The sequence below is a fragment of the Apostichopus japonicus genome, chromosome 17 (genome assembly GCF_037975245.1).
Source record: "Apostichopus japonicus isolate 1M-3 chromosome 17, ASM3797524v1, whole genome shotgun sequence".
Lineage (NCBI taxonomy): Eukaryota > Metazoa > Echinodermata > Holothuroidea > Aspidochirotida > Stichopodidae > Apostichopus > Apostichopus japonicus.
Genome location: NC_092577.1, coordinates 19,986,538 through 20,054,724, shown reverse-complemented (window position 1 = coordinate 20,054,724; position 68,187 = coordinate 19,986,538). Strand labels below are relative to the sequence as shown.

Sequence of the window (68,187 nt, the reverse complement as noted above, 5' to 3'; positions counted from 1 at the left end):
TTGATTATGTTGGAGGTCAACAGGGGTCAAAACCTGAAAACCTTGTAACCACCATAATTAGACCAGAAGTGTAACTACAGGGACGAGGGTGGGGATGCAATTGCTGGATTTGCTGTAGGCCTATCCCACTAACATTATTCTAGCCTGCTGGAATGAATCCCGCACAACCCCTTTGAAGCCAAAATATTGCACCATTTTGTTTATAGTTACCTTTAAATTACATATTTGGTTAAAGATGAAGCGCATCTCATCCCTCCCATTCGGGATCAGGAATTAATTAAGCATAAATTTAATACTGTCTTTATTATAAAATGATGTTGTACTAGTTTTATGCATTTACAAATGACAGTTGGGCACCAGTACTAGTACAAAATATAAGCTGATGAAATCAGGTAACACACCCCCCCCCCAGTGTTTTTGTTTTTTTTTGAGAATGAAAAATCCCCCGAACAAATCCAAAATGCGGGATTGGCAAGAAAAGTGCGAGAATCCAGCAATCCTGTGCTCTAGCGTGAACCCTGGACTAGAGCCTGTATTAATACACAATTTTCCTAACATGTAACTATATATTTAATATCTTGTCTTGTTTTACAATGATACATTTTAATAACCAGCTCAGTAAGAGGTTCGGGGCTGGGATCCGTGCTCTATTCATACCGGTGCACGCTGCTCGTGCACACATGTATCAATTTGGGTCAAAAATACAACTGCAATTTTTAGCTCAAACCAGCTATAAGCTGTTTGAGCTATTGTGATCACGCACCGTCACTCGATCTATCTATGTATCTGTCAACAATTATTAAAATTGCTCTCATTTGCACACACTTTGTTGGATTTCTACAAACCTTGGTCACACTAACCACTGGGTGGAGGGCCACCAGATGCCACCAGGGCCTTGAGATTTGAGATCAAAGGTCACCAAGAGGGCCATATTTGGGCCCACTTTGTGAAAACACGCTAAATGTATCTCCTCCTACAGATTACATTGTAAAATGTTAAAACTTTGTCACAATAGTACTTGGGTAGGGGTACCTTTGGGCCTGGGGGTGTTCAGGAATTTTTGGTCCAAGGTCCCACATGGGCCATCTGGCTCATTCCATGAAAACATGCTAAATGTATCTCCTTCCACAACTGAGGTCAGCAGAGGTCAAACACTGAAAATTCTTGTCAACACTTTAGGTTGACCATGCCTGGTCCGGTCAAGTTCAGAGTGTATGTCAACTTTGTTTCATCAGGGTTTTCTGTTATCGGGACAGTCATCATGAGTGCACTTAAGCGAAGAAGACAAGACAAGTCGAGGTGGCAAGCCGCACGAAGGAAAGTAAACAAACATGTAATGAATCAAGCCAGCAGTGATGAAGAATTCATAGAAAACTTTCAACAATTCAAACATGCTTCTGAGGATGTGCTCGAAGTCCCTGAATGTCCTTTGGAGAACCATTCGGTGTTCCAAGTTTTCTGAGTAAGGAATCACATAGTATAACTACCAGTCACAGTATAGTTCCATGTGAAGGTGATGTTGCTGAAGGACATCTTGCCGTTGCTGATAGCTTTAGGCCTTCAAACATTGTGGACATGGATGAAGATGACAATAGTGATGAATTTGTTAAGGAAATTAAAATTGCTGATCATTTTAAGCCTTCAAACATTGTGGACATTGACGAAGATGACCATGATGATGAATTTGTTAACGAAATGAAAGAATTGAATTTACAAGATGACATCGCCAAATGGGCATGTGATGGTAGAGTACCACATACAATGATAAATGGCCTGCTGAAAGTTCTGAGGAAACATAACTTCAATTTGCCAGCAAAAGCTGAGACCCTGTTAGAAACACCTAAAAATGTAGATGAAAAAGAAAAGTCTGGTGGGAAGTACACATATTTTGGTATACGCAAAGGCATTACAAATTTGTTGTCACAATCTATAGATCTTAATGCAATCGAGTCTGGTATTCACTTATCTGCAAATGTGGATGGTGTGCCAATATTTGATGGGAGTGACAAATGATTTTGGCCGATTTTGTGTACAATTTCAAACCTTTTACCAGCACAACCATTTGTTGCCGCTCTCTACATGGGAGACACAAAGCCATCTGACCTAGACTTTTTGACAGACTTCGTTGAAGAAATAAAGACTCTACTCTTGGGAGGGATATTACACAATGGGAAAACCATCCAAGTCACTCTTAAAAGTGTGGTTTGTGATGCTCCTGCAAGAGCTATGGTCAAAGGAATTATTCAGTTTAATGGTACTTATGGGTGCGATTATTGTGAAATTCGAGGTGTATGGGAAAATGGATCCATGCAGTTTCGTGATATTGATACCCTACGTACTGACGCTTCCTTCAGGTCAAAATCAAATGCTAAACACCATAAAGTTGACAGCCCATTTCTAGACTTGCCAGTAGACATGGTCAAATGTTTCCCCTTAGATTATATGCACCTTGTAAATTTAGGAATCACAAAGGAGTTGATTGGTTTATGGACAGGGTAATCATTACTTTCGACTTTCTCCAGCTCTGAAAGGATGCCTAAGCCAACGATTAAAGTGATATGAAACAACATTTCCCACGGAAACAATTTTCTCGCCAACCAAGAAGTCTACTTCATTATAAAAAACTCTGGAAGGCTACAGAGTACAGGACATTCTTGTTGTATACAGGTCAATTTGTGTTGCGTGACATTATCAGCCATGAGCAATACAAACATTTCATGTGTTTGTCCATAGGTATTTCAATATTATTGAATGAGAATTTAGTTAGGAAATATGTGGACTATGCTCAGGAACTTTTAGAGTACTTTTTCCACAAAGGCATGGAACTCTATGGAAGACAAATTTCATCATATAATTTCCATGCTGTTGTCCATTTGCCAATAGTTGCAAAAGAGCATGGGTGTCTGGAAAACTGTTCTGCATATCATTTTGAGAACTACATGCAGAAACTAAAATCAATGGTGAGATCTGGTAAAAATCCTTTGGTACAAGTAGCTCACAGACTTGCAGAATATGAGAAACATCAGTCGAAAAATACAAATGTGGTGCCTATGGAACTGGAGATTAGCTCTGCGAAGCCAGATAACTGTTATCTATTGAAAAGTGGACATTACTGTTTGGTACATGCTGTCAACATGGCATATATATTATGTGAAGAGTTCCACAAACCAGCAAACTTCTACACCAATCCATGTGAATCTCAGCTACTGAGAATATCTCAAGTATGCATGAAAAACAGCAAAATGATACAACTACAGAAAGCTGCATTCAAGGAAAAAGCTCTGTTCATTCCTCTAAACAACAAAACTGGAGTTGTACTGCCATATCTGCATAACCTATAATAACCAGTAACACAATATTGCGAATTGCTAGAAATAATTGCACTGTCCTCTATAATACTATTAGTTTTTTTTTGTCATCATTCAGTACACTCATTATGGAGAAATATGCTATTGTGGAATTCCAAAACAGTCTTGCTGGAGTGGTGCCAACTTCTTGGATATTTAAGAAAGATGGAAAAATTTGGTGCAAATGGACTGCATCCCGGACTAAAACAATTGCATGCGAGCTGCCCAATCCATCATGGACTACATCCTCAATTAAACGGGTTGTTGCATACAGAGGTAGGTGAATTATACATGTATTAAATAATGCATAGTGATAGTTTGCTGTAAAAAGCAAACGTGAGAGAAGCAGATGTCAGTAAATTGGTATATCTCTGTATCTATACATGCACAAGAAATTCCCCCAAACTAGTCACATTCCTCAGGGCACTCTACATGCACACATGTGAAGTGTTTGCACTGGATAGAAAATTCGTCCCGGTTACCCGGACTTCCCTATATACCCGCCGGGTACCCAATTTTTTTACTGCGCTCACTTCTTCGCTTCCATGATTTATTGGTCGCAGCTCAAGCGCAGCCCTAGTGTGACTGCTGTTGTAATCGGAAATTTTCTCATTTTTCAACAGTAAAAATCTAACATGATATAGAAACACAGGCCAGACCTGATATATATGCTCATTTGACATCATAAAATGAAATAGCCATGAATGTATTTTTGTTGGGGGGGGGGGAGTGGTTTACAAAGATGATTTTTTGGGGGGAACATTGTCTAAAGTTTTCGTACATTAACATTTGACATCACCATTTACTGTCACCGCCAAGATAAAAAATAGATCTCTAGTCTTCCTGTAACAGAAACCACGGTCAAATATCATTTAAAATTCTAATTCAGACAAAGTTTAAATCTCAAAGGCAAGGAATCACTAAGCCCGCAGCTTTCTAAGAGGGCCTCAATATTAACCAAACTAATTCTCAAACTAATCTTATATCTCTTCTAGCATCTTACAGTGAAGCTGATAATGTCTGTCTTGGGTTTGAGCACAGCAGCACAGTGGAGGTGACGGAGGCTGACCTAAACTTCCCTGAGGCAGATCCTGCCACATCAAGCAGCACCAGTAATTCTAAAAGAAACATATTTAGGCCCCTCCACTACACCGGAGAACCAAACTCCAACACTGCTAATTTGGTAATGTTAAAGTTGTGACTGCTGGGTGAAATGATATTAAGTTCTGTTAAATCAGGAAATATTAGTAGGAAAAGCCTACAGTACTTTAGTGATAATTAGCTGTGTGACACATTGAACTAATATATTGCTGCAAATATTCATTGATGAAGTATATCAAACTATGGGGGAGGGGGTGGGGGGCAAAAGGTGAGCGGCTGATGGGTGTCAAAACTGCACATTGTCTGGTCTCTTTCCTAATTGGCACCTCATTTAGCATGCATGCACCCTGCAGGGTTGGCGTAAGGACCGGGATTGCGGGAATCCTGTAGTGTTTTTGTGTATTCCCTCACATTTTAAATATGAGGGGGGGGGGGGGATATTTCATTTATGGTATCAGCTACTCTACTGTACCTTTGGTGTATTTTTTTCCAACAAAATCTGCTTTATTGGGGTCAGGTAACTTGGGGTAATATGATATCACTAAACTCCTACATATTGTATTGTACACTCATTGGGTAGTACTTTACATGAGGGCCCATGTAGCTAATGAGCATATGACAATTACATTTGCATGAAATTTAAGGATCTGGTATTTGTTATACAGTAACGTGTCAATGATGTACATAGTATTTATTTCACAAAATTATGATTTTATCATTTAAAGATGAAACTGGAAAAAACTCAAAGAACCAAAGACAGAAAAGAGGCAAGAAACGTTCTCTTCATACTTTGGACGAAGCGGAGTTGGACGAAGCCAGTACTGCAGAAGAACCCAGTTCTGAATCTGGTAAATAACATATTTGTTTATGCGTACCAGTCTCCCCAGTATATGAAAGCAGTAAACCTACTGTGACACATGATTCATTTGGTAGACGTGTGCCACTGTTACATATAACGCCTAAGAGAAGGAAGGCTATATAGGTCTTAGCATTAGGGAAAACTAAACTTGCAGAGGGTAAAAAGAGGCCAAAAAATAATACTAAAAGTAAACTTCTTCCTGAAGGAGAAACCCTTGAACTTCTTGATTCAGAAGATTGGTAGAGAAGCACAGAGAATTAGATTTGTACCAAAAATAAAACCTGGCCACAGTAAACATGCATGTTAATTAACACTTGATGCAGGTAGGATTACTACTCCTTGCACAGTCTTTGATGGATAACATTGAATGAAACATAGCTGGCTACCATCGTTACCATAAATAGTATAACTCCCAATGAGTATACATTTTCTGATGGGTAATCAGGAGTTCAGTAAGTATAGATAATGTAATACTTAATAATATATAATAATAATAATTACTATACCAGTTAGTAATATCTATAGTAATGAATACTAGTACCCAACCCCAATTTGGAATGTTTGGATGGATACCTCATTTCATTTCCATTCAGAAAGGGTGATGAATTAACATGCATTTAAAGATGAAACTGGAGAAAACTCAAAGAAAGGAACCAAGAAACGTTTTCTACATGATGCCGAGTTGGACGAAGCCAGTCACACTACAGAAGAACCCAGTTCTGAATCTGGTAAATAAAATCCTAAAAATTTAGGAAAGAAACGTTTCCTGTTGAAAATTTGCTGTGGCCATATTCATTCTAATAGAAGCACACTGTGCTGAGGCAATAAGGTAGGTAAATACAAAATTGTGTACTTATATTAGGAATATGTTGTATGATTTTCAGAACAGGTACATGTACAGTGTATTACACTCAGAAAAACTCAGAGTTTATATCATATTATATGCTGATACATCAGTTTTCATACCTCCGTTATAAATACTGATGTCTTCATGATTTTCCATGATGTTGGTTCTTCATTTTCAGTACAGATGTTCACGCCATCCTTTTCCTATTAAATCCCCTCGTTCCCCTTACCTTTTACAATTCCCATATTCTCTTCCCCCTCCCATTCCCATATCTTGAACTTCACATTCCTCCCTTTCCCTTCCCATATCTGGACAATTATCTTGTCCGCTCCTTCCACTCCCCATCCCATATTATCCCTTCCAATATCCTTACCTTCTCATACCTATCACTCTATCACCCTTTCTATCTATCTGTGAACAATTGTTGAAAGTGACCCTGTGCTTGCATTCCCAATAAATTTTAGGGATGTACCGGATCCTGAATTATCCCGGATAGTACCAACTATCCAGCCGGACCAGGTTGTAGTTATAATGGCACATCAAAAGGAAGGGTACAGGCCTATAGGGGCCATTCACGTACGTGTAGCCATGATTATTTTGATGGGACGACGTAAGTGTGCTCCTATCTTCACCCAGAAACTTGCTACTAATATTTTCACTCAAAAAATGACTATGTAGTCTGATGCGCTGATATACACACGTGTTTGTCAGACTATATCTTTAATGATAATCCCTATTGGATAATTCTAATGGTGTGCTCTTTCACTATGATTTTGGTTTATATAGTAAGCAAAGGAATATCACTGAGCCTTTTGGACTCTTCATTATCATGATAATGTTCATATTAGTTCTCATTTACTTGCAGTGGCATCGGAAGGTACTTTTGAGTGGGGGGCTGAAGACTGATGGCCGGCCTGGGGGAGGAGTCTAAGGGGATGGGTTGTCCCCCTCCCCACACCCCCTCCCCTTTGGAATTTTTGGGCATTTCCAGGTGGCGTCAGATGCAATTTGGTGCAATGTAGCACACTTCAACACCCACTCCATTTTGTAACAAGAGCCCAAGGGCACTGTGGTTCCTTGCTTGGGGTATATGACAATACACATAATATTATCAAGCAAGATTGGGCTCAAATAGTCAAGTAATTGTGGTCGTACATGTTCCCATAAAGTAACCAAAACTATAGCCAACACTTTTGTGATCACAAAATGTGATCGGATTTTGGATCAAAAGGCACTTTTGAGATCTAAATATGGCGTCGAAAATGTAAGAAATATAAGAGACCTACAAGCGTGTCAACAGATATGATAACATTGGTGACCTCAGATGACATGACCTTTAAGTTTCAAAATGTTCCACCACCCCGTTCACAACTTGTCCCAAAATATCAACCATGTCACACCTTGGCATTGAGATTTAATTGCATTAAATTAAAAAAAATTAACTTTGAACTTGTATACATAACTTCACACACAAAGGTCACCCGAAGGTCAAGCAATTGACATTTTTGATCGGTGAGACCTAAAAAGAGCATGACTGTAAAAATTCAAACATTTTTCTTTGCCCATTTCCCCCCCCCCCCCAAAAATACTACTTTTTTAACATTAGCTGACCTTTGGTGACGTTGGACCACATGACCGTTAAGTTTGAAAATGTTCCCCTATACCATTTGCAACTTGTCCAAAAAAATAAACCTTGTCACACCTTGGCACTGCGAGTTAACTTTGACCTCATATGACTTCGCACACGAAGGTCACATGGGGGTCAACCCATTGACATTTATGATCAGAAGGTACCTTTAACATCTGAAAATAGCATCGAAACTGTAAAAATCCACAAAACACGAAAAGATCACCAGAGGTCAAATTGAGGTCAAGGGTCACCCAGATGCGGGTCGACAATTGGATTACATTGAAGCAACTCCCAACCCTAACGGACAATTTGTTCTCAAATTATCGCAAAAATACTAGTTTTTTATCATTAATTGACCTTTGGTGACCTCGGATCACATGACCCTTAAGTTTGAAAATATTCCCCTATACCATTTGCAACTTGTCTCAAAATATCAACTGTGTAACACCTCGGCACTGGGAGTTATTACACTAAATGTGTGAAAATTAACTTTGACCTCATATAACTTCGCACACGAAGGTCAGACGGGGGTCAAACCATTAACATTTATAATCAGAAGGTACCTTTAACATCTGAAAATAGCATCGAAACTGTAAAAATCCACAAAACACGAAAAGGTCACCAGAGGTCAAATTGAGGTCAAGGGTCATCCAGATGCGGGTCGACAATTGGATTACATTGAAGCAACTCCCAACCCTAACGGGCAACCTGTTCTCAAGTTATCGCAAAAATACTAGTTTTTTATCATTAATTGACCTTTGGTAACCTCGGATCACCTGACCCTTATGTTTGAAAATATTCCCCTATACCATTTGCAACTACTCCAAAAATATCAACCTTGTCACAACTTGGAACTGGGAGTTATTGCATTAAATGTCTGAAAATTAACTTTGACCTCATATAACTTCGCACACGAAGGTCACATGGGGGTCAACCTATAGACATTTATGATCAGAAGGTACCTTTAACATCTGAAAATAGCATCGAAACTGTAAAAATCCACAAAACACGAAAAGGTCACCAGAGGTCAAATTGAGGTCAAGGGTCATCCAGATGCGGGTCGACAATTGGATTACATTGAAGCAACTCCCAACCCTAACGGACAATCTGTTCTCAAGTTATCGCAAAAATACTAGTTTTTTATCATTAATTGACCTTTGGTGACCTTGTATCACATGACCGTTAAGTTTGAAAATATTCCCCTATACCATTTGCAACTACTCCAAAAATATCAACCTTGTCACAACTTGGAACTGGGAGTAATTGCATTAAATGTGTGAAAATTAACTTTGACCTCATATAACTTCGCACACGAAGGTCAGACGGGGGTCAACCATTAACATTTATGATCAGAAGGTACCTTTGATATCCAAATCTAGCATCAAAACCAAACATTTCCTTTTTTGCTCGTTTCCTCCCAAAATAAGCACATTTTTTCTAATGTGACCTTTGACCTTTTGAGCTTGGTTTCAGATGTTGTTTAATCTCCTGATTCCAAAAAACAAAACGACAAGTCTGTACAACCATCCTAACTCCGACCGAAAAACTTTGACCCCATATAACTTCGCACATAAAGGTCACACGGGGTCAACCCATTGACATTTATGATCAGAAGGTACCTTTGACATCTGAAAATAGCATCAAAACTGTAAAAATCCCCAAAAACACGTCAAGGTCACCAGAGGTCAAATTGAGGTCAAGGGTCACCGAGATGCGGGTCGACAATTGGATAACATTGAAGCAACTCCCAACCCTAACGGACAATTTGTTCTCAAGTTATCGCAAAAATACTAGTTTTTTATCATTAATTGACCTTTGGTGACCTCGGATCACATGACCGTTAAGTTTGAAAATGCTCCCCTAACCAGTTCACAACTTGTCCTAAAATATCAATCTTGTCACACATTGGCACTGGGAGTTATTGCAGTTTTAATATTTTCGGTTTTTGGACCATAACTGACCTTTGGTGACCTTTGTGGGCACCAGAAAAAATAGGGCACACCTTCTCCATATGGCGGATCTATAGTCAAAGTTTGGCCTCAATCCAACATTCCCTTATTGAGATAGAGCGTACCCAAGCAAGTGTCACAGACACACACACACACACACATACATACATACACACACACACACGCCAACCTGACTGCATAGGTTCCTTTTGCTAAAGCAAGGAACCAAAAACTCTTGCATTTTCACCTGGCCTTAGATGCAATTTGTTGCTTCAAATGAGATTTTTTTCTCATTTGGAAATAAAAAAGGGGTTTTCTGACTTGCGAAGCGGAATGATACTTCCACCCCTCCATATTTTGACTGGGGGGCCTGGTGCCCCCCCCCCCCCGGTTCCTACGCCCTTGTTTACTTGTGCTGACAGCTGCTTATAACATTTTGAAAAAGATCCGGTTCCAGCCGGATTTCTAAAAATATCTGACCGGATAATAAAAAATATCAGGGGGTACCGGATATCCGGTACACCCCTTATAAATTTTGATGACACTTGGGCACTGCAATCATCATAGGAATATGGGTAGTGAGTGTTGTCGGGGATTTGGGGTCAACTCTACAGTGTTCCTTTATGATGACTTAAAATTTGTGTATTGGTTTAAGCGTTACTTTTATATCTATAGATGGACCTGCAAAACAGCAAAGCGAGCTTCCACCACCACCAGAAACTTGATACACTCGGGTCCTATCACCTGTCTCGGGTATGTGGGAAAACTATATAACCTTGTATAGTTTGTAAACATAAATTAATTCTTTCGTGGCCATCGCGGTACATTTTTAAATGGTTAAAATATCCAGCATCATACAAGTTAAATTATTGGCTTCTTCCACTGGCACAAAAGGGAATTTTAATTAGTCGGAAAACCAAACAATACTACGACGTCTAGTCGTCTGCGCTTTAAAACTTATCCATTTTTTCGCTAGAGTGCAGCAGAGCTAGGGATAGCACAATTAATATTTTGGAGGTTTTTTAAGCCCTTAACATGATCAGCCAGACACTATGTCTTGTTAGTGTGTTTTGCACTGTGGTAGGTAATTTTCTGCTATTTAATGTAAACAAGTAGTGAAAGTTGTACGTCACTAAATAGTAGTAATTAAATATTCATGAGGCTGGCTTGAACATTTTTATCTCGAAAATTGAGTGGTAAATTTGAATATTATGTTACTCTTGTCAATAATCTAGTCTACTGAACTAGATATATGGTACTTTTAGATTATTTAGAAGGATCCACAAAGTTATGATAATGACCTGGAGTATTCTTTTAATTAGTGGATACGGAGCAAAAGATTATACCACAGAGTAATAGACTTCACGGGTCACTGAACCAATTTCCTAAAAAATAAAATAGTGATGTCATGTTACAGAGGATCAGTTGGGGATTACTCAGGAAGAAAATGTCTGGAGCAAGTCTAAACTTTCAAGAATTCAAGGATGTTATAGCATTAGACAAATTAATTTATTATAAGAACAAAAATACATTTTAGCTACCTTGCTACATCAACAAGGAAATGATTTTTCATCCAAAAAACATTGTGGGTGGAAGACTCATATGGAGTAGACGAAACCTATTGTTTAATATCTATGCTTATACAGTGTATCACAAATATCATTGAGGTCACAGGGTCAGATGTTAAATTATTCAAATTGCAACATAAGTTGTATATAAGGTCACCAGAGAAGTCTTGTATGAAGTTGACATATGTCACACTTGACTTGACGTTGTTGGAGTGATAACTGACCAGTGCATGTCACTGTGTGTGTTAAATGTTATGTTATTTTTTTTTTGGGGGGGGGGGTACTTTAACTGTTCACAGAATGTGTGCATTCTGGTTTAGTGAACAGGTCAGCTCTGTCTGCTTTGAAGTAATTAAATACTGCATGATTGCTGAATGTTGAATCCCTTGTTAGGTATTTGACTTCAAATTAGTACTGAATGCTGCTGCAGTGAAATGGTTGTTATTGCTTTCAGGAAGATTTGGACACACCAGGGGTTTCACCAGTGGCACATATTACTAGTAGGCATGAAGAAACCTTAACACCGAGGCGTATCTCCAACCGGCCAACACCCGTGAAAAATGATGACCTCTATGGTGAGTGTTTTTTAAATTAAGGGCAATTCTATGAAAAAGTTAACAATGCCCTGAAATTAGTCTCAACTTCTGGCAAATTAGTAATTGTCTTTCATTTAGACCGTGGGTCGTAGTCCAAAAATGTGTCTAGAAATTGATTTCCGTTCCCAGAATACCTACACTAAAACAAATTTCACAGTTCTATTAAGAAAAATGTCAATTTTCATAAAACTAATGTTCGCAAACTTGTGCACTTTAAGAAACTATTAAACAAAATGGATGACAGTTTGCTAAACACAACTGTACTAATTCCAAAAGTTTTTCTAATTGAAACAGGCATCTCTTTTATTGAATAAGTTTTTGCATGTTGATAAGCATACACCTGTTGAACATCTGTGCAAAATTTCGCGGATAAAAGACATGGAATTGCGGTGGAATTGAAGAGAAGCAAAATCAAACTAGATGGCACTTTTCCAATTTTAGATGATGAGAGCAAGAATGCAAGATAGATTGTATACAACTGCCAGCACTCATTGACCTCGCAAAGGGGCATGGGGGGAGGGAATATACAGCTGGCAGCTTAGTGGCATGGACGACAGGGGTGGGGAAGTAGAGGGGGGCATGTGCCCCCTGAAAATGTACCTCCAGATGAGTTCTCTCTTGGCTGAAAATAGGAAAAATGGTGATGACATCAAATGACCTTCAACCCCCCCCCCCCTCTCAAAAAAAAGCTCACTTCCTAGATTAATGATAAATAAAGAAAAGAGCTGTTTTCATGCCATTCCATTTATCATTTATTCTCATTATGTAACATCTGCAATACTGTACATACAATACTGTAGTATGAACACAAAAGTGACACCATGGCACTAGCCCTGCTCTTTGCCACCAACACCTATCCAGAAAATATATCATTAATGTTGTAGAGGTTTCATCATCATGATTTTAATGTAAATTTTTCCATATGTGCACACATGACATCATGGGCACCAGGTGTGGTGCCAGGATTTCCCGACATGGGGGCTAAGGTCCCGACGAAACTCCCTCCAAATTTAACAAAAACCGATAGCCGTTTGGCCGTGCCCTTTTCTAATCTTATTTCGAGCCCTGTATCTATAGATACACATACATAATATACACATAAATATATACAGTCATGCTTTGTTTGTGCGTGTTTGTGAAAATCTGTGACACCGCTTGTGAATACGATAAGTTGACACAAGGTCTGTCTAATTTTGTTTATACAGAAATTTGTATGTTTGAACTCTAGTGTAACAGGAGTAACCATGATGTAAGTAATTGACCATTTTGGTATTTCGCCGAAAATGGTAAATTCTGTAACAATACTATGCACCCCATTAAATATATGTGTGCCATTCAATGTGAAGGCAAATGAACATTAGTATTACTTCATTCAGTATCAGTACTGCACGTTTTGGATAAACCTGATTTTCAGTTTTAGGATGCTTGAGAAATGTAACACAAGTAACTGCATGACTGCTGCATTAGGTCATGTTATCAATAGATTTTTGCTGCTGGAATAAGCTCCACAGCTGTCATTGACATATATTTGTATTGATATGTTTACCTAAAAGTTCTACATTGATCAGTGCATATATGATAGAGAACGCTACTCCACTCATGGCATAGCTAGCTATGGCATAGCTTTGTAATAAGTCTGATTTAGAGACTTGCACACATACAATCTACTGCAGTGACAGAATTGGCTACAGCAATGCCTCTTGGTAAATTGCTTAGAGTGACTAAGTTCACACACCATAACACCCCTGGTGCCCTATTTTATATATCAGAGAAAATGGAGCATACTATTTAAAAACAAAAATAGTGACTGCATGTTTTCATTTCAATTTCACATTTACTCAGCAGATTACTGCAAGTGGGAGAGGAGAATAGAAGGCTTAACATAGAAAACAAGCATGACATTGCTCCTGGTGAAGCGGAGGAAGTGATTGAGTGCTTCAACAAAAAGCTGTCCACGGTTCTAGAATTGAACCAATTTGAACAGAAACTAAAGGATCAGCCCTTCAGGCAGAAAGTGGTATGATATTGTCAGAATTTATGAGGGGCCAAAGATTTTCCAAAATGACCGTTATTTGATCCAAGGTCACCAAAGGTCAATTATGGGTCAAAATGTGTGTTTTTTAGCAATAACTTGTGTAACTCCTCCTGATAAGGTTGACATGGTTGTGCATTGGGTAAAGGATCGTTTCCAAACATAACGGTCATATTATCCAATGTCAACGAATGTCAATCAGGGATCAAAAACTAGTATTTTGGCAATAAGTTGTTACAAAACTGCCACTAACATGGTCCAACATGGTTGATACTTTGGGACTAGTTGTGAATGGGGTGAAGGATCAATTTCAATCATAACCATCATGTGAGACAAGGTCAACAAAGGTCAATTAGGGGTCAAAAACTAGTATTTTTGCAATAACTGAAGAACAAAATGTCTGTCACTGTCAAAAGTTATGCTTTTGTAATACAATAGTCGAATTGCACCTGGGTGACCTTTGACCTCCAGTGACCTGTATCTAATCTTCTCATTTTCCACTGTTCAAGTTTTTCAATGTAAATTTTTTCACTCTTAGAGTTTACCAAAAAGTGTACATGACCAGATCATAACATGTTTGCAATCAAAGCAAAAACGCACTGTCGCGTAACCAGACGAAACTACAGGTTCGAGAACCGCCTTGTTTATTTTTGGTTACATTCAGTCTTTCAAAATACAGTGTGCTTGTATAATAATAATACAAATGTGTGACCGTGTAGCATTTCCTCTCTTGAATAAATGTCCCATTATTTTCAGACCTCGTACTTAACAACATATTCGGGAGCAGACCCTGGAAAAATGGTCCTGGCCATGATGACGGCTGTCACCGAAAACTCTCTGGCTGAGCAGTACTCCTATGCTGGGAAGTCCAAGAATGGAGTTGCAAAACTACCGTTCAAGGGCTTGTACTTGAACAAGTGCATTTACTGTAAGTGTTTTCTTCATAAAGCACACACCATATTATGTTCTTGTGCATGCTACAAGATGTAGTGAAAAACAGTGATGGCGCCAGCATTTGCTTGTCCAAGTTCCTTGATGGGGAGCGAAGGCAAGTGAAGTATACGACAGGTTGGAGAATGGAGGCACATGGAGGGGGGAGTTTGGGGCGAAGAAAAAAACTTTTATAGACAAATTTGTACTCGATTTGGTATGTAGGTTCCTTGTGGTGACTAAATGGTCCCTATTGTTTTTGGTGTATGTCAAAGGTCAGGAGGGGTCAAACACTGAAAATCTGGTCAAAACGGATTCACAGCTTGTAAACAGCATAACTTGACAAGGTTAGCAAGTTGATACTTGGTATGTCAGTTCCCCATAGTAAGTGCAAAACCCCCATTATTTTTGGTGGTGGTCAAAGGTCATTCAGGTCAAACTCTAAAAGCCTTGTAAACACCACCACTTAATAAGGCTAACTTGTATGAAGTTTATATTCGGTATGTGGGTTCCTCATGGATATTACATGATTTGTCTTGTTTTGGGTGTAGGTCGAAGGTCACATGAGGTCAGATAATCAAATTCTGATAAATGCCCTAATTTAGCTTGCCTATCTGGTAAATGCTAATTTAACAGTTTAGAAATATTCTACATAACTGAAATCAACAGTTTTTTTTTTTTTTTTTATACTAAACACCTAGATAACAAGATAAGGCTTAGTTCTGGCTAACCACGCCCCACAATGGACTGATCCATTTTCTAAAAAGGGCTGTCAAAATTATAGGAATGACTCCACACAAAGGTATGCTTGTGCTTTCATTCTATAATCCCTATAATCCCTATATTGTTAAAGAAAACTCAATCCATTAAGGTCAATCCAGGAAGCAAATGGTTTATAGAGAGAGTCATTTATAAACAAGCATGACAAATGGACTGGTCCAGTAAATTGGTGGATATTCAATTTCCATCAGTGTATTTATTGAAGTTTTGTTGGCTAAACAAGTGTTGAAACATATTGGAATTGTAATGAAGGGCCCTCATTTTTGGATGGCGTAAAATTTCTGTGATCCTTAAATTTTGGGCCTTGTGTGCCCAAAATGTTGTCGGCTCTGAAAACAAATTTTTTAGAAATTTTGTGGGCCTATAATCGTGTTGGCTTTGAAAATATTTTTGGGCCCTAACATTGTTTGGGCCCTACAAAAATTATGTGTGCCCTGCAACAATTTTGTGGGCCCTACAATTTTTGGCTTCTAAAAGGTATGTGCTTCTGCACCATTGGTGCTCTAGTTTGGTAGTATTGCTGTTACCTAAGTAGTACTAGAGCAGGGTTGTCCAACCTACGGCCCGTGGGCCACAGTCCGGCCCGCCGCCGCATGGTTGCGTCCGGCCCGCCGGAGATGCTCTACGGTGCGAAATGTTAGTGAGCAGATTTATTGATAACAATTTTAAGCTATGTAATCAGTCATTCCAGCCTTCTGGGTCCAAAAAACTGCATACAGGTCAGTTTGTGTGACACTCTCTCAGCGGAGAGGGGGGGGGCTGGACTTTTTTCATGTTTTATCAGGAAGGAAAATAAATCAGTGCGCTCCGCGCGCAGTGCTCATATCTGTTGCCTTGGGCTTCGGGCAAAAATCGAAAAATCGAGCGTAGGGTTCATGCGGCCCCCTCCTTCATCATAATCATTCCATGCGGCCCTCCTCTGCAAAAGGTTGGACAACCCTGTACTAGAGCAACTACATTGGAATTTGAGATCTTGGTGACCTTCCTGTTTGATGCTCAGCATTGAATATGGAAAGTTCAGTTGAGTGTGACCATTTGGAGCACATGTAGGCATTTGTGTCATTGATGTGCTGGAGCAGTCCAACAAACACTGGGAGGAAATATATTCCCAAAATTTAAGCATTTTCATTTTGGTTCTGTAGTATATAACATGGTAACATGGCATGGAATCTCAAAACCTTTTTGTTTTCTGGTTATACCTTGCCGGAGGCAAAAGAGAATCAAACATGATGGTGTATGTATGTGTGTATGTATGTGTGTGACACTTCCTTGTAAACATGATATCTCAAAGAAAGTCAGCTTCAATGAAGCTCATACTGGTATGTAGGTTCAGCACAGTGAGTAGATTGTTAATAGGGGCCTAACCTATTGTTTTTGGTGTTGATGGCATGAATAATTACAAGTAAGCAGGGCCTAATGTTAGTTCCTTGGACATCAATATCCCTGCAACCGTAAGTCAGAATTTCTTCAAATTTGGCGCTATTGTAACAGTTGGGATTCGGACACATACAAAATTTGATGTCATTAATATTCATGAGTAGGCAGAGCTAGCATGTAAACATTCTCAAGGTCAACTTTGATGAAGCTATTACTTGGTATGTAGGTTTAGCAAAGTGTGTACATAAGTAATAGGTTTGAGCCGCAATTTTTAGTGTGATGAACAAAAATATTCATCAGGAGTAGATCTATAATACTAAATATCTAACTACATAAAATTACATCTACCTATGACAAGCTATCACAGTGCCATGTGGTACGCTTGTAAAAAAAAAAAAAATAGGTAAACCATTGGGATTGCTGACCCATCGAGAATAATAGCTCTTCATCTTACCCACTCTGACTGCCCCATAAAATGATCAAATTTCCTGGGATGGGGAGGATGCCCCACTACTGAACTGAAAAAAAAATATTGTTTCCAAATCTAATATACAAGTTTCCTGAATCAGACTGAAGGGAAAAGAAACTCATATGTTTCTCAATTATAGTTGCTTAATTAATTCAATATGTTAAAATGTAGTTCTTTTGAATTTGTAAGTCCAAATTCTGGTACCTACTGGCAGTTACAAGTTGCGCGTGGCCAGAGGAAGAGATGGGACACACACGACCCAGGTTTGGGCTTAAGGTCCTCTAGTGGCCATTTCATGAAAACATAATAAATGCTTGTCTCTTTTTTTATGGCACGGTCTTTAGTGTTTGTCAAAATGATTATGCATTATTGGGAGTCTTTGCCAAAGTGGTTCAAAAAGTTATAGGGTCGTTAAAATTATTATATATAGAATAAGTACTCTAGCCTAATTGTGTATTTTTTTCAGCTGTGACCTAAATAGAGCATTTGTTCGGTGTTGTAGTAATAATTTTTCCCTTTCATTTTTTCAATGCAGATGCTGTGAAAAGAAGATTTGAAAGCACCCCAGACTTGAGGGTGCTGGTCAAAAATGGGGTGGAATCTTGGCTAAGATCCTCCCCGATGAGAAGCAAAAGTGGGAACAACAGCAGCACAACAGCACATTGGAGTCAGACTCAGACTCAGATGCCTACTGAATGATGACGTCATCGAGGAGGCTGAGCGGACCGAGGCGGAAGCCGAGGTCCGCTGCCCTTCTCGATGACGTCATCAGAGGTCTGAAATCAAATTTAAGACCGGGTACCCTCGTTTTTATCCTCATTCATAAATGTTAGAAAACGGCATTTTTTCGCTAAATTTTGCTGATCTGTATTTAATTCTCCTTATGCCTCTCTTGATCTTTTTCCTGAATGAGGTAATAGTCACCTCATGTAAAACAGCATTTTCTTCCGACGAAAATTAAGAGTGAAAAAATACGAATGAAGCGGTATCGTTTGGTCTTAAATTAAATTTTTTTTTTTTTTTACCTACCAGGTCAAATTGCGCAATAAGCAGATGCTGAGTTGTGTGTGTCCTGGAAAGTCCGTAAACGCTACAACTGTTAGGATAGCAACGTTGCATGTTGCTAACATTCTTTTGAGTAGAACTCGTCTATCCCAGGTCGGTAGATGAACTGTTTAAATAAACATTTACTGGGCCTGAGAATGAGCAGTTTTTGAAGAGGTTCCGAGCCCCATTGTATGATTGTTCGACAGGTTTGGACTTGTAGTAACCGCAGTGTTATTGCGAGTCTGAAAGATCGCTAGGCCTAGTCCCTGGTCAGTCATGTCGTTGCTGCTAGAAGTAGTACTAGTAGTAGGCCTAGTGCTTACATTATTGCTAGGCTTAGCGACACGGTTTCTTCTGTTATAGTGTCAATATTGGACGCTTTACGCTTCGGTTCTTCGTTGAAGCACCGCTGACTTTAGCACTAGCTCAAAATTAATCCCTATGTCATTCATGTTACTCGAAGTATTTAGCTGGATGATTTAAGAAGTACGTACAGTGTGTATTGAGACTCGGTGTGTGTGAAAACATGTAATGTACTGCTGTAACTAATTGCAAGTAGGCTATATATACTGTACAGTATTCTTTTGCAATTTGAAACATTTCTTTGCCCATAAACATATTTGCATATACTCATGGCAACGTTACACCATGTCTTCATTTCTTTTAATTATGACTTCATGATTGCCACGGCAACAAACCAGTGTTTGTGTAACATTTCGATCCTGAAGCAATTCTCCTCTCTATACACTCGAGCAGTCTCGAATTGGATTCGAGACTGGTCCAGTATACAGAAAGTTTGTTTAGGCATTTATGAATGTTTCTGAATAAATGATTGAATTGAAACCTTGCATTTTTTTAACTTTTTTAGTATTCTGTTATATTGAAATTATGTTGCCAGGGTAAAAAATATTTTATTAATCAAAATCATCAAAATTTAGTTACTTATCTAGATATAAAACCCTTTTGTTACAATACTGGATTGCACTTTGTTTATCAGGATACCAAACATTTTGTGTAAAAATACTGATTGTACAGTTACATAGGATGTTTGTAACAATAACAATGCAGTTTGGTTATCAACATACTAAAGTAACAAAACCTTTTGTGTAACAAAACTGTTGAAGTTACATTATAAATTTACTCAAATGTTTTGTAACAACACATAACAGTTCTGGTTATCAAAATACAAACCTTTTTTGTGTAAAAAATATTGTCACAGTCATGTTAACTGGTTATGTAAAATGTTATTTAACAAAAACATTACAGTTTGGTTATTAAGATAGAAAACTATCTGTGTAACAATTCTCTTACAGTTACATTATAAGTTACATACAATATTTTGTAACAACAAAATTACAATTTGGTTATCAATTTGCCAACTCTGTTGTGTAACAATACTATTACAGTTACCTCACTACATTACATAATATTTTGTGGAACAATATCATTAGTTTCATTATCGAGATGCCAAACATTTTGTTGAACAATTCTGTTATGGTTACATTATTAAGTGACGTAAAATATTACAAAACGGTTACAAGCTGGTACGTGCACAAGGTTACATGTATGTTACTAAAGTATATAACCTATTGTTACAAAACATGTTACATAACATGTTAGGTAACTGGAGCAATACTATTATGCAAACATTTTGTGTAACAATTCTGTTACAGTTCCGTTATAAGGTGACATAAAATATTACGAAACGGTTACAAGCCCCTGCGTCCACAAGGTTACAAAATTATATAACCAAATGTTACAAAACATGTTACATAACATGTTAGGTAACTGGATTATTACTATTGTGCAAACAGTTTGTGTAACTATGTTAACGGTTACATTATTAGGTGACATAACATATTACGGAACTGTTACAAGCATGTGCCTCCACAAAGTTGCATGTCTGTTTTCGATTTATGTAATGTAACGTTACGTAAAATGTATATGTAACTTTCACAGAACCGTTGCATAAAAAGTTTGTAGGGATGGGTAGGTTATTATCATGGTGACATCCCTATGTTGTGATGTCCCTATGTTCGGAGGTCTTTAATGTTCGGAGGTCTTCATGTTATGAGGTCTCTATGTTCCGACGTCTCTATGTTCCAACGTCTCTTTGTTTTGACATCTCTATGTTCGGAAAAAAATAAAAATAAGAGCAATTTTTCTTTATTTACTTTGGTTGTACCAAGACAACTAGTTTTGTGACTAAAATTTTGAGGGAACAATTTTTTTGGGAGTAAATTTTTTTTTGCACCAAAGTTTTCTTTTAGACTTTTAGGCCCCAATTTTTGCAAACCAATTTTGTCCCAAAAATTTTTGCCCAAATCAATTCGGTCCTAAAAAATTTGGTTCGAAATCATGTCGGTCAAATTTGGTCCGAAATCATGTTGGTCCAAAAAAAAATTGCTGCGAAAAATTTGGTCTGAAAACATGCTGGTCCAAAAAATGTGTGTACACAAACAATTTTGTCCGAACAATTGTTGGTCCGAACAATTGTTGGTCCAAAAAATTGTACAAAGAAACAAATTTGGTGACAAAAATATTTTGGTCCGAAACAATTTTGGTCTGAAAATTTGTCCCAAAATTATTTGGTATTGTCAGAACAAAGAGACGTCGGAACATAGAGATGTAACCGGTACATCATACTCTAAGTCAAGTAGGTAATAAAAAGCAAACATGATAGTTAATACCCATTTATCTCAAAATGTTTATGGCTAATCACACAGGAGACATGTATCCAAAGGATACAGGCTTGTACTCAGGTTGTAGTGTAGCTGCAGGTCTGTACAATTATCAAACAAGTGACTACTACTATACCTGGTTTATGTCACACTGCACTATTTTGAGTTCTGTATCTTTTCTAAATATTGTATGAAGACAATTAGTATTTAATCTGGGATTTCAAGGAGCTTAGAAAGTTTATAGTACAAGTATTTAATATTGGGATAACAATATCGTAGCTTGATATTTTTATTTCATCTTCAAATCAACCACACAAATGTGTCAGTTGCAACTATGTACTCTCAAATATATCAGTTATTGGCAATGATATAAATGTTGCATCACTTAAAATTCCAAAGTTTAAGGCAGAACTTTCATGTTCATTTTACTTCAGACCAAAAATTACATCAGCCTTCAAGGGGAGGAGGTTGTTTGTCCCCTCAGATTTTTCTCCTTGCCCTTTCAACCCACCCCCAATCCCACTCAGATCTTGTACTCATTAAAATTTCTCTAATCAGGTTTCAAATTGCAATATTTTCGAAGGTTGGATATTTAACAGTTGTTCCCATTTGATACATGTTTACACCTCACAAGAATCTATTTTGTCTCCTGGTTGCCCCCCCCCCCCCCCGCCCCCGCCAAATTCCTGGTTTACTAAGGCTAGTGTTGCCACTGATGAGATACCTCATGCTTTATCCAAACATTGAACTTGGCTTTTGGACAATTTGCCAACTTTTGTACTTGAGAGGTCAAGCAGCTGTCTCCACTTCAGATTATTATCAGCAGTGATGACTGATAGAATGCATGCATGGATGGACATTAAGGTTGGGAGTTAGCTATTGTAATCCAATAGTTCACCTGCATCTGGGTGACTTGTGACTTGTATTACTTTCTTATTGGTTATTTGAAATTTGTATCAACTTTTGTGCTTGTCAGATCACCTGTAGTAAAGATATGAACATTAATTTTATAGTGAAACTATGAATTTGATACTTAATCACAGACAAAGTAAACATGACTAAATACCAGGCTCCAAGAAAACTTTATATCCTAACATTTTCCAATTAATAATATATATATAGGCAATATTATATAGCCATCCGACATACCACCTATACGTTTCACACACAGGGTACTTATGACATTACTCAACTTGACTCGAAAAAAAAATGTTTCTTGCTGAAATGAAATGAACTGATGAAGGAAACTAGGTGTTCATTTTCACATTATTAATATCATGATCCCTTTATTGCTACATGGTATAATGATGATGGTACATAGTAATATAGCTTTATCATTACACTAGGATACCGAAGCAATCATATAGTCTTGATTGGAGTAATGAAAGAAAACAAACAAACTGTTATCGTAAACCAATGAACATGTCAGTGAACATCTTAGGGTGGCACATGGGGTATTCCCCCTCTCATAATATTGATTGGTTCGATCAACATTTTTGTGTACATCTGATGATACAGTACCACCCAAGTGGTCTGGATTTTCAGAATATGCAACCATTTCAATTTTATTTAAGTGCCAATAAAGACTCAAATCAAGAAAACCAACTTAATATCCCTGTTTTACAAATTTTGAAGAGCCAAAGACTGTTTGCATCTGAATACCATTTTGAGAAATATAGCTTAATATGCCAATCGTAGACAGGCCTTCAATATTACCTTAGTACTGTGATGAATAATGACACATAATTGTTTCCCGATTGATCATCAATGCAGTATTTGAAATACAGTAATTTGGTGCACATTTGGTAAAACTGATATGCAATAGGAAAAAGGGGAAGGGAGAAATCATTACAGACGATACCTGTGTAGCAAAACCATGGGGTCTATGGTGTGATGAAGCTTCCCCCCCCCCTCAAATAATACTGAAATAGCTTTGAAAAACATAGTACTGGCAAAATGAATGGTTTCACCATTGAAACTGTATACAAAATAGTTATTCAGTCCATTAAAAAACCATTCCATTTTTGGGAAATTGCATCCCTGGAAATATAAGAATACTTTAGTCTTTAATACACTGTAACTAACTTATTTTTAGTCATTCATATAATAGGGAATGTTAATTATGCTTTTAACATTGCTTGCAGGCTTGACTGATTGACTTTTTACCATTTTGTCCTGTCAGCTTCTATTGTCTGGAGATTAGGGTTTAAACTAAAAATTGTATTTAATGATAAATGATATGTATGATAATTTTTCCAAAGAACTGAGTCAATGGACAGTAGATGGATACCAGACATTAAATGTGTCACTGTGTCACTATATACCTACAGTGGTTTGTGTAATCAATCAACTTTATTTAGTAGACCTTCTGGACTGTGTATTTGATTTGACCTTAGGGATTTTGATTAGGGAAAAGAAAAAAAGAGAAAAGATCTCTGGGAAACTCCATTTTCTTAAGGCTGTAAACCAGCTGGGAGGTCAGGCTTCGAATTCTGCCTGAGTCATACCAAAGACTTAAATAAAACATATTGCCAGTCCACTTGACATTCAGCAAGAAAAAATTGGAACAGGGAAAATAATCCAGCAAGCCACAAAGTGGAAAAAAAACATGGTTGGCTGTTATCTTAAGCTGCACTGACAAAATGAGCTGTAAATCAATCAAGATATCACAAAATGATAATTTTTACATGTGCCCCATCCCACTTCTTGAAATATTTTTGTGTCACGGTTATTTCTCATTCCCACCATTATGGTTGTATCAGTTTCTAAAAACAGAACCAAATCACAAATGTGACATCCACAATACTTGGAACTTTAATAACCATCAATGTGCTTTATTTTGGGTTCAACTGATACAATTGATTGAATTTTTTAAATAACCAATATACCTACAAACAAATGAACTTTTGCACTTCACAATAATTCAAACTGTTGCTCAACTTCTTTAAAATCAAGCATTTACAGTAGAAACAAAAATACAGCATGTTTATTGTGAAAATACTTCCCAAATATGTGGAAGTGAAAAGAGATATTGACAGTTCTTCTGTTCACATCAACCCAACCCTCTATGTTGTCTAACAATTGAACACAAGTAAGGCTACTAGGGAATACTTTGCCAAGTAATTTACGATTTCTTTGAAAACTTGGTCAATAATCTGTTTTGCACAATTTCAGTTGCATTTCAACAGTTTCAGAATTGATTTAACACCATTTAACGCCATAAAATATAAAATAACAGTGACACATTACATGGTTACATAGCTGTTCAACAACAAGTCGGATAATACTTTAGCTTATCACTTTTTGTAATCTATAGTCGATATAACAATAGGTCTAGAGAATTGCCATTAGCTGATATATATTCATGACAAATATTCAAAATTGCTTCCTTCTTTTCTTTTCAGGTTTCCTGTTGGACTTCCTGGTTATTTGCACTCTTGACCCACTTCATATACGGTAATCAGTCTTACAATATTGTCAACAAGCATTTTGCTCTGTTCTAAGTTTAGTTTAGTTTTCAATCAATCACTATCATTGCTCCCTATTCACTTTGTGTTATTTGTTACACTTTTTCTTTGACATAAGAACTCTAGTCATACTACAAATTTATTTAGTCTTATTGTCAACCATTCTCCAAATTTGCATCAATTTAGCTTGAACATTAATCAACCATTCAACTTTTACATCAATTTACCTGAATATTATTTATTCAGACAACTTGCATATCAATCAACCTATCTACTTGCACATAAATCAACTTTTATCTGGCATATCAATTAGTCTGCATATTAATAAACTATATATCACATATTTCTATTAGCCAATCAACTTACATATCAAGCAACCAATCAGCTTGCATATCAATCAGTCTATCAACTTTTATATCAACTAGCCTATCAATTTACATATCAATCAGATATCAACTTGCATATTAATCAACCAATCAACTTGCATATCACTTACCCTGCGTATCAATTAGCCAATCAACTTACATATCAAGCAACCAATGAACTTGCATATCAATAGGCCTATCAACTTGCTTTTCAACCTGCATATCAATCAACTATTCAACTTGCATATCAATCAACCAATCAACTTGCATATCAACTAATTAGCCATTGAACTGGCATACCAAGTAGCTGATCAACTTGGGTATCAATAAGACATTCAATTTGCATATCAATCAACCAATCAAGTTTTATTTCAATCAGCTTTTAAACTTGCATATCAATGAACCATTCAACTTTAATTAAATTTGAACAAATATTGGAAATAAGGTGAAGAAACTTTTATATTTCTTTAAAAGTGGAACACAAAATTGATGTTTCTTCAAAAAGTGGAACAAAATTAATGAATTTGATTAATGTGCAAATTATAACAAATATTAACAAACCAAAACAAAATTTGAACAAACTTGAACACAATTTCAAGAAATCTGAAAAAAAATTCAACAAACTTGAAAACATTTGGAGATTTCTGCAAAATATTTCTTCCAAATTTGAATTACTGTGAACCCAATTTGAACAAACTTGAACCATATTTGAACAACCGTGAACGAAATTTGAATAAACTTGAACCAAATTTGAACAATTTTTGAACAAAGTTGAACAAATCATGACTGAAATTTGAACAAAGTTTAACAAATTGTAATAACCATTGAACAAACTTGGACAAAATTTTAGATTTCTTTAAAACATGAAAAAAAATTGATGAAACTGAAACCAAAGTTGATTAACCTTGCGAATTTTAATTAGAATTGAACAAAATTTTAACATCCATGAACAAACTTGAACAGAATTTTAACAATCTTAACAAAGTTGAAACAATCTGCATATCAATTAGCTTTTCAAATCAAATATTAATCAACTTCTTAGCCTGCATATCGATACCCTGCACATCAATTAGCCAATAAACTTGCATATCAATGACATTATCAACTCCCATATCAATTGGCCTATTAACATGTATATCAGTGAAGCCTTATAAGTTGCATATCAATCAGACTTTCAATTTCAATATTTCCATATTGGACAAACTTTATAAAAGCAGGCTTATATATTAAAGGTACAGAAAACATCAGTCATGCCACGAACAAAGAAAAGGAGTTACCAGCAAAGAAAAAAAGCAAATCAACAACAAATGCAACAAAGGAGAACTAACCAAGAATGTCAATCAGGCACAAACTCTACCCAAATTATGGATGATGTGTCAATCCAACATTCATCTGATGCATTAACTGATATTTATTTGCACTCTGTGCAGACTCATGATGCATTTGTTTTCTTTCCAGTTAATAATGAATGGAGTATTTGAAAGATTGACCTGTTGAAACAATATACACAAAATATCCATATCAGTTGGTATTTGAATTGGCCACAAATCAACAGTCCGATCTTGTATGTTAATACTTCAAAACCATGTAATGTTTGGAAAATAACAGGTGATGGCAATTGCTTCTTTAGAAGTTTGTCATTCTTAATAACAAATTCAGAAGCTAATTATCATATTTTAAGACATGTAGTAGTCCAAGCTATTCAGAAATGCCACCTTCCACCTTAATTTTTTTTTTCCACTGTATTTATTTACAATACCGTAACACATAATACAAAAGAATCAGCAAAAAGACTTACATAAGAAGCTTACATAAAGAAATCATAGAAGTCGTTAAGGTTACACAAATTGTTCTTATGCTTAGAAATGAAATAGTGCAGGTCAAGTTGAAAGCGAAACTTAAAATAAAATTCGTGCACATGTGGGATTTTGTTATCCAACCTACAAGTATAAATGTACTTTTTAGCATGCAAAATTAAAAAGTTCACAGGATTATCTATATCACCAAAATCACCAAAACAAATGTTGGTCAAATTAAAAGAATCATTACTTTTAATGCGGATTTTCAAAATGGCGGTGTAGTAGAGTGCTCCACGTTATTTGGGCTCCGCGGAATTCATTCTTATTAACGACATCGGGACATCTACATACTACTTATATCTGGTGAGATAATCATATTGACTATTCTCAACTGTTTGTCACCATGAGTCCCTCCTCCCGTACTAGAAGAGCAACTAAAATGGCTAAAAACAAGAATCAACAGACAACGCCTTCACAACGTACGTTAGATTTTGTTAGTTGGTTATCCACATTCTGAGGGTGAGGATTGTGTTGCTATTTCCAAGGGAGTGTTTTGTATAGTTGGCCTGAAGAAACGGACACGGACCAAAGGTCAACAAAACCAAAAACAATCCCAGTCTGTTTAACAACCACCAAAAACCCAACTGAAAACCCACAAACAGAAATCTCTCACTTACCCACAAATGTAGAAAATATAGCGTTTAACGTGACGTGAAAAGGACACGGACCCAAAGGCTAACAGAACCAAAACAATAAATCTCCACAAACCAGCCCCAAAAAGCCAACACCAAACCACAAACAGAAAACCCCCAACCCATATTATGTAAGGACCAAACAAACCCCCCACCCCACACAAACAACTAACTAACTGCAAAATTCATCCGGGGTACGCCGTCCCGATAGCAGACGACAGGCTTAGGCATTACCTGCGAAATTTTCCCAATACGGGTCTTTCAAGCCCCTAACAGTATTCTCCCTTTTCTTACGAGGGAGCAGAGTTCTTAACTCCTCGTCAACCTTGATCGAGTGGACCTCCCTGTCAGGAACAGGAGGTCCACTAGCGACCATCGTGTCCGGTATAGCGGAAGCGGCTGCGGGTAGGGTGGAAGGGCCACTCGAGTCAATGAGATCAGTGGCCTGTTTTGTCTCATCAAACCAATCGGAGGACTCCTTAGCCACAACTAATAAGGCTGTAGTGCAGTCCTCCATTGGCGAGTCAGAATCTGGGCCCGACTAGTATCACCGATAGCGGGCGTAGCTACCGGTGAACCAGTACAAGCGGCATCCTGCGCCGCGTGCCACTCCGCTAGTACCATCTCCGCCGTTTTGTCCTGCTCTGCCTCAGTGGGCAGGCTGGCAGTCTCGGTAAGTTCGATCAGGGGAGAGGTCGGACACGAAAGGGGGAACAAAGCCTCCATCGGGCGCTAGTGTCGGACACTGGGGCGATGACAGGATCATCATGTGGTACGGTGTCAGAGGCCGGGACAGGGACCGCTGCAACCACGCCCGTAGCCACTCTCGCGGCGTATGAGCGGTCTGGGCATAAACGGGCGAGATGGCCCGTTTTCCCACACGAGTTGCAAACGATATCCCCTTAACACTCGGCCAGGGTATGCCCAACCTGTAAACAGCGGCTACACCGCTTGTTCGGGCACAACCTGGCCTCATGCCCTTCCAGCCCACACCTCCAACAAGTGCGAAGCTGGCCCGGGTATGCAATGTGGGCCCTGTGCCCATTAGCCCACAAGGTAGAGGGGATATCGGACTTGAGTTCGATTCTAACTCGTCTAGTCCCGGTCTTGACACCTTTACATTCAAGGAATTCCGGCTCCTCGTAGCCGGTCACTTTCCCAAAACGCCCCAGTGTCCGCACAACAACCTGTTCAGACATGTCCAGAGGGAGATGGAGGACTGTCACCCACACCGAACTGTCATGCGGTGTGACCTTCAGTCCCTCAACTCCCCCCAACACATGGACGCCTCGGACGCGGGCAGCCTCCGAGGTAAACCGTACATCAAAACAATTCATACCCCGGAGAGGTTTACGCTGAAGCGCGTCGAGCTCTCCAGGGACCTTTAAACCAACAGAACGCAAAACTGAAAAAACTTGTACGGGGACGACCTTAGCCTCCCCCGAAAAACTCAACAATACGATTTTACTGTCACGGCGAGCCGCCATGACAGCTAGGGGTGTGGCAAAGCCACGCACCTATACACAAACCAAAACGAAACAAACCCAAAACACACAAACTTCACTAAAACAAACTGTAAACTAATGAAGGGCCAACGTAAAAACACAATAAATGTGTGGTCAACGAAAGATGGAGAGCAGCCGAAAACACGTCCGCACTCCACGAGAACTGAACTTTTTCAGTTGGCCTTCAAGTTGGCCTGAACAGTTGGCCTTCAAGATGCTGAAAGTTCTATAGTGCTCATCGTGATGGTGCTTCCCGCCCTAACCAGCAACGACCTAGGCACATTTGGCTTTCGTGGAGTGCAGACGTGTTTCGCTCTCGCTCTCCATCTGATACAGCTACTTTCTTACCTTACCTTACCTTACCTTACCTTACTGTACTGTACTGTGCTATACTTCCCGCCAGGCGGGTGTGTGCGTTTGTCGTATATAGTTATCGTATATCGTTTTAAGTTTAAACCTGTCTTTATAGTTTGTTTTTGTTACTCCTCTGTGGCCTGGCCACCTTCGGTATCATGGCATCGCGCCGTGATTCGAAAATTGTTAAGTTGACCTTCACCGGTGAACAAGCGGTTCCACCGGTGCAAGTTTTTAGTATTTTAAAAAGTAAGGGTGTTGTTGTGCCTGGAGAGGTTGATGCTCTACAAGCTCTCCAGGGTCGTAATACGTATGATCTACGTTTTACCAGTGACGTGACCCGGCAGAAGGGTGTCACGTTGCTGAGTGGGGTTGAAGGTTTGACAGTTACTCCATACGAACGTTCCGTATGGGTAACTGTCATCCACGTAGGATTAGAGGTGCGTCAAGAACTTGTCGCAACTGTTTTAGGTCGGTTCGGGGCTGTCAAGGCTATTAAAATGTGCTCCTACGCACAGGCCCCTGGGGTGTTCAACGGGCACCGACAGGTTCGGATCGACCTCAAGCAGGACATTCCCTCCTTCCTTTTTATTGCCGGGCATAAAGCTCACGTGCGTTACCCCGGTCAGCCCCGTACCTGCTTCAGGTGTGGGGAGACCGGGCACGAAGCCAAGGGCTGCCCAAATAAAAAGTGTGGGCGCTGCCTTCGTCTTGGGCATGATACCTCTGCTTGCCCAAGCGAAGTCGTGTGCTCACTCTGTGGGAAGGAGGGACATGTCTTTCGCGCTTGTCCCTCCTCTTATGTCTTTATGACAAAGAGTGGGGGTCAAGCAAAGGCGCCAAGTTCTGGCGCACCTACTGCCCCGGAGGAAGCTCCACGCGAGGGGGAAACGGGTGCGGATTCACTCTCCGCACCTCCTTCACCCTCCCCCGTAGTTGCAGACCCCAACCCCGTGCCCGCACCGAGAATGTCTACACCAGCTTCCCCCATCAACCCCGTGCCCACACCGTCTCCACCACACAGCGAAGCGGACACGGGGTCTCCACCAGCTTCCCCCATCAACCCGTCCAGTTCCGTCCCCAGTCCGCCGCCGGTATCGCCAGATCCGGAGACTCTGTCTGACGACGACTCGGTCGTCCGGTCTCCGGAGGCTATGTCTGACAGCGACTCCGGAGGCTCGGTGATCGTCGAGCCGAAACGTGCCACTGGGACGAGCTGGTACGACGAGATGGGGGAACCATCACTGAAAAGGTCGGCCTCAAGTGACGACTCCGACGACGATATGTCGTCTAGAGCGCGCTTGAAGCTTACAGAATCGACGTCGGCGTAGTTTTGCCCCATTGCCCTCTCATGGCCCATACATTTTCAGTTGCCACCTTGAACGTGAATGGCATGAGGGATCATCGCAAGCGCAGTCGCATTTTCCAATATTGTATTTCAATGGAAGTCGACTGCGTTTGCCTACAAGAAACACATATTTTGGAAGAAGATGTCCCTCTATGGGCCTATGAGTGGGGTGGTGGGCTGCATGCTTCGTTTGGTTCGTCTTCATCCTGTGGCACTGTCATCCTCCTGTCACCTCGTCAGGCGGGTTGTGCCACTAGGGTGGAGACGGATCACGAGGGCCGATTGGTTTGCATTCTTTTCAAGTATCCACAGGGTAACATCTCCCTTTGCAATGTGTATGCTCCCAATCGGCCTTCTGCTAGACGAGATTTTTTTAACACACTGCCTTCCTTTGTTCCTGGTAGTGCTCCATGTGTCATGGTCGGAGACTTTAACTGTGTCCCAGACTCGGGTCTTGACAGACTCGGGGCTTCTGTGTCTGCTAGTCCCGACGCTGGGATCACAGAATTGGACAGATTCACTTCCGCACACCTTTTAGCCGATGTCTGGAGGCGTATACACCCGTGTAGTACGGTGTATACGTGGGTGAGGCCTAACGGAGAAGATGCCTCCAGGATAGATCGAGTGTATGCGCCCGTAAGTTTTAAATTTTCGGGTTGCGAGACGCTCAGCTGTCCGCTCTCTGACCATGACACTGTGGTAGCACGTTTTGTTTTGCCTTCCATTTTCCCGATCGGGCGGGGCCTATGGAAGCTTAACTGTCGGATTCTTGGCGAGGCAGAATTCCGCCAAGGTTTCGAGACCAGGTACAAAGGATGGCAAACATTGAAGCCGGCCTTTGCTTCTACATCCCAGTGGTGGGATAATATCAAGTTGCGCATCAAACGCTACGCAATTCAGTATTGCGTGACCCGCGCACGGCGTCGAAGAGAAAAATTCTCGAAGCTGTGCGCGGAGGTGAAGTTTGGCGACCCTTCGGCAGTCATCGCTTTGCAGACGTATCTCGATGAAAAGTACCACGGTGCCCGCGTCAGGGCCCGTGTCGAAGCCGTGGAAGCCGAGGAGCGCCCTTCACTGAGGTTTTACCAGTCCGTTAGCTCATCGGCGGGTGACAGACGCGTCCCGTCTGTGCGCGCTACCGATGGGACCGTGGTCAGTGACCCTCACGGCATTGTCCGCGTATATAAAGAGTATTATTCGAGTTTGTTTACGCGTGGCAATGTCGACTTGTCGGCACAGTCTGATTTATTGAGGGGAATCTCAAAAACCGTTCCCCACGATGTCAATGATATTTTGGGGGGCGGAATAACCACTGTTGAGCTTTGGAAGGCGCTTTCGAAGATGAAGAATGGCAAGTCCCCGGGTTCGGACGGGCTTCCGAGGGAGTTCTACCGAACCTTCTGGGCAATAATAGGACCCGACATCAGAGCCGTCTTCGAGGACGCCTTCCAAAACGGACTGTTAAACCAAAGTCAACGTATGGGCATGATTACTTTGCTGCCCAAGTCTGGGGACCCCTTGGATCCCCGTAACAAGCGTCCGATCACCTTGTTAAATGTGGACTATAAGTTGCTGGCTAAGGCTTTGTGCAACCGCCTTGCACTGGCTATGCCGCATCTTGTGGGTGATCTCCAGACTTGTGCAGTGAAGGGTCATTGCATCCAGCAGAACTTGTGGTTGATGCGCGACTTGACCGACTTTGTTATTGAGCGTGATCTGCCATGTGCATTGGTGTCTCTGGACCAGCAGAAGGCCTTTGACATGGTGGATCGCGGTTTTTTAATGAATGTATTGGAGACGTTTCAGTTGCACCCAAATTTTCGTAAATGGATTTCTGTTTTGTATGAACAAAGTTTCAGTTCTGTTATCGTAAATGGGTTTTGTTCGGAGGTTTTTAACGTAGAGAGGGGGGTGCGCCAGGGGTGCCCTCTGTCTCCATTACTTTATGTTTTGTTTAGCGAGTCCCTCTCTCGTCTTTTGGAAAGGGACTCCAGACTTGTTCCATTCGTTGTGCCAGGGGGTGCCAAAGTGAAATGCGCTCAATATGCAGATGACGTGACATGTGTTGTTTCGAGTCTGGGCTCCTTTCGCGCACTCTCGCAGGATTTATCTATTTTTGAGAGAGCTACCGGGGCGAAGTTGAATCCAGAAAAGACAAAGGGCCTTCGTCTTGGTAGCTGGAGATACAGAGACTTACCATTCGGTGCGTCGTGGTCGGATCAGAATATCAAAATTAATGGTATATGGTTCGGCTACGATGCACCTGGTGATGTCACCTGGAGCGAGAGGGCTGAGGTATTTGAGAGCAGGCTCGAAACCTTTGGCACCCGCTGGCTTTCGATCCTAGGGAAAGTCACCGTAGTTAATCGTTTTGTTTCGCCCATCTTGTGGTACCCGCGTCGCGTCCTGGTGCGGTTGGAGAGAGCGATATTTTCATTTATTTGGTCGGGTGATACAGAGCTTGTCAAAAGGGCGGTAATGTACCAAAAACTGGAGAAGGGTGGGTTAGGGGTGGTTCATCTGGAAAGTAAGTTAACTTGTTTGTTATTTAAGCAGTTGTTTGTAGCGGTAACTGACCCAGGGTTGCCTTGTTCATATTTTGTACGTTTTTGGGGCGGTTTGCACCTGCGTCGATGGGTCCCGGCGCTGTTTAGCAACAGAGAACCGCATAGTAGTACTCCAAACAGGGTGGTGCGTGTCATTTGCTCCGCTCTGATTGAGTTGCCCCCTGTTGACCTGTCACAGCCGGCCCTCGTTCACAGTTCGTTGCGGGATAGGGCCTTGAATGCAATTTTTGTACAGGGACGTCATCCTGTCGAAGTATGGCGTTCGGTGCATTCAAGGCTGAATGGTTGCAGGCTCCGTGACCTTGCATGGAGAATTGCACACGGTGCCTTGGTGACCAATCTGAAAAGGTATCACTGGCGATTGGGTGATGGACTGTGCCCGAGGACCGGCTGTGACAGTTTAGAGAGTACTGCCCATGTTTTTTGGCATTGCCCCTTTGTTTTGAACTTGTGGGAGTGGTTTCAGTCCTGGACCGACCGTTTAGCGGGAGACCGTTCCTGGTCGGTAGGACAGGGTTTTGTTTTGTATGGATTAGATCCTCCAGTTTGTTCCGTTGCTGTGTTGCAGCGTATTATTTATGTTTGTTCTGTTGTAAAAAAACTTATTTGGAGGAATAGATGTGATGTTGTTTTTAGGGGGAAATTCGCCAGTTGGCAGGCAGTCCTGGAGGCGGTGAAGTCTGACATTCGCCTTCAGGTTGAAGGCGATTTTCGCCGTTTATCTAGGGCTGCCTTTTTTGGACGGTGGTGTGCTGGGGAAGGGTGTTTTGTTTTGCTGCGACTTTCCACATTCCAAGACAAACTTACAATTCTACGGAAGCAGCGAACCTCGCTCATCGATAAAGAATTTTAGCACAGACGATCTCACCCATGCTGATTTACTGGAGAAGCGGAAATGGAGTGATCGTGTTTCCAGATTATACTCGGAAGGCATTAAACTGCGTTTTTTGTCAGGCCAATGGCGTGATCAAAATGGTAAACCATTTAACTTCTCCTAACTTCTTCTATCGTAACTTTATCTATTTTTTTGGCCAGCAAAATGAAAAAACTTTATCCTATAAGTATAGAAGTACCTAATGATTAAAGTAAACTTTGTTTCGTTTAATGCTCGTGGGTTACGTAACTATATGAATAGAAGAAACTTATTTATTTATTTGCGTAATCGTCGTTTTGACGTTATTTTACTACAAGAGACTCACTCTGTTCCTTGTGATGTGAACTCTTGGTCAAAAGAATGGGGTGGTAATCTTTTTCTTTCCCATGGGGATAATAACAGTAAAGGTGTTGGTTTATTTTTCAACCCGAAACTCAATATCACTATTATACGTTCTAGGGTCGATGAAAATGGAAGGTATATTATTATTGATTTAAATGTTTACGATCAGATTTATACTGTAATTACTGTTTATGGTCCAAACAAGGATGACCCAATTTTCTTTAGTATATTGCACAACATTTGACAGCATTTGATTGTACATCGATTATTTGGGGCGGTGACTTTAATTTTGTAGGTAATTTAACTCATGATAAATTTGGAGGGTTGCAAAGAACTAATTTTAATGCCCGCCAAATTATGCTTCAGATAGCAGAAAATCTTGATCTAGTTGATGTTTGGCGTGATCGTAATCCTAACGCCCGGCTTTTCAGCTGGCACTCTTCTGATAATTCTATTCACTGTCGACTTGATTTCTTTTGGTGTTCTAGACACATTGTTCAAACTGTGAGTGCAGCTGACATTGTTTCTATATTTAGGTCCGACCATTCTAGCGTTACTCTTACTATTGAGCCAAGGGGCCGTGGCTACTGGAAGTTTAATGTTTCACTCTTAAAAGAATTGTGCTATTCTGATTCTATTATTGATATTATTAACAGAACTGCTTCGTGTGATTCCTCTTTGAATGATTCCCTTCTCTGGGAAGCTGTTAAGGTGAACATCCGTTCTTTTAGTATGCGTTATTCTTCCATTCGTGCGAAAGAGCGTAACAGATATGAATACTATCTAGTTAATGAGATTGCCAGGTTGGAAAGTTTAATCACTATTTGCCCATCTGAACGTTTAAATAGCACTTTAGCTGATCTGCGAAACAATTTAGATATGTTATATGATTATAAATTTCAGAGCATGGTTATTCGCTCTAGGGGTAGATGGTGTGAATATGGTGAGAAAAATTCACGGTATTTTCTTAATCTTGAACGTTACAACAAGGTAAATAATAACATCACAGCTTCGCAATGAAGATGCTCATATTGTTTCAAATTGTCAGGATATTTTAAGTGAAGCTGTTAGTTTTTATCGTAAACTTTATAGTGAGTGTCCTAATATTTCTCCTGTCTCGTTTTTTGATGATGTTTGTATTAATCACAAGAGTCTTACCGATGATCACAGTTATTTGTGCGAGGGTGTTTTTACCATCAATGAATGTTAAGAGGCCATTGGATCCATGCATAAGAATAAAACCCCCGGTTCTGATGGATTATCAGTTGAATTTTATGTACATTTTTGGGACATTTTAGCTAACTTTGTAGTTAATTCTCTTAATTTTGCTTTCAGTTGTTCACACTTAGCCGATGAACAGGGCAGGGCAATAATCTGTTTCATTCCAAAGCCTTCAAAAGATTTACAGTATTTGAAAAATTGGAGGCCTATAGCAATTTTAAATACTGACTACAAGATTGGAGCCAAATGCTTGGCAACCCGTATTAGGCGTGTTTTAAATTACATTATTAGTGATGAGCAAACTGGATTCTTAAAAGGACGTTTCATCGGTGACAACATTAGACTAGTTTTAGACCTCATTGATCATTGTAATTCCAACAATATTTCAGGTACTCTTCTGTTTCTAGATTTTTAAAAGGCTTTTGATTGTTTGGACTGGGAGTTTCTTTATCAAAGTTTAAAATTCTTCAATTTTGGTCCAAATTTTATTAGGTGGGTTACAACTTATTATGGGAACGTCACATCTTGTGTTATTGACAATGGTCATCTCTCTCAGTATTTCTCGAGGTGTAAGACAGGGTTGTCCACTCAGTCCTTACCTCTTTATCTTATGTTCAGAATTTCTCACATTCATTGTTAAAACAAGTATCAAGGGTATATCTATTAATAACTCTGAAATAAGAATTTCACAATATGCCGATGTTACTGTTTTATTTTTAGATGGTTCACGCGCTTCTCTTGTAGAGGTTGTAAACATTCTTAATAATTTCTCTGCCGCTTCGGGTTTAAAAGTTCATTTCAGCAAATCATTCCTTTTTCCATTGGGTGCTATGGTTTCAAGGGTTCCCTGGTATTTTCATGAGTATGGTTTTAATGTTAATCTTGGTCCCAGTGAAATATCTTGGTGTCACATTTACTACAAAGAATGAAGATTTCTTTTCGTTGAATTATCTTCCCAAATTATCCAGGCTGAAACAGTTACTTGGGATGTGGTCAAAACGTGACTTAAGAGCAACTGGTAAAATAACTATAATTAAGAGTTTGGCCATTTCGCAACTTGTTTTTCTTTTTAGTGTTCTACCAAATCCTCCTCTTAGTTTCATTAAAGAGGTTAATAAAATTTTGTATAATTTATTTGGAACAATAAACCTTATAAGATTAAACAGCACCCTTATTAATAAGAAAGTTAATGGTGGCTTTGATATGACAGATATTGAATCTTTTATTAAAAGTCTAAACTGTAGCTGGGTAAAACGGTATTTAGCCCCTCAGAGAGGAAACTGGAAACTATTTTTTGATTTATACCTATGAATTTTCCAGTGAAAATAGTTTGGAATAAGATTTTTAGGCTGCCTTATACGGCTGTGAATGACCCCCAAAGTATCATATTTACAATTGCGTTTTCTACATCGTATTTTAGGCAAAAATAGCTTGCTTTATAAAATGAAAATGGTTAATTCTCCACTTTGTTCATTTTGCAAGAATGCCGATGAAACGCTTATACATTTGTTTTATAATTGTAGTCACGTTGAGCGATTCTGGGAGTCAGTGAATTCAAATTGCACGTTCCACCTTCATGATGTTCTGTGAAAGACTACATTCAGACATCTCATATTTCTAATGATGGAGTATGGTCTACTGAAGTTTAAATAATGGCTGCTGCCAAACTTTTACAAACTGACATATATACATATGCTGTATATGGTAGTCAATGGAAATGGTTGCGATATCCAGCTTGTGGCAATTTCACAGACAATGTGAAATTGTATGAAAACAGTAAAAGAATGAAAGAAATAAGACAAAATAAAAACTATTCTCAAGCAGAAAAGAAACAAAACATCAAACGAATGAAACTGACAAGACAAAGAGAAGAATATTGTCAAACTGAAAAGAAACAAAACATGAAACGAAGGAAACTGACAAGAAAGAAAAAAGAATATTATCAAGCAGAAATGGAACAAAACATGAAACGAATGAAAAAGACAAGACAGAAAAAAGAATATTGTCAAACTGAAAAGAAAGAAAACATCAAACGAATGAAAAAGACAACACAAAAAGAGGAATACTCTCAAAATGAGAAAACAAAAATGTCAAACGGATGAAAACTATCCGTGGTATCAAAATATTCACTATACAAGAGAGAGAAAAAAACAAAGTACGAATGGCACAAGCTAGAACACACCCACAATATGTATCAAAAGAAATCAAAGAAAAACAAAAGAAGATATTAATCAGGAATACATCATCAATCCAACAATTGCAAAAAATATTTTGGAAGTCAATTTCAGTTGGTCCAGAATATGTGTGCTGTTGCTGTGAACAGTTATGGTACAAAGAAAGTGTGACTAACTTCGGACACACACTTACAAACTCCACTAAATGCATTGCTTTACACAATTCTTCCATTATTGACAACAAAGTTTGGATATGTGGTACTTGTAAGGAATACATTAAATCTGACAAGATACCTCCATTAAGCTTAGACAATAATATGAGACTTATCATTGTCCCAAATGAATTGCAACTACCATCTCTGGAAGACAGATTACTTGCACTTCGAATACCATTCATGCAAATACGAGAACTACCTAGAGGACGACAACTGAATGTTAAAGGAAATGTGGTAAATGTTGCTTGTAATGTATCAAGTACAATAAGGACATTACCATGCAGAATAGACGAGAGCATGACCATTCCTGTCAAATTTAAAAGACAACTTTCATATAAGCACTCTGTTCAAAATGAAAATGTCAGGCCCAATAAAGTAATTGATGCTGCAAATTGGCTTGTTGCAAACAGTCAATTATATAGAGATGAAGGAGTTACAATTCATAAGACATGCAATGAAACATTGCAGCAGATGGATGATGATTGGCAGGAATTCATAGAACCTACACAAGAACAATCTGTCACAAAAGAGAACATGGATTTTCCAGCACAACTAACTCCCTCAATTCAATCTAAAGATGAAATTGATCCAGATTCAGATGATGATTGGACAGAAGCTCAAAACGATGACATGCAACCTACAGGTACATTAGATACTATGCTCACACCAGAATTTGATGAACAAAACCAACTTGCTTATTGCGTAGCACCAGGTGAGGGAAATAGACCTATGGGCTTGTTTCAAGACACTAATTCAGAAATACTTCCTTTCCCAACATTGTTTTGTGGACAGCCGAGAAGTGACACTAAAGATAAAGTACACTATAGCACAATATGTAAATGGCAATTGCGTCACAAAGATAGAAGATTTGCCAAATCTGTCCCTAACATATTCTACAAAACCAAGAAGCTACAAATAAACCAAATACAGCAGAAAGTTACACATTAAGAGGATCCCCTCCCTATTGGGAAAAGTCCAAGAAAGAGCTGTTTGCAATGATTCGACAACTTGGAATCCCAACATGGTTTCTGTCATTCTCAGCTGCTGAACAAGGTGGCTTCACCTTCTCAAAATCCTTGGAAGAACAGTCAATAAACATTTCACAGACGAAGAACTACTAAACATGAATTGGAATGACAAGTCTAATCTTATCCAGAGTGACCCTGTTACATGTGCACGACACTTTGATTACATGTTTCGCAGGTTCCTGAATGATTTCCTGTATAGTTCGTATCATCCAATTGGTGAAATCATTGATGATTTCTACAGAGTAGAGTTCCAACAGAGAGGTTCCCCACACATTCACATGCTCGTTTGGGTCAAAGATGCACCTCTATATGGGAATGCAGCAGCTACGGATATTGTATCCTTTATTGATCAATATGTCACATGTAACAAACCTCCTGACACAGTCAACCAAACTGTTAACTTGCAATCTCACAGCCATGCAAAGACATGCAGGAAAAAGAGACAAGGTGTTTGCCGCTTTGGGTTTCCTATCCCACCAATGCCTAGAACCATGATTTTAGTTCCTTTGGAAGGTAAAGTTGATGAAAATATCACAGAACTATATCAGTGTATAAAAGCTTATATGGATGATCTGAAACTTGCTGAAAACATTACTGACACATTTGAAGATATGTTGACGAAGTTGGAAACCACAGAAAATGACTACATTATTGCTATTCGTTCATCCATAACATCTGACAAAATCTTTCTCAAAAGATCGCCATCAGAGGTCAGGATTAATGGTTACAGTTCAGTTTTGTTGGAAACTTGGAAAGCTAATATGGATATTCAAGATGTGCTGGACCCATATGCATGTGCCATGTACATTGTATCTTACATTAGCAAAGGACAAAGCGTGCAACAACAGAAGCAAGAGAAGGAAACATTGACATTAAACAGCAAGTACGACACATTGGAAACAAGTTCCTAAATCATGTTGAAATGAGTGCTCAAGAAGCAGTATATTTGGTGTTGCAAATGTCACTGAGAAAAGCCTCCAGGCAGTTTGTGTTTGTGAACACCTCGCCACCAGAAGATCGAACAATACTGATGAAACCATTGAATATATTCATCACTTGCCAGATAACTCTACAGATATTGAATGTATGGGACTTATCAGGAAGTATGCTGTCCGACCTCAAGCACTTCATCATTATTGCTTAGCAGACTTTGCAGCTTGGTATGATATCAGTAGTGACAAGAAGAGTAACGATAGTGCTAACAATGATGATAATGATGATCCTCGTATGACTGAATTTCTCAACAAAAATAGTGTTAACGATGACTATGATTCAGATGATAATGCTGATAACCCTGATATAACTGAAATTACGCAAAGTACTAGTGATGTCAAATTCTACACAGTTGGTGCGTTGAAATTTAGAAAAAGAAACAAAGCCAAGATCATTAGATATGTTGGGTTTAACAAGGAAACTGACCCTGAAAAATACTACAGAGAACAGCTTATGTTGTTTTTACCTTGGAGACCTGAGAATAACATCATAGCGTCATGTGATACGTACCAAGAACGATACCTTCAGGTTGAATCCAAGATTAAAGACAAGGAAGCAGAATATAACCACAGTGGAGATATAATTGACCAGGCAATTGATGATATGAAGACCCTGAGATATATATGATGAGATTGCACCAAATACAGAACATATGGAAAAGGCTCATCGAGACGAAAAGGATAAACAACAAGTGAAAATCCCTTCCAACGAATCACCTGAATTGTATGATATTGGACAAGATATTGGGATTGCAGTCAATAGTGCAAACATTGAAGAATTACAAAAACCTCGCTTGCCTGATTCAGAATATAGAACTCTAGTATGCAGCCTCAATAAAAAGCAGAAAGACTTTTTCTACTATGTACTGCATTGGTGCAAAACAAAACAAGAACCAATGTACACATTTCTCACTGGCGGAGCTGGTGTAGGAAAATCTCTAGTATTGAAAGCTCTGTACAATGCACTTTTGAAATACTATTCTAGCCAGCCTGGAAGTGATCCAGATGATACTCACATTCTTCTAATGGCACCAACAGGCAAAGCAGCTTACAGTATTAAAGGCAGTACCATTCATAGTGCTCTACTCATTCCAGCTAGTCAAGGATTTCATTACAAGGCATTAACATCAGACAAGTTAAACTCACTTCGAGTGAAGTTCCGAAATTTGAAAATCATATTTATTGATGAAATATCTATGGTTGGTAATGGAATGTTTACATATATAGATAAAAAGACTCCAGCAAATAATGGGTAGTAACAAAACATTTGGAGGCGTAAGCATTATTGCTGTTGGTGATCTTTTTCAACTCAAGCCAGTATTTGATGGATGGATAGTTAATGATCTAACTCAAGATTATGGCCCACTAGCATCTAATGTATGGAAAGACCATTTTAGGGCCTTCGAACTAACTGAAATCATGAGACAAAAGGATGACCACAGTTTTGCTGAACTTTTAAACCGACTAAGAGAAGGCAATCAAACAGAAGATGATTTAAAGCTGCTGAAGACTAGACAGTTTACAGTTGACAATGTTCCATCAAATGCTACTTATCTTTATCAGACAAACCTGAAAGTTAATGCACACAATGATCAAGTTTTTTCCAAACTCAACACTCTAAAATTCAAAGTTAGATCTAAAGATGTTGTTGTAGGTGATGTCCCACTCACAGTCAAACAGAAAATACTGACTTGCATACCGAACAACCCTCAAAAGACAATGGGATTATTCACTGAACTATCCTTGGGTATTGATCAAAGAGTTGACCTCTGCCTCAATGTTTCAGTTGAAGATGGAATGATTAATGGTGCCACTGGTATTATAAAGTATGTAGACAGTGTACATGATATTCACATTATCTGGATACAATTCGATGACATTTCTGTAGGTAAAGCCTGTCGGCATGCTAAAAAAGAACTGTATAATTCTAAGATCGCTCCATCATGGACACCAATATCTGAAATTGGTCGACAATTTAGAATTGGCCAAAAATGCACAAGTTATGCGGAAACAATTTCCCCTCAGACCAGCAACTGCAAAGACAGTCCATAGATGTCAAGGAGATACAATGAAAGAGATATGTCAGGTGCTAGATCACAATGTCACATACACTATGTTGCATTAAGTAGAGTCACTTCCCTGAATGGCTTATACATTCTTGATCTTAATCCTGAGAAAATTAACGTCGATCGAAATGTTGTCAAGGAAGTAGAAAACCTTCGTTCCACACGATCATTGAAAACCTGCAGCCATGCATTTGAAAGTACGGACAGCACCACCATCATTCATCAAAATGTAAGATCATTGAGAAAACACATTTCTGACATAATTCATGACAGCACAATCACATCTGCTGATATTCTACTATTCACTGAATGCCATTTATCAGAAGCAGTAACAAATGATGAGTTGTACATTGAAGGTTTGACATTATTCAAAAACATCCCATCTCATGCTCCTCTCTCAAATTCCCCAAATGGCACTGTAATCTACACAAAGAATAATATCACAACACTGACTGAACATACACTGAATACAAATAATATTGAAGTCTCCCTGACAACCAAAGACACATGTGCTGGAACTATTCAAATTGCAGTAATTTACAGGTCTAAAAAGGTTCCCATGCAACAATTCCATGATGCTTTGACTAACTTTCTAAGTCACATAGATCATTCACAACCAACAATGATTGCTGGTGATTTCAATGTTGATGTACTTCAAAACACACCAGACCAAAGAAGCCTGATTTCTTTATTCACAAGCACATTCACATACAAATCATTCTTACTCCTACAACAGACTATAACTCATGCTTAGATCACATCTACACAAACATTCCTACAAGTCAAACAATTGGTAGTGGAGTCCTTGAGAGCTATTACAGTGATCACAAAGCAACTTGGATTTCTTTGCACAACCTCCATGAAAACACAACAAATTAAACCAAAATATGTGTCAATATGTCGAGCTATGTGCTCACCATACAATTACTACTCCAAGAACTTCATTTAATTGTCAACAAGTACTGTCAATCCACTATCTTACACAACATACTGTACCTACTCACTCGATCAGGCAATAGATGTACTTTATTGTCATTGTCAACTCTCTTCTACCTAAGTAAGTAAGTAAGTAAAACTTTATTGCTCCAAATAAGGAAATTAGTGTCTCGCACAAAAAAGTTCAAAAATAAATGAGCATAGGAAAATACAACAGAATATATATATATATATACAGATGGAGATTAAAGAATAAGAATGAAAAACAGTAAGACAAGGACAGGATAAAAGATTATTGCAACAGCCTAGCGACGTAAGTTGACATTGAAAAGTTTGATTGCACGGGGAGTGAACGAGTTACGATAGCGATTAGTTCTCGTGTACGGCTGTCTCAGTCTGCCACTGCCTCTGTTAATTACATTGTCATTAAGATAACAGTGAAGGGGGTTGGCAACAGTCATTCCAAACTGAATCTAGCTTTGTTTGAAGCAGTGACTGGTACACCGAGTCGACTGTATGCTGTTGACCTCCAATGACTCCCCCAGCTTTTCTAATTATGTGATCGATACGGTCCTTCTCGACTTTAGTTACATTCCCACCCCAACATATAAGACAGTATCTCCAAACTCCGCAAATAAATAATAGAATTATAAAACATTTGCATTATATCGGTACGTACGTTGAATTTGGACAACTTTCTGAGACAATATAACCTGGTATTTAACTTCTTAACCAGGGCATCCCACGTGACCATCCCATGTTAAGCTATTGTTGAGGTGAATACCCAGATACTTGTAGGAGTGAACCCTTTCAACTTCTTTACCCTTAATCATGACTGGAGGAGGTTCAACAGCATTACGGCGGAAGTCGATGATCATTTCCTTCGTTTTAGAAATATTCAATTGCAAGAAGTTACTGTCACAATAGTCAACGAATGACTGCAGCTGGCAGAGATATGCCCCATCATCATTACCACGAATGAGACCAGCCATGGCTGTGTCATCGGCAAACTTGATGATGGGACATATCTTCTCCTGGGATCTGCAGTCAGACGTGTACAAGGTGAAAAGAAACGGAGCTAGAACTGTGCCTTGCGGCGCTCCGGTGTTGGAGGTAATAATGTTAGATCGACAGTTGGGACCGAGTTCGACAAATTGGGTGCGATTTGTGAGATACTTGACAATCCAGTGAATAAACCCATGTGGGATGCCCATGTTGATAAGCTTTGTAGCAAGATTGTGAGGCTGAATAGTGTTGAATGCAGAAGAGAAGTCAAAGAACATCACGCGTGCAGAATTGCCATGGTGCTCTAAGTGTGAGTACAGGCATTGAAGAAGTAGAAGTATGGCATCTTCACAACTACGGCTAGCCTTGTAAGCAAACTGTAAAGGATCTAAAAATGGAGCAACTAGAGGATTAAAACGATTTAAGAATAAACGCTCGCATACCTTCATTGGCACTGCAGTTAACGCTATAGGGCGAAGGTCGTTCATACGAGAGATGACAGAACATTTTGGCACTGGAATAATACTGGATTGCTTCCATAGATAAGGCACCTCCCCAGTTTTGAAGGACAAATTGTAAATTACAGTAAAAATGTGAGCCAGCTCTATTGCACAATGCTTCAAAACCTTAGGTTGGACATTATCGGGTCCAGCAGCCTTAGATGGGTTTAACCTGGAAAACTGCCGACTAACGTCCCCCTCGGACACCACTACGTCACAAGTATAATTTGTCAATAAGGTTTGAAGCTTACTATATTCATCTGTAAAATCTTGCTGGTCAAAACGGTTATAAAAGTGATTCAAATCATTGGCATAGTCATGGCTCATTTCTGGTATGTGGCGAGAACTAGAGTTATTACTGTAGCCACTCATAAGGCGAATACCCTCCCAGACCCGTTTCATGTTATTGTCTGTGAACAGTTTCTCTATCTTGTCCCGGTAAGCGGCTTTCTCCTGGGCGATCACTCTTTTAAGCTCCTTTTGTACCTCCCTCAGTGCGCCCGAGTCACCCCTCTTGAATAGGCCCTTCTTCTTGTTGATGATATTCTTCACCTTCTTTGTGATCCACGGTTTGTTATTTGGGAAAACTTTGACTTCCTTCTTAGGGATGGTATTGTCAACACAGAAAGATATGTAATCACTTATTGTACGTGTCAGTTCATCCAGGTCAGCGCTGGCCTCCACAAACATATCCCAGTCTGTACTGTCCAACTCAGCCCGCAGATGATCAACAGCGTCATTGTTCCATTGTTGTACATGGATTACGCGGGGATTCTCCCTCTTCACGATGGGTCGATATCTGGGCATCAGATTAACCAGATTATGGTCTGCTCTACCGAGTTTGGGAAGTTGGACGGACAGATATGCGTCTTTCACATTTGTATAGAGCAAGTCCAGGGTTGCAGTTTCGCGGGTGGCACACTTGACTTGTTGATAATAATGCACACTGCTTCGTCTGAGATTACAATGGTTAAAATCACCGTTGATTATAGTGAGAGCATCCGGCGCGGAGGTTTCAAATTTATCAATAATGTCAATGAGTTCCATTGCCGCTGATTTGGCAACATTGCGATGTGGAACATAGACAGTGTGAATAATAACGTGAGAAAACTCCCGTGGCAAGTAATAAGGGCGACATGTGACAGTTAAAATCTCGATATTGGGGGAACATGAGTGACGTTTAATATGGGCATTATTCGGGTGGCACCACTTCTGATTCACGTATATGCACACCCCACCCCCTTTTCCTTTCCCGGATTGAGTTGTCCGATCCCCTCTTAATAGTGTAAATCCTTCTATCGAGGCATGGGAGTCAGTATGGTGTTCGGTAAGCCAGGTCTCGGTGAATGATAGTATACTTGCATTCCGAAATTCCTGCAGAAATTTGCAGTTAGCGGAGATCTCATCAATTTTATTAGTTATTGATTGTACGTTACCCATTATGATAGATGGTAGGTAGGGTTTGTGCTTCAATCGCCTGTTCCTCTTCCTCACACCTCCTGCCTTGCCCCGTTTCCGTTTTCGAATTTCCTTGGGAATGCTATTGTCAATGAACAGACGTTGTAACTCACTATGTATAGGCTGGCTGCGTAGTGCGTAGAGCTCGGCTGTAGAATATCTCTTGTCGGCGGTCGACTGAAAATCACTGATTTCTCCAAAACAAAGAGATAATGTCCCAAGAAATACGACCAATATGGTCATCCAGACGATTGGCTTCATCTTGTATGTATGAAAGTAGACGATTATACAAAACGAACATTAAAATGGACGAAAAACTGGAGAGAACTAGTGCGAGTGTGTCGCCACTAGAGCAGCGCCACCGAAGACCTTTTAATATCCATAATCCACTCCTCCTCCTTGTCAGTCACTTCGATCAACCAATTGTTTTATCAGCTACTAAACACTGTAATGATCACTTGTTTGCCTATAGATAAAGGAGAGCTACTACTGTACATAGCCAGCATAGCCACTGCTAATAGTGCTCAGTATGAATATATACAATCATACAGTATGAAATGAATATTCAGTTGTTTGTAAGTTACTAAACATAATACCAAACACCCAAAATACAATAACATATCTAATATAAAAGACTATACCCACAATTTCAAACACTGCTGTGTGTTTTCACAAAGCACTATTGTGCACTGATGTTATATGGAGAGATGGGACTGAGGAGTTGTGATAAAATCTACAAATGTTGATGCGAAAACTAAAGCTTGTGATTACAAGACATACCATATACTTTTGTGTTAAAATTAAAGATCTTACATAATCCAAAATAAATGTTAAAACTAGGATATGTAATATGCAATGGGATGACCTAACTCAATTCGGAATGACTCAAATAATTGGTGCTGGAGTTCTCGAGAACTATTACAGTGACCATAAAGCAACATGAATTTCCTCGCAAAACGCCCATAAAACAAGAAAAGTTAAACCAAATATGGGTACATTATGTACTTTTCATATCACAAATTACAAAGAACTACATTGAATTGTCATTATTGATATTATTGTCAATTATTATTATTGATTTTATTGTTTTACTGATGATTGATATTACTGAGATGACTTCCAATATTAACTATCAAAATTATCTTATTATTTACAGATGAACACCTTATCCATTTTGAAGGCCCCTAAATCCTACGGGCCATACCCGAAGCTGCGAGGGTACTTGTAGTAGATTTAAAAATGGAAAATTAAATATTAATTATTGGCCTTGCAGATGCAACTGGTGCCATAAAGGCAGTCTGCTACGAAAAGAAACTTGTAAATAAATTTCAGAAAAACCAAACAGTTATAGTGCGAAACTTCCAAAAAGGAAGACACTGTATGATAATTAATAAGATGACACAAGTGGTAGCCTCAACACCATTACAAAATATTGATGGAGGCATTCTGCACCAAGCAAGGTGCCTAGTGAATCCACCTCCTCCAGAACTGGTTTTACTGAAAGACATTGCAGTACCTACATCTGGCACACCGGCTCCATTGGTGACAGTATGTGACGAAGTAGTACAGGTAAGAAAACAGAACATATCACCTTCAAAGAATAGTCCAAAGAAAAATGAAACTTTCCAATAAATAGAGGAAAAATTGGACTTAATAATATTGATAATTGATAATTATGTCAATTCAGCAACATTTTGTAAATCACCGGTATCGAATTAGAAATAAACCACGTTTGATTTTTTGGGGGGGGGGGCAACTGCCCATAGCCACCCCCTCCATCAGTACGCCAGTGCCCCCCGATCTACACCTTGTTGGCGGGAATAATCGCAACTGTTATCTTCTACTTTTCTTCTTTCTTTTTGTTGGTTCCCTTTCTCTCCTCTTTCCCTTTGCTGGGGTGGGGGAGGGAAGGGCCTTTCGCCCCCCCACTCCCCGGTCCACACGCTGTCGGCCGGATTAATCGCAACTGATCTCCCCTTCTTTTCACCCTTTTCTTTTGTTCTTCCTCTTTTGTGTTCCCTTTTAGCTCTCTTCTTTCCCTTTCCCTCTCTTTTTTTTGGCGGGGGCGGGGGGAGAGGCAAGGGCCCAGGAGGCAAGGGCCCAGGAGGCAAGGTCCTCTTGCCCCCCTATCTCCTTCTTTTTCCCCTTTTCTTCTTCCTCTTTTTTTGTTACTCCCCTTCATCTCCTCTTTTCCTTTTTTCTTTCCCTTCTCTCTTATTTTTGGATGAGGGGGGGCAACAGCTTAGGAGGTAAGGCCCTTTTGTCCCCCGGATCTCCTTCTTTTTCCCCTTTTCTTTTCTTCATCCTCTTCTTTCTTTCCCTTTCTCTCCTTTCATTTCCCTTCTTTTCCTTCTCTCTCTCTCTTTTTTGGCGGGGGGGGGGCAGGGCCCGCTCTGCCTCCCCCCTGGATCCGCGCTGCGAGGGAGGATATAGCGACCGAGAAGATTTTTTCCATTTGTATTATATTAGTCTAAACGCTGCACTAGCTCTTAACCCTCCAGAGCCTAAAAGGTTGTTGCACGTTTTAAAATTTGCCGGGGGGCCGGGGACGACCCCCCTTAAAAAATTGAGGGGGGACGTGTCCCCCCATCTCCCCGGGATAGCGGCCCCTGTTCGTGGGTTATCCAGACCTGTTCAAGCAGACTTAATTTTGAACTGTTATTCTTTTATATTGTTGTATTTTGGAAGCTTGGCGAATAAAAATCAATCAATGAATCTTATTTATGCCCTCTCATTTCCCTCCATACTTGTTTTTTTTTAGGGGGGGACAGAAACATTGAGGGCGTTTAACCCCCCCCAGGCCCTGCGTACTATACGCGCATGGCTCATGCACGTGGTGTGAAACGTACTGATACTAGTGATAGTGTGATAGGAGAAGCTCTGTTCTTTCTAGCATTTTACTTTTAGAAGCAAAACCCCCTGTGCAAACGTAACTTTTATTTTAGGCATATAGTCTAGTACTTTGTCTTTGAGTTTGAGCGTTTCATGACATGATGGATTTGAGTCTCGTCCGGGCACTGAACGACGACAACGTCCCGTTTGTCACGAATGCAGACAGGCGAGGTGGGAGAGTTTTGACCTACAGAGGATATAGGTACGTTGGCTAGGCTATAGACTATAGTTAATAGTATAGATCTCCATTGTGTTTTGTTCTAAATTAATCATAGTTTATGTTTATTAATTTATACCCCTTCAAAGTTGGTATCTGTACATTTTCTCTCCTAAAATATAAAAGCCTTTAAGTTGTAAATTAGACTTTCAGTTCATTTCAACAATTGATGAATATTTAGATGATTTTTGGTATGTTTTACTGTTTTACTTTTAGTAGGCCTAGCTCTCTATACACGGGAGTTACGGGGTCAAAGTAGGGATATGATTCTGAACAAGCGCTCCTACTAGGGCTAGGCTACTTCTACTAATAACTCGGCCTAAGTAGTGCTACTACTACTTTACTAGGCATAGTAGTATTACTACTACTAGGTCTAGGCTAGCGCTAGGCTCAATCAAGATCTATCAGTAGCCTATTAGTATTATTAATATATTTATCAGTCGGCATTTCGGGTCTTGGGGCATGGCACAGCTCAGCCCTCGGGCAGATAAGACCCTTTCAATCATGAACTGATGAAACAAGCCCCTGCACCAGTTTAACCTAGAAGGCTAGATCTAGTAGTAGTGGGTAGTGACAGTAAAGTTTACTGTCTTTAGGCTAATTGACTTGTAGACATAGACCTATTTCCATGAGTAGAAATTAGGGATTAGCCGAGGTTTTAGGCTAATCTTATAAATATCTTAATAACGCAAAGATATACTATATAGTAGTGTTTGCACGGGTTATCCGGGTACCCGCCCGACGCGATACTACCCGGTTCCTAATTTATTACCCGAATCCTACGCAAAGTGTGATTTAAAAAAAAATGGCAAACCGACGGTTAGGCAAATTTCCTATTGACTTATTGTGGTGTTAGGCTACAATGTGGTCGAAGATAACAGCAATAACGAAGGTACCGTCGGCCCGACGCGATACTACCCGGTTCCTAATTGATTACCCTTGCAGTCCTCGAGTCCTCCGCAAAGTGTGACTGCTTTAAAAAAAAAAAAAAAATTGTAAACCGATGGTTAGGCAGATTTGCCATTGACTTAGTGTGTTGTTAAGCTACCATGTGGTCGAAGATATCAGCAATAACGAAAGCTTTCCATGGATATCTTATAACTGCGTCACAATTTCAGCTAATAAACAGATGGCTAGGGTAGATTGCCCCCATTGACTTAGTGTGGTGTTAGGCAACGATGTGGTGGAACGTAACAGCAATAACGAAAGTATTCCATGGATGTCTTATAACTGCGTCACAACTTCAGCAAATAAACAGATGGTTAGGCTTAGGTAGATTTGTCATTGACTTTGTGTGGTGTTAGGCTACCATGTGGAAGAAATTGTTATTTATTCATTCGCTTATTTCATAGAAGGAAAGGCTGACAAGGAATTTTACGAGATGTTTATGGATTATAGACGGGATAACTAAAAAATAGTAATCGCAAGTGGCTTTTTACTATTCCAAATGCGATCAATTTGCGCTGCATAATAGATAGTAGTAGCAGTAATAAGGGGGTTAATGAACGGTCTAGCGTGCGTTACTCACAGGATTAATGCACGATCGGGGGATAATGCAAGCGATGTACGAGGGCGGAGCGTAGCGGAGCCTGAGTGCATCCAGCGATAGCATTAACACCCGGAGTTCATTCATACACTACCATTTGTGTGGGAAAAAAATCATAAAACAAAACACTTTTGGTTACATATATCCAAAGATTTATTAAAGTGATGCCCCGTAAGATAACATTTTAACTAATGTTTGGCAATATTGCGGCCATAAAACTATTTTTGAAAGGTCTCAATAACAAGGAACTACAAACAATTACTAGTTGGCTTCATCACATCAATACCCTACAGCTTCTGGTTCCCATAGCAACCATTCTAGGGACAAACATGTACGTATGGTATACAGTCATACGATAACATAGTGACCTTGTATTTAACAGGTACGTACCGTACCAACGTATGGTAACAATTGTATTCATCCGCCGGTAATTTTACCGTGCGTTACTCACAGGATTAACCACGGTCAGCTGACCTGAATGGACCAAACCTAGATAACGTTCCCACTACACTCACAATTACATTCTGACCCCACCTACATGTATGAATTCTCCCAACAGATTAAGAAATGAGAGAAAATTGCACAACTATTTTTTTTTGGGTTCACATCGTTTATTTATTGTACAAGTAAATTGTTATTCATTCATACTTAGTAAAGATTCCTAAATCCTATTGGTCCATTCAGGTCAGCTGACCGTGGTTAATCCTGTGAGTTACGCACGGTAAAATTACGGGGCATCACTTTAATAAATCTGTGGTTATATGTAACCAAAAATCGTGCATTAATCCTGTGAGTAACGTACGCTAGACCGTTGATTAACCCCTTATTGTTGTTTGGGCAAGTAAATTATGAACTTTCATGATTTTGCTGCCCTAACAAGTAGGGCAAGTAGAAAATTATGTTTGTGTTGAGGCTTGCATTAGCCATTGAAATATTTAAATCACTTTATGATAAATGGTAGAAAGTGAAAATTGTTTGAAGCACCCTACCTTTTTTTCCCTCCATCACTGCATGCAGCTGTTTTCATATAGCTCATTCAATACAATAAATGATGAAACTTCTCTCTCTCTCTTTCTCTCTCTCTCTTTGAATTGATCTACTGTAGATACTCCCGTAGCAACAGTTCACAGACTCGGATCTATTGGCGATGTGCGAGACCGAACTGTGGTGATACAATCATAACGAACCGCTTCAACGTTAATCATGCAAATCCAGAGATTCGTATTCAAGGACAACCACTTGGGGAACACACCCATGCCCCTGATGATGAACAAATCCGTCGCAGACAATTTGTTGACGAAGCAGCTGCATTGGTCAGAAATGATCCAACTCTTACCACAAGGAGGGCATACAACATATGGATAGAGCACACCACCATCCACCAGATATACCCACATTTGTAGAAATCAGAAGCCAGCTGCAACGAGTCCGTTCTTGGAATGGACAAAGGAGACTACTACTTCTAGACAATCAAGCAGGTGTAGCAGTGTTTGCCACGGATGACGAGTTAATCGCTATGCAAGAATCCGAAACATTATATTTCGATGGAACTTTCAGAACGACTCCTCGCCCCTACAGTCAGATCGTTACCATTCATGGGGCTGTATAGGAATACACAGTGGATTATCCCATTAGGTATGGTCCTTCTTGGTGGAAAAACACAAGTACACTATGAAGTAATGCTGCAATCTCTCAAGGAAGGTGTCCTTGCTGCAACAGGGAGAAGGCTCGCTCCAAGACAGACGATGACTGACTTTGAGGCAGCATTGATGTAAGCGATTAGAGCTGAGTTTCCTATAACCAGGCCTTTGGGATGCTACTTCCATTTCTGCAGTAGCCTGTACAGGAAAATTCAACATCTGGGGCTGCAAGTAGAGTACAGGCGGGACGAACAACTGAAGAACTGTGTTCGTAAAGTGATGTCCATAGGCTTTCTTCCGTTGGCTCATGTCAGAGATTCTTTCGAGTAAGTGCACTTCAGAAGTCCGAAAATGGTATTAGTTAAGTTTTTGTTTTTGTTTAGAGTGGACTTCCATAAATAAGTTTCTGTAGTAAATAACTGAAATAAAATACATACAATTCAAAATATTGAGTACGATGTATCAACTTATCTATATCAAAATAGGTTCATTAGCAGCAGAAATTACCCATTGACATCTGATTGGAATCAATGTCAAGGACCAACTTTAATGAAATAATTGAAAATATTCATAAATACAGCACATCTGTAAAGAAAATTTTTTTTTCAGATGATCTCTCCATTGAAATATTATGTTGACCAAATGTCACATTAAAATGTTGTAATGAAAAATATGGCTGTAATTTAACTGGAGCATGCAATATGCCCTTGTGTGAAAATGGCTGCCCTTTGAATTAATTATCCTTGTATGCATTCTTAACTTCAACCATTCAATCATCATTGAATTGTTGATATTGACATACTGTACAGGGTTTTTCATAATTAACTTCAAATTTGAAGGACCAGAGCTGTACTATCCCCTGTATTTAGGTTAAAAACCAGTGGCGTAGTAAGGTACTTTTGAGTGGGGGGGGCTGAAGACTGATGGCCGGCCTGGGGGAGGGGTCTAAGGGGAGGGGTTGTACCCTTTGGAATTTTTTGGCATTTCCAGGTGGCCTCAGATGCAATTTGGTGCAATATAGCACTTCAACTCCCACTCCATTTTGTAAAGAATTTTGCATTTTCACCTGGGCTTAAATGCAATTTGGTGCTCCAAATGAGATTTTTTTCTCATTTGGAAATGAAAAAGGGGTTTTCTGACTTGCGGAGCGGGGGGGCGGAATGATACTTCCGCCCCCATATTTTTCACTGGGAGGGGGCTGGCGCCCCCAGCCCCCCGGTTCCTACGCCCTGGTTAAAAAAATTTGTTTGAGTAGAAAAATAGCATATAAGGAGAACAAATTATGGTAGAGTCATTGATTTAACAGAAAAGGAGGCTTAGAGCAGTGATACTTGACTTTTTATAAAAAAGAGCTATGCAAAAGGCAAATTCACTTTCATGCAATTGCTGGACTGTTCTTCCTTTTTCTTTCTTTCTAGGAACCTACGCACGGACCCAGAGACAGAGCGACTGGAAGCGCAGTATGCACCACTTACCCAATTCCTAGCCTACTTCCAGGAGACATATGGTGTGCAATATGTTCCCACCACAGACGTGGAATGTACACAACCGTGACATGACATGTAGAACGAACAATGCAGTGGAAAGTAAGTTGTGCATGCAACATAATGTACTTGCCCAGTGTGTAACAATGGGCAGAATTTTAATCAATGGTACTGTACATGGTTTATATAGTCCAGACTACCATGTAAAAAAAAAAAACTGTGAAGACACTTTTACCACAGTATATGTAAAATAGTGCACTAATACTGTATCTGAGCAATTTCAGTGTGTTTGCAGTGAGTTGGTTTTCACACTGAAAATGCTCCAATTTCACACTGTGGTCAACACTGAAACATGTGTGTTCACACTGTAGCACTCTGATCTTTCAGGTAGGGTTTACCATTTAACAGTTTCAGGTCTGTTAAATTTCACTGGGAGTAGCCCATTTGCTACCTTAGATATTGTCGTTCTTTGTTTTCATTACAGCATTACAGGCTCATAGCCAGGGTTTTAGAAAGGGGAGGGGGTGCCTAATTTACCAAAATAGGTCCGAGACCACTAGTTTAGTCGTGCAAGCAGGGGAGAGGGTGGGGTGTGGGGAAGGTCTATATCAAAATGTTTTGTAAGCGGGGAGGGGGGGGGGTCAACAAGACCGAAGTGGACCTTTCTGAATTGGGATCGAGGGGGATGTGTAGTCACCCAACGCACCCCCTAGTCCTTAATTGGCATCAGAACAGTAATATCCAGGCATTAATCTTTTATACTGTGACAGAACTACAGGTTGCCATTTTGTCCTTTATATGCCTAAAGTAATTCCAACTTTAGAATATTAATTATCTTTACGTGGTAATCTTAATGAGGCCCTGGATGGGGCCATAATACCTCCCCCGCCCCCCTTCCGCAATTGTCCATGAAGATTTCACCCCACCGCAGCTTTGACTTTTTTTACCACATTTTCCAAAAATGGACCTATAATTCCCTTAACCTTTAGTCCTTGAGTGTCAGCCTGAAATTTTTCTTTTCATTATTGGTGGACAAAACATGGGAATTATAAATACTATTTCCTTAAAAGAGATAAAAATTGGTATTACTGTTGAGGAACCTATAAAGTGCTTAGATTTTGGGGTCATGATTTATAAGGTCAAAAGTTCCTAGAGTACTGTATGCAAACTGGCATACAACTTGTTAATTACAATTATACAGTTCACCATCACTAAGGTGCAGACATATATTTTGCATGCACGCAGTTCATTCAAAGTACTTTTTTCAGGTTTCCACAGCAGATGGAAATAGAGAGGTCGGCCAAGCTCATCCATCTCTCTGGACGATCGTGCGACGCATGAAAAAGGAAGGGAAAAGGACGGAGGTGGCTATCGAAAAGGCTATGCGTGGCGACCAGCCTCCCAAAATCAAGAGAAAGTGGAGGCGAATGGAGCGGCGTATCTCCAGACTACGCACAAGTCTGCAAGACGGTGGGCACAACCTGGCCGAATTCTGGGCTGCTGTGCTATATGCTACCCATGACTTCTAAGAAAACTTGTGCCTTGCCCAGAGATCCAGGGTTCTCTATTTTTTTAAACTTATCTTTTCCTTTTAAGTATTCTAACGTACATAATAAATGACACCTAGAGCCCTAAGGCGGGCCCCTGGATGCTCACATGACGGTAATCTAATACCTAAAACCCTAAGCTTCCGGGGGCTCCGCCCCCTGGACCCAACGCCAATTAGTGTTCTGCCAGTGTCACAAATAAGGTATACAAATATGCTCATCTGACCCTAATTAAATGCCCATACGCCCTGAGCTTCCGGGGGCTCTCCCCTAGACCCCACGCCGATTTACCCTAAGCTATACCTAAGAGCTACTTTCTACAAAAACATTGTCGTTTACACAATTACTAATTTATGAAATAGCAAACTCAGTCCTTAATAATGGGCCTGCTTGGCTTACTTATGTCTCAGTGGTGCAGCCTGGATAAGATTAGTCGGGGGCAAGGTGGTGGGGCAACATTTCCAACAAGGAGGAAAAATTACGATGGGATTATATGTGTGTTATGTTTGACTTTTTTTCGTCACCACATGTGCGGGGGATGTCTTTATATAATTATGAAAGATAAAAGGTAAAGTATAACTACTTTAACAGGGATGTAAGTGCAGCCCAAAAAAAAAACCGAAAACTATTCGGAGACCCCAGGTGAATGCCGTCCTAACACATCCTACTCCTAGCTCTGACTACTTACACACTATCGTTACAGTATGTTAGGCTAGCTTAAAAGTATTAGCGCTAACACATCCTACCCCTAGTTCTTACTACTTACACACTATCGTTATGTTAGGCTAGCTCAAAGTTACGAATACGTCGCAGCGAACTACGGAATAAAAAACAGTCTCACATTCGAATGCGATCACAAATATCGACTTTGATATGCGTATCCCGTAGATTTCCGCCGCTCACAAAGATCACAAGCGTTAATTCCAAAACGAGCACCAGCAGTTACGAAGATATTAATTAGCAGTCCAATCAACATGAATTAGGCAAGGTTTTTCAACGACAGAAATGAGCTATAGCGATTTGAAGTTCGCACGTACGCAACGATATTCACATGGCACAATGTTGTACAGTGCAATGCGATGATGCGAAACTGGAAATGGTATTTTGAGTGATCGATGAGTGAAAATTTAAGTTAGCTTGCTGCAACGGGCCAGGCATTTTTGCCGCGTTGTGTCTTTGATATTCGAACAATTTTGTGGAACCTTATTGGAATTAAAAAAAAAACGGATTTCCGTAAAAATACGGAAGACTTACATCCCTGCTTTAAAAAGAGACAAATATTCAGGGCCATGTGTCGCCCCTCCCACAGCTATGCCATAGCCGTGGGGGTGTCTTCCATCCAATATTTCCCTTTGTAATTATTATTATATTATGAATAGCGACCCTCATTTCGTATTATGAATAGCGACCCTCCTAATATGAATAGCGACCCTCATTTCGTATTATGAATACCGGTCCTTATGAGTAATGACCCTCAACATGAATTATGAATAGCGGTCCTTAGGAATAACGGTCCTTGTTTCTTTATGAATAGTGACCCTCTTCTCCCATTATGAATAGCGGTCCCGGAAGTACGGGAAGTTGCACGTTATGAATAGCGGTCCTTATGAATAGCGGTCCTTAGGAATAACGGTCCTTGTTTCTTTATGAATAGTGACCCTCTTCTCCCATTATGAATAGCGGTCCCGGAAGTACGGGAAGTTGCACGTTATGAATAGCGGTCCTTATGAATAGCGGTCCTTATGAATAACGGTCCTTATGAATAGCGACCAGACCCCAGCACTTCACCCTCATACTGGATCTTTATCATCCACCTCCTAATTCTTTAACACTTCGACTTTTTATAATTTTTTTTGATAATTGAGGTAATTAGATGTGTAAATATGCAAATGAGGTTATGATACAAACAATGTACTTTTTTGCCCATTTGAAATTATTTTGATGAAATCTGCTGGACTTTTCATAGTTTGATGAGTTCAAGACATGTTATTTCATAAGTAAAATATAATTTGATGTTTGAATGTGAGGAATATGACTGATTTTCCCCCCTCCAAACAAACAAATGTATTCTGTAATACATTGGTAGCCACGCGTAACGGTAAGTCTATATATACCAATTGCGCTACATACACAATACATAGTACATACAGTGTGCAAACAGTGTGCATACAGTATGCGGCTTACCGTATCAGAATTTCATCGTCAGAATCTTCTTTTCCAACGGCTGGATGGTCAAATTGCCCATAAAAAGGTCTAACGCCTCTTAGAAGTATTTAGCCATGATAATATGTGGTAAATAGTTACCGTTTCAATTACGTGAGTGATTGCATTGACCCTAACGACGCGAAGCATATCAACTGTGGCTGACCGAAATTCTATACCGTAGAAATGCTCGAGTTGAATTGCTAGGGATTACTCACAAAGTGGAGGCGCTATTGCTTAATTGTTTCTATGTAGAGTTGAATTTCAGTGTGACGCTTCTGGAGAGCTAAAAATCTTTTCTGTAGGGTGAGGCATTCGGGAGAAATATTTTCGGAAAGTTGACCGTTTTTTGGCCTTAACATAGACCGAAAAACGTTATTTTTGGACATATTTTCCCCAAATATAGAGCCATCTCTCTACATATGCCTCTGAGGCTCCTGATTTGATTCCTTGTATGTATTAGATAGTAGTATAAGATAGGGTCAGTTGACTGAAATTTTTCACTGTTCTCACGATTTTTGTGAAAAACGACCGGTGTTTTGAATGTAAAGAAACCTTTGAAGACAAAAAAAAAGGTCCATGTGACCCCCTCGGAAAAAGGTTGTTTATTGATGCAGGCTGTCTTATGTGCAAAATAAAGCTATGGGAAGCTCTCTAGTGTATTCCTATCTCGAGTAATGATTTTCTAAAAGCATGTGTCATTAAAGGGCAATATTAGTTCAAGGAGATAATGCAGCATAAACTGCTGCGTTTACTTAATGTTCGTTAAAATAACTTCTTGAATGAATTATAATGAAGCAAATTTTATCTCACTGCATGTCACTTGTTTTGTAGCAAATATTTAAATAAAAGGCTTAAAATTTACATGCATATAAATTGGTCATGTTTATGCTCATTTACGTGCACAATAAACTAGCTTAAGTTGCAGAGAAGATTAATACTCTTACTTAATATCAAGGTGAAGGTCAGCAATTATACCAAGAGGGGAGAGGTTACCAGCACTATTCACCCTTATACTGGATCTTTACCATCCAGCTCCCTAATACATTTGTTCATAATCAGAAGTAAACATAAATATGGGGCGTTGCTACATTATCAAGCCATCTGATATAAGTAACAAATCAAATTCTGAACTTTCAAGTGTAGCTCCTTGCACTCTGTCAAGATCTTCTTAACAATAACCATAAATAATTTACTAAGAATACATAAAACCAGAGGATAACAACTCCAATGTCAAAATTACACCGATATTACACATTGCATCTTGTTTAAAAATTGAACATTCAAAAATGATAGTGTCATTCACATGGTATATCCACCATGCAAAGTATTCAGTTCAATAATCAATTCAGAACCTAACAAGTTGGCTTGTTGTGTGTCATTCAAATGATAATCTAATTAACCTTGAATACATTTCATTACAACCAATAAGGTACAATGAGCCTGCTATCAATGATGAAAACAGCTGTTTGAAAGTTGTTGTAAGAAGAGACACCATTGAATTGTTTTAAATTTTGAGAATTTAACTTTTCTTTAACATAATTGATATTCCTAGGCTTGTTTTAGTAGGACAATTCAAAGTTAAAATGAAAATGATTAATGTAAAAAAAATGTACAGAAGGGAACAATGATTCTTATATTGAGTGAATGACATAAAATATTGAGCGAACTTCTGGTTATCTTTCTCTTGGGAAAATCTTCCTTCCCCTCAAGTTATGCATACATTGTAGAAGACCCTGAACTGTTCACCATGGTTCATCTTCATGATCACTGTTGTATTCAACATCACACTCCTCATTTAGTTCAATGTTGTTTTCACAAGTGACACATTTACAGACTTCAGTGCAGGGAAGACTGTTCTTAGCGCATGAGCATTTAGATTTACAAGGAGATTTTTTGCAGCAACAATAGGTAAGTTCCAATACCTCCTCCGGTGCAGGTGCCATACTCATCCAGTCAACTGTCAGACATTTCTCTTCTATTCTCTAGCCATGACCTACGGGATTAAGAATATGTGGTTTACATTGCAGACTTCGTTTCCATATATCAAGCGCCTTTGAACAACTTTTGTTGATTTTGGCGCTATATAAATGTTTTCTGATTGATTGATTGATTGCAGCCTGATTATTACCTCTGAAAAGGTGCTTCTTCAAACAGTCCACATTAGGATGGGGGCTGATTCTGGCTTGTCTGCTCGGGTTGTGGAATGCCTGTACCTCGCTTCATTAACCTTGAAACATTCCTTGCAACCGTACATTGCACAGCACAGGTAAACTTTTCGATTCCTTCCACTAGATCTGCAGTGTTAAAGTGGAGCCAATAAGTTGGAATAATTCAATGACATTTTCTTCTTCCATTGACTTCCAAACTTTCACTTTCCCTTTCACATGAAAAGAACTTTCACAACCGGTGAAACTATGAAAACCGATGAAAGCATCCCTCTTATCACCCAACCAATTACTTACTCCTGACAAGTTAACAAGTCTTTTCCTTTTTGGACCAGTGTAAACAAAAACAAGTCAGCAGTAGCAAATGCCACACCAAGAACAAAAACATCCGTGTCCGGACTTTTAATCACAATACTGTTCGCCGATTTTGTAGCAAACTGACAATGCAACAGCATTCGTGTGACAGCCTCCTCATGATTGCAGTGTAATTCTGGCTGCTCCTGTACTTTTATTTGTCAAATGACCACAGCAAGAGAACGACATTCATCTCTATGGGACATGTATATTGTTACGCCATCCAACAATGTAGTACGTGACTCTCTGTGCCAGTCATTGTACATGAAAGAAACGAGTTCCACTTTGTTTGGTCCAGAGCTGATGAATTTCTTGAATTGCTGTGGCATTTTCATCTGTGGTCCATATATTTTGTAACGCTGAACACCACTTGTGCTTGCTCTTTTCTGTGTTTCTGCATTTTTAATAGATTCTTGTGGATATTGGTCTGTGACAAAGTGAACCTCCGTGTGGTCTGTATCCTTGGCACCTTCATAAGAAGCTCTGAAAATTCTCCAAACGTACGTGGTAAGTCTCGATCCTGAAACTGTTGGATCACTGCTATCAACAATCCAGATGCAGCTCTGGAAATACCAAAGACTCCAAGTGGTGCATCAACTTTGCTTTTGGATGTTTCACCAAAGTTCCACTGTGTGTTGAGAGGGATAAAGGCAATGGACCAGTTCTGTAATGTTAATTGGTCTCTTTTTCTTTCACTTTCACTTTCTGCTTCTCTCCAATGATGTCAACGTCTTTAGCTTCAAAGAAATTGAGTTCACTGGTTTGTAAACTTCTTTGTATGAAAGATTTCATAGCTTCTTGACCTTTTTCATTAGCGTGTAGCAAATCTTTTGAAACATGATGTGGTGCCACGATGCCTGATGTGAGATGAACTAATTCTTCTTGATCTAATTCAAATGGATTAGTCATCGATTCGATTGCTGTCACTAATGCTTGAATATCCTGTTCATCTTTGACATTACGGGTGGTATCTAAATCTTTCCTGTTCCTTCACCTTTTCCAGCCATTTCTTGACATTCTGCTGCTATTTCAGCTCTTGTTGGTTGTGATTCCAATCAGACCACCCTTTGTTTTGGAATCTCTGTTCATGGTTTGTTCAATTGTCATGTCACATGGAACTCCTGAAAAAGCATGGTTTTGTTGTCTCTTGACAAATCTTGAAAATGTTGTGCCAACGTAGGATTGCTTTTGGTAATATGCTGCATTTTAAGCCAGTACACTGTGAAGTATCTTGAATAGTTTACTCTGTCATTGGCCATAAACCATGGCATCCTGGACCGCAGGGACGACAGGTGAAGATTCCAATCTTCCAGTGGTGTAAGAGAACTTGCACCATTTCCAAGTACGAGTTCCAATATTGGGACTGTCGGTGATGTTGAGTTTTCAGAAATTGCAGGTAGTTTTGCAATAGACCTTCAACTGAGGGATCTGACAAAGCTTCTTGAAAAGTTGCTGGAAAGGATCTTCTGAGCTTATCAAGGGCAACATTTGCGGCACAAAGTTCTGTTTCAGGAAGGCGTTTCAGGTATGCCTGGAATCTCAGTGGATGAACAGCTTCACACATTAATTTGTGAAATATGACGCTTCTGTTGTAGTGAGATCCACCCATGATACCGTTCAAGGAGCCCTGTGCAACCACTTCTGACTCCATAGCAACATCATGTAAACTACTTTCCTGAAACCTTTTTCTAATGCATGCCAGGAAGCACATGGAAGTATGAAAAGCACCCATTCGGATAATTAGGCGGTTCATAAATACCTCGTTATGCCATCGAAGTTCCTGGGCTTTTGCATAACATTGCCCGATCGAGCACAAAAGCAACAATTTGTTCCACAACTAACTTGTTAGCTATCTGTAAGCTCCGTAGTAATATTGTATACACTGTGTCCATTTCAGTGGGCATCTATCACTGGTAACTATCCAATCAGGTACCTGAGGGGGGGGGGGGGTCATCTTACACAGGAGTGTGTTAAATCCTGTCCAACTTGGAGGATGAGGACTTCTTGCTTCTGACTGTGTTTGCCTGGTGAGCTTTTGACTGCATGTCCACATTCTCCGTCAGGGAAATAACGTTTGCAAATGCCACTGGGCCTTTCCGTTGAACATTTAGGCAAGTAGCAATGTTCCTGGGGTGTATCAACCTTTTCTTCGTTTTCTTGGTTCCTGCTTGTGGGTTTGAAGAGTCCCTGACTTGGAGGGATTACTATCACATTTCTGTTGTGGGTTGTCCCATTTCCAGTTATAGTTTCCTCCCCAAAGTCATTATTGTCCCAAACAAGTGTTGTAAATCTCCCTTCTTCAATGAATGGAGGCAGGTTTAAAGGTACTTTCTTTGTCTGCTGCTCAGCTATTGCTGTGTCATGTTCGAAAACAGCAGAATGAGACAAAGCATGTCCAAATCCATTCAGAATTCCAATCAACTTTGCAGATCCTGTCATATGTCTCACAGTCATACCAAGTGCAAGGTGTTTTGGCATCTGTTTTCTTTCTGATGAGGCATGGTAAATGATGTCTTGTGCAATGGACACAATCCTCTGGTCATCACTTTCGGAAACTGTTACAAGTCTTTCTTCTTGTGGATCATTAGATGATCCTATCACCCATGCCAGAAATTTGTAAATGCTGATGGGTATGATCCCTCTTGCTTTATCTAGATTGAGATCTTCTCCACCAGGTGGCCATGGTGTAGTCATCTTTATTGACTGTATAGACTCTCTATTAATTTTCGGGCTGGGAAGTATATTTCACCTAGCTTAGTACCTTTAGATTGTTCGTTGGTTTGTGTTGATTCATCATCAGTTTTGTCATCTTGATTGACTTGGCTCACTCGATGATAAATTGTCTTCCTCATTAGTTAGAGCTTCTTCGGCTATATCTTTTGCTTCAAGCAAACTATCTCACTGTCATTACGTTTGTTTGGCTTGATAAATTGCAATTGAGGATAGCACCGTTGAAGTCGTTCTTTCAAGCTGAATGTCCTGTAACTCGAAGCATCTGCATCCTGAACTTTTCTTTGCCATCTTTTCTTTACCATCATTGAATGTAAGTTTTGCAGCTTTTCTAAGCTGGCCGGCTTAAATTGTTTCACATTTTGTGAGTGGTTCCCGTTTTCTTGCACCAGTACGCCTGTCACGTGTCCATCTATCCGCATTGTAAATCAAGCATTTGGCTGGAATAATGTGGGGTGTGACCGATTTAGAAGTTGTGGCTTCTCTGGATCACAATCTGGCTTGTTTAGGTTCTGGTGGTTCGCTAATTTTATCATCTGGAATATCACTTGCTTTATCTGTGTCAAAAAAAGTCAGTTAAAAATATAGATTTAGTATTAACAAAACTTTCAAGCAACACTTAATGCTCATTCCTGGCTTATTGTGCACAAATTTAAAAGCTTAACTTCCTTAAAGACTATGCTAACCTTTCCAGGTTTATTTCCCCAACATCACTGGTAATTTTGTTACAGCTCAGTTCTCTAGTGCAGACAATTAATTGAATTAACACATGTCAATATGATGGGTGGTCTTGAAGAAGTGAACAAGCAGCCAAAGACCACCAAACCGTTTTCTGTATAGATAAGGTATCATCATTTAAAGTAATACATAATTTTCTGAGTTTTATGGTTGGTAAGATAGACCTTAAATGTTCAATATGGCAAAATCATAATTCAAATATGGCAAATGGGAATAGATTGTTGATATGGTAGTTTAATAAGAGAGCCACATATTTCTGTCTTCTATTGAATTTTGATTGTAATACCGTACAGAATAAATATTACGACAAGCAAAACTTCCATAAGAAATTTAAGCTATAATAATGCGTTTAACCCAAAATCACTGTGATTGCAATATTTTGCCCATAATATTTTGTACAAAAATGTGTACACATCATTCAATAAAATGATTTCCTAATTGTAATTACAGCGTAAATCTGACATTTAATCTGATGGAAGAAAGTTTTTTTAGATACCATTAACTTCTTTCATTAAATAAACTATCGTGTCAAATCATCTCCTTCATTCCTGTTCTTTCAACATTTGAATTCCTAATGCTGAAAAGGAGTTGGACTCTCATTTGACATTGGTACTTTTAGATAAAATAATAGGGCTATGCATTCAAAAATTGGCTACTACCAATGTATATCAAAAAGCTCTCATTCAAACAATAGGGCTATAAATGTGTGATGAGTTAAGTCAACATAAAAATTGATATTCTTTTGTTTTACTGTCTTTGTCTATTTGCATGTTTATGCCAATAGCGTCTGCTAATCGAACAAAACATTAAGAATTTGTGGATGATTTGAAGCTACCCTTAGATAGCTGGCACTTAATTGGCTTTTAAGTTGAAGGCACTAGCCATATATGGAAATGAAATTATTGGTGTACCTTCGGGCCTCGGCGTGGGTTTTACATTAAATGCACCCTGGCATCTGACCCTAAGCCCCTACCCCAGTGGATGCTTTTTCCTCAATGGATGTTTTTTCTTACATTAGTCTTACCTTTAATTAGTCCACATCCAACCGTAAATCCTATCCCAATGGATGTTGCATGTAACCTCCATTGTGTTCTTCATAATAAGTAATGGTATTTGCGCAGCAGTGACAGCACAGACATGTTGTTCCCATTCGCACAAACGACTTCACAGCATAAAGAAATTCGGATACAAAACCTCAATAATACTTTCACATATTTGTGTGTGGGGGGGGTGCATAGATTCATTTAGTGAACCATGCAGCTGTCTTTTGCACGTTGATTTTTCTAAAATCACGGCCAAAATAACGACTTAGGCTTGTGTGATTATATCAAAGCCATGCATTAACTTCAAAAAAGCAAAATGCGTATATTTGATAAGAAAATTTTATCGGACCCCACGTCAAAAACGCAAGTCCTACGAGCTCGCATTTCCGCCTTCGTCATAAAATGACATCGATCTAACTGCACGGCCACAAATTTCAAATGCCCGACATTATCATCCATTTCTATATGAAACCCTGGTGGGAGGGGGTGGGGCAGAGAAGACCATAGAAAGAGCAGAGAACCAGGTTATGGGACAGACAGGTAGACTGTAATTCAAACCGTTTTTGGGATCCTGAAGTCGTTTCAAAGTCCCATAGGCCTAATTTTGTAGTGCAAGTGCTACACAGACAGTTTGGTTAATATTATGGATCAAGTCCATGCCCTGTTCAAAGATGATATATATAAATGTACTCACCAGATTGAATACTTGTCAAATCTCTTTTTTGTTCTGCTTTAGAGAGCTTTCAAATGGCAGTAAATCGTTCGTAACACTCCCTATGATAGCCAATAATACGACTAGTACGAGTACGAGTGATATCAGCAGGGTAAAGAACAGCTTATTAGGTTGAGTTCTGACCAACAATTAGCAGCAATTTCTCCATATGAACTTGAAGTGGACTTCCATCTCATAGAACGATCCTTAAATTTAACAAAGCTAGCCTCAGAAAAGGGTATAATATTAGATGTTTTACTACAGCATACAGGAATACAACACTCCATGTTAATGTAACACTGTCAATGCATAATGCATTATACAGTGCATATGTTGCTCACTCACAACACTAGAATTGTTACTCATACACAGAGGGCTCTGATTGGTAAACCTGATAATTTGCTCAGTTTATTAACCAATCATAAAAATTGTCTGTTACGAATTTTGAAATGCTTTTTACTTCATTTCTCTCAAATGTGCAAATATTTTTAAAAGGAACAAGAAATAGATTATGAAAATTATGTTTGAATTTATTAAACTGAAGTTGAGTAGTCCCAGCAGTCATGTGAACGAAAGAGTGTTTTAGATGGCTTCAGCCCATGGCTTGGTCTGGATACGCTTATATATGATAATTGCCCCTAACCCTCCTAGGAAAAAAATTACCCATCCCGTAAAAAAGGTTTACATGAACATCGGTACAGGCGGTTTTGAGAAAAAAAATCAGTGCCCGTGTATATTTTCAAGCACACGAATGGATGGACAAAAGGTTCCAATTTTAATCATGAAGAATCGGGGTGGCTTCGAGTGGGAGGTAAACTTGAACTTATGAAAACAGACAACAGACCTGCCACCTGCTCCAGACACTCTCATGAAGGTGATGCGGTGTAATTGCAAAACAAACTGATACACGGAATTGCACCTGCAGAAAGCTTTGTTTAGAATGCTCAATAGCGTGTGGCGAATGCAAAGGTAAAAACTGCGTGCTGGTCGTCCTTTTAATGTTTGGGTGGGTGGTTGGTAGTTTGTCTCTGCAGGCCGGTGGGCGTATTTACTTTTTTGGTTCGCTTGACTTCAGTTTTCTTTGTCAGAGTGGGATGGTTGGGTCCTGCCTTTAGCAGTAAGTGACTCAGAAATGGCGACAGGTTTTCTTTACTGATGATATTCAGTTTATTTAACATCAACGTGAAAAGTCCAAATATTAAAGAGAAGAAAAAACAAAACCTGGCACACAGTGCAAATTACATACTATTGAAGCAATTACAATTAAACCGATGACGTTAGCGAGAACGAATAATTATTGCTCCTTGAGGTTCTAGAATACAAGACCATTTAACATAAAATGTGTTATCACAACTATCTTATCGTGGACGGAATTAAGGTATGGATTTACAAAAATAAGGTTAAAACAACATCTTGATCATAAAAGTTAATTATGTCATTTTAACCAGTACAATATTTATTCTCAAAACAGATAGGCACAAATTGGCTACATTGCTGACCTTCGTTGCCTATTTGAGTTCTCTGCTAAAGGTAAAGATGCTTGTCGGTTTCCTGTTTAACAAACAAATTAACGTTCTTAAATAAGAGCTGAATGATATCTGAATGCTAAATTTACTGCATAGCAGCACGTTCAACACTTAAATCGTCATAAAGCGTGATTTTGGAGTAAATATACTGTGACGGAGATCATTTCTTTTTGACATATCTGGGGCTGAGGGCGCTATTTCAGAATTGGAGTTAGAACTCGTGTTTTTCAGAAAGCAAAGAATTTTTAACCTGCACGATATCAGTAGATTCCATCCTCCTTTGTACGTCTTATTACTGAATATCCATCCAAGAGTTACAATCTACCTTGATTTAACTAATTTCATTATTGGAGAGTCACAGTCATGTAAAGTTTTGTGTTGAAAATTGAGTATTCCCTTTGTAAAAAACCGAAGGTATCCAGTGTCCCCTTTGCGGTGATTAATTGGGACTATTGTACCGGTTGCACGAAAGATTTCCCTGGGATCCATATTTTCCAATTGGGTCTTTACGTTTTGTTAGTGTGTCTTTGCACTGTCCCCAGGGGTTATCCCGTTATGTTCTTTTTATACCTGCAGACATTTTGACATTGTTTTGTCATTTTGACAGGAATTATAGGTGTAATTTGGCGGTTTTCAGGTTTGGGTGTTCAGAGATTGGGGGTGTTCGGAAACTGGCTCCCTTTTGTTTACTCGGTAAATTATGTATGATTTGTATACTTTGTGATGTTTATTGACATTATTTAGCTCCACTAGGCTATTTTACAGTACAGGAGTTGGTGTATATACTGTATGGTTTTCTGATAGTTCATGAAACAAGACGTTTCATTCTTCCTCCTTTTCAGGATTACACCTTTTGCCATGTCCTGTATTTTCATAGATCATGCAGACTCCTTTTTTGTTGGAGTTACTCTGCATCATCGATAAGCAGACTTAACGCATTCATTGACTGTACACATATTCATTACTTTCAGGTGTTCTTACCGTGTTGTAATCTATTGATTATTTGTTTTGACCTAGTGGTTCAGTCGGGACAGGCCGTTTGTTTTACGGTACTTTTCTACATCAATTTTCCATGTACATTTACATGTGCTGTTGTACCTTTAGAGTATAGACAACCAACCAAACATGTTTTCCTTGTGTTTATGAGACACCAGGTGTCTTTTGTGTCATCTACCATGTTCAATACACTTTCATAGCTTATTTCTACACATTCTCATTATGGAGCCCCATGATAGAGCCAGGTGAATTGCAGTATCATTGGATGAAT

The 68,187-nt window shown here is 39.3% G+C and overlaps 1 protein-coding gene and 1 long non-coding RNA gene across 3 annotated transcripts in view; both read left to right on the top strand.

Annotated features, from left to right (window-relative positions):
- LOC139984718 (uncharacterized) overlaps positions 1 to 11,556 on the top strand; it is a 13,618-nt gene extending 2,062 nt beyond the window's left edge. Inside the window, exons 2-6 of one of the 2 annotated variants that reach the window (XM_071998744.1) lie at positions 3,427 to 3,623; positions 4,343 to 4,530; positions 5,174 to 5,296; positions 5,931 to 6,035; positions 10,409 to 11,556. In XM_071998744.1, coding sequence (XP_071854845.1) covers positions 3,437 to 3,623; positions 4,343 to 4,530; positions 5,174 to 5,296; positions 5,931 to 6,035; positions 10,409 to 10,507 — 702 coding nt within the window. In that variant the 5' untranslated portion in view covers positions 3,427 to 3,436 and the 3' untranslated portion in view covers positions 10,508 to 11,556. The remainder of the gene's footprint in view (positions 1 to 3,426; positions 3,624 to 4,342; positions 4,531 to 5,173; positions 5,297 to 5,930; positions 6,036 to 10,408) is intronic. The other variant, XM_071998745.1, reaches the window with a different exon arrangement.
- A 40,680-nt stretch (positions 11,557 to 52,236) lies between these two features.
- Positions 52,237 to 55,707, top strand: LOC139985113 (uncharacterized). Its single transcript, XR_011799292.1, has 3 exons — positions 52,237 to 52,742; positions 53,835 to 54,002; positions 55,169 to 55,707. It is a non-coding gene; the product is annotated as an uncharacterized lncRNA (long non-coding RNA).
- Positions 55,708 to 68,187: the final 12,480 nt, after the last annotated feature.